Genomic DNA, 63303 nt, shown 5'->3' with positions numbered 1-63303 from the left:
CAATTGCCCTTAAACGGTGCAATTGTTCTATACTAATGTCTGTGTTCCTGGCACCTGGATAGCAACATTCCTGAAACTTTCCTTAAAGGTGCAGACAACATTTCTTTAATTCTTTCTATTCTTACAATATAAGTCATTCTACTTTCACAGCACCATCCATGCCTTTCTTTCAAGACACATATTCCAGTCAACCAGCAACACTTCTATTTTGGGTAGATAATCTCATCCAATCCTCTCTCCTGTGTAGTCAATGAGGAAGAAAATTTTCTGCCCATTCTGATATGCAGGGACCAACGAAAGCTGTACAGTCATGTAATGTCAGCACTATCTCCCCAACAAAGGCAGGTTAAAGAGAGGACCATGACTGATGAGATTATTAGCAGCAGGAGATGCACTTGAACAAGCGTCTAATAGCATGTTTTGTATTTACACTGGGTGTGATTATGGCCATATTTTCTTGGTGAATCACTTACTTAATCCTTCTGTGCCTCAGTTCCCCATCTGCAAAATGGGGGTAATACTTCCCTACCACGCAGAGAAGTTGGGAAGATAAAATGCCTTTCACACTCACCCACACCATGGCAACGGGATGGCCTACCATGTACCTAGAATAAGGTGTTAAACTCATTCATTGCAGAGACTAAATTCTATTTTTAATACTTCTCTACCCTGATAAAACACGACCCAATATAACATGAATTCCAATATAACATGGTATAGCAGCACTCTGGCAGATCAAAGCAAGTCCAATATAATGCGGTTTCACCTATAACGCGGTAAGATTTTTAGGCTCCTGAGGACAGCGTTATATCGGGGTAGAGGTGTATAGTTTACGGGCTGGGATATAAATTCAGAACTTCATATTGCCCTCAGCCCACAGAAGATCTCCTGCCAATGGCAATGGGAAGTTAGTGCAAAGATCAAGGATAGAATACATTTGTGTGGTGAATTAACTTTAGTTACTACCATTATGTGTGTGTTCAGTACCCTATAGTCGCAATATCACTCACCAGAAAGAAAGTCAAGTCCACTGGAGGACCACTGCTATTTCTCTTTTCCCCCTATCTTCCTTTCTCTGCTCCTCTCCCTTGCTTTCTCTCTCTCACCATTGCACCATTTTCACTGCAGCCATTCTCCTTTCCCCAGGTTATCCGCTAAAATGCTAAGCAATTGAATAGTTAGTGTTGATAAATTGTATAGGCAATTGCTTGACCATAGGTTGGTTTGTTAGTTCTTTATGAAATATATGTAAGAGACCAAATAACCAGTGCAAGTCAGATTTGTTAACATGGTACAGGAAAAGGGTTCTATATCATGCCATTCTCTGAAGAGCAGACTTGTGCAGCAATGTTACATTCACTTTACGCAGAAGGTGTGCGCCTCAAGTTACACATTTCAGAGGGTATTATTTATATGCTTTTACAAGTTACACATTTGTTTATACATCACTAAAATCCAACAAATCAGTTTGTTCCAGTTACCTAAATTCTTGTTCTGTTCCTTCCTTATCTTTGTTTTGGATCCTAGCATTCCAGGTACTGATCTGTGAAGGTCCTTCCTTAGCTTGTACTAAGACATAGAATGAATGTATCTTGATTTTGACAAGTTTCCGATCTGCCTGTGCCATGTGCTTACTTCAGCAAATGCAAGGTGTTATGGGATACTTAGCATGAGTGAACAGGATTATGATATAGTCCAGTTTAGGCTATATCACCATTACAATATTTGGACTTAATGTTATTGGTGCTTAATGCAAATGTATATAGTGCAGCTAATAACATAATTGGGCTCCAGGGCTGATGTTCCAATGAGAGTGAGGGTGAATTCACACATCTGTCATTGTTTCAGGCTAACTAACAGACTAGAGTTAGAAACTAATTTATCCCTGAGGCTATGTCTACACTACAGGATAAATTCGATTTAGCTTAAACCGATTTTATAAACCAGATATTATAAAGTCGATTGTGCACGTCCACACTAGGCACATTAATTCGGTGGTGTGCGTCCATGGTCCGAGGCTAGCATCGATTTCTGGAGCGGTGCACTGTGGGTAGCTACTGTAAAATAATGAGACCAATAACGTCGATTTGCGTCTACACTAACCTTAATCCGATATAGTAATATCGATTTTAGCATTACTCCTCATGTTTTGTAGGAGTACAGAAATCGATTTAAAGAGCCCTTTAAATCGATATAAAGAGCAGTGTAGTGTGGACGGGTGCAGCGTTAAATCGATTTAACGCTGTTAAAATCGGTTTAACAGTGTAGTGTAGACCAGGCCTGAGTGTGGATGGCAAAAGGGGAAAGCCTGGGTTCTATTCTTGACTCTGCCATTGACTCAAATCATGTCTCATCACTTTGCCTCAGTTCATGTAACTCACATCACATAATACCTAGCTTGCTTTCAGGAGTGGTGTAGCTTTATTGCTTTGAATATCTTGAGATTCTAGGGCATATGGTGCAAAAGAAGTGCAAGGTAAAGTCTTTTACGGTAGCAACCATCTTTTGTTGTTGCGTGTTTGTACAGGACCTGGTCCATTACTGCGGCTCCTAGGTGCTACTGCAAGGTAAATAAGAATAATATGATGACTATATTGTTTGGCTTCCTAAATTGCAAATGTTTTTAGGAAAACATACTCCTAGACATCAAGGGTTAAATCGTTATCATTTTGAATTAATAAGGTATTCCAGCTGCCCGGACTGCAGGCTAGTGCCTAAAGCAGCATTTTAATTTTCCCCTCCACTCTTCAAAGTCTTCTCTCTATTCCTAGCATAGACTTCAGCAATGAATGGACACAATTTGACTTATGAAGGGATTTATGCTGCATTTGCAATGCGATGACTTTTTTTAAGGACAAAGACAAATCTGTTGCTCTTACATGAGAAAATGATTATTTAAACCTAATTTTATTTTATGACAAAGTTTTATTCAAATTTTATGCTCACTGAAAGCAAATGGTATTCCCCAGGTATTTGGAACAGTCATTTTACAACAAATACATTTCTAATGCAATTGTAGTTTAGTTTATCAGAAGGACCACATGATACAGATTCAAACTGACTGAGACTGTTCTAACATGGCCCGGGGAACATTACTGCTCAAGTGACACATGAATACAAAGTATTAGATGAAGGCAAGTTACAATAGGCAAGCATGTGATGGCTACATTTTGTGTTAATCTCACTTTTCTCCCAGCATTTGTTTTTAGCGAGATGCATACCGTTGGATTTGCTGGTCTGCTGAAGCCATTTTGCACAAGGCGGTTTTAAAATGGCTAGAGATAATGGGTCGAGCATTTCCCTCCTGTAGTGTAACCTGAGCTAATGGGGGAAGGAGGGGATGTCAGGTACTTGCAAAGGCAGAGGGAGAACAGTGGAACGTGGTGGTCCATTATGGCCCTTATGCCACTGACTGAGCTAGAGTAGGCCCACCACCTTGTTCTAACTTCCACCAGAGCCAGGTGTCAAAGAATTAGAGGGCTGCAAACAACTCTCTGCCATTGCCGCTCTCCTCTACATCCGAGCACAGCTGGAGAATCAAGGTCGTGGTACTGATTGTTACACACAGTGAATGAAAATAAAGACACAGTTTGCAAGTTTGATTTTGATTATTGCTCACTGTGTGACATGAACAACCTCCCTCATTGCAAAGTTGTTTCTACTGGGTTTTTCTTACTTATGGCTGAGCTCCACAGCAAACAAACAATATAATGAATGCACACCACTCATGTTTGCCTCAGATTTTTGAGGTGTATTTTTAAATGCCATGGATCAGACCTTCCGCTGATATAAATTGCTGTAGCTCCAGGAACCTCAGTGGAGATTTATCAATTTACAAAAGCAGCAAAGAATCCTGTGGCACCTTATAGACTAACAGATGTCTGTTAGTCTATAAGGTGCTACAGGATTCTTTGCTGCTTTTACAGATCCAAACTAACATGACTACCCCTCTGATACTTGACATCAATTTACAGGATCTCAGGTTCTGGCCTTATTTGTACAGTTAGTTGTATTCATTTACTTTTTGTATTTTATTATTGAAAGTCTATGGGACTTGGCTCTTCAATAACTTGAGCAGTTTTGGAAAATTTTACCTATTGTCTTTTGGATGAAATGTAGAACATGGTCCTCCTTTGTGGGCGGATCCCAGGAAACTTTTCACAGAAGGGCTAATCCCTCTTTTTATGGTGGGTAACATACTTTGCCTACAGCAGTATGCCCAATGGCTCATAGCTAGGTCTCTTGACTCTGGCCTGGACCCTGAGTGCTATTCCTAGTTCCTTACTGAATCATTGGATTGCCTTGTATAAGTCACTTCTCGTTTCCCCATCCATCAGAAAGGAAATGATATTTTAGCCATGTTTTAAAAGCAAACAGAGGTCTACACCTCAATAAACACTACATCACCAAGTATTAAAATCTCCCACGTGCTTTCATTTCTGTAAATTATTCTTTACTTCCTAAGCTTTTGTGAAGTCCTGCTGTGCTCTGTTAGAGTGTGTTGTGCTTCACCTTATACACTGTTGTACTTCGATTTGGAGTAAGAGCGATTCCTCTATAGCTTGCACGATCAATGTTTGTGCATTGGGATCCATTTGGCTGAATGTGAAGGTAGAGCATTATCCTTATGTTACTTGCCCATCTGGTATAGACATGAAGGCTCATTAACTTCTGAGGGACTCTCATAGTCTCAGATGATCGTTTTTATGACAATACTAACCTTTTTGTTCCTATATATTACAAATGGAATTACTAATAGGTGAGGAAAATGTGCACAGAGAATAAAATACAGATTGCAGCCCTTTACAGACAAGTGCTACCGTATTCAGACATAGATGAAGCTTTTCAATCAGTTTGTCCTCTAAGTCCTCTAAAGAAGTCATATAACATGCTGCCATTCCAGACCCTTTGTAATTTCTCTATGGATTAAATAAAGCCTGTGATAATATCTTTATCCTTATCTAGTATTTTATCACTGATTTTATTCAGGTGGTTGACCTTTCTTATGAGCTTCAATAAATCAGCAAATCCTATAGAATACAGTGAAGCATGACTGGTTCTAGTCTAATAATTCTTCCCTCCCTCCCCCCCCCGGCCAAAATCCTCTTCAAATTCCAATGGGATAGTAAAGATTGTTGCTTTAACAGAATGTTAGTGTTAAAGGAACTATCAGTGCCCTGCATTATCAATGTGTGTAAAGGACAAGGATTTAAAGTCTTGACATTTTAGGTAATTTCTTCATAACACAATAGCTCTTTGAAAGTCTGAAATTCAATTCAACATGCTCCACTACCTGCACATAACCTTAAGTACAAGCTGTACAGTCTCATTTAGTCATAATATCTTTAGACAACTCTACCTAAAATCACATACAGCTTGGGATCTGTCCTCTTCATATGGTACACGCTTACATTTCTATGCAGAATCTATGAACCCATGCCCACTAGCTATGCATTTGTCACTAGTCCCTAGTGGATTTGCACAATGTTGAAAAATATGTGATCTCCCAAGAAAGAAGGGCAGACATCTTAAATTTGTACTGAGTCAAGGATCTGGTAAGCCGACCAATGGCAACTTGTTTCTAAGAAAATACACACATGGTTTTTCTTGCATGTTAGGGAGAGGAGAAGTTAAAAATGCATATAATATGTAACACTAAATAGCTTTTCAGCCATGTGATTATAAACTGCTGGAAAATACTAAAAATCGCAAACACTTTCAGTCTACATTCAAAATATGACATGAAAAGCCTATGCAGAAACTTAGTCATACACGAGCATTTGTGAAAACATTAACAAACAGGAACTGGACAAGATTTACATTTCATACTTACTGGTATTTGGCAGGTTTCAGAGTGGTAGCCGTGTTAGTTTGTATCAGCAAAAACAACTAGGAGTATTTGTGGCATCTTATAGACTAAAATTTATTTGGGCATAAGCTTTCGTGGGCTAAAACCCATTTCATCAGATGCATGGAGTGGAAAATACAGTAGGAAGTTATATATACATATATATCAGTACACAAAAAGATGGGAGTTGCCATACTAACCACCCTCCATTACAATTCTTGCCAGGTAACTGGGGAAAACTCTTCCCACTTTACATCAAGTCTTGGGATAAAATTTTCAATAGTGCCTAAGTGACGTACACTCTTAAGAGTCATTTTCAAGTGACTTAAGCCCTTAGCCCAGTGATGCCCAAACTTTTCCTGTCCCCCCCAAGCCTTCATTACGGCACAATTGGCTCAGCAGTGGAGCTTGGGCTGAAGGTGGAGCTGGGGGAAGAACTGGGGATGCTTTCTAACAAAATTAGTTTCTGGCCTGTACTTGGAACAAAAACGTCAACAGCAAAATCAAGTTACTCTATTTTGTTAGGTAACCTAGCCCAGAGGATATAACGTTAGAGGTAAAAAAGCTCAGATTAGACAAAGTCCAAATGCTTCTGGTGCATGTGATAGCACACATTTGAGAGCATATTGTTGGGCTCATATCTAACCTGAGTCTTTGCTCTGGCTCAATTGCACTTCATGCAGAACTCCAAGAGCTGGAGCGATGGTGCCTTTACATCATTTTTATATTTCCCTCCATCCTGGAGCCAGCTGGTCCCTTGGCTTATCTTAGACATTCAAGATGCTTGTGACAGCTTTTAAGGCCCTACATAAGGATTTCTCAAACTTCATTGCACTGCACCCGCCACCCCCCCAAAAAAAACTTACACCATGCCCCAGGAGGGGGATACTGAGCTTGCCCAAGCTCTGCTGTGGTGGGATCGGCGGACGGCGGCAAAGCTGAAACCCAAGGCAGCGAGCCTGTAACCTGATGCCCAGGACTGAAGCTGTTAGGTTTTGTCTTTGGCCCCAGAGGAGTTAGGCTGACACTTCAGCTTCGGCCCTGGGCAATGGGGCTCGGGGTTTGGCCCTATGACATCTTAGCCAGCCCTGATGATCCTATTAAACGGGGTTGCGACCCCCAGTTTGAGAACCGCTGCCCTACATAATTTTGCCTCATCATATCCTCATTCTCCTCCTCTCTGCTAATACTGCCAGGCTTAACATACCATTTGTCTGTCTCTCCCATATTTGTCTCCGATCTTTTGCACAGCTCCCTGTAGATGGCACTTTTCCTGAACCTATCTGCGAAGGCCATAGCTACCCTCTCCTCAAAACTCTCTTCTTCCATGATGCCTTTCAAAAACTAGCTGCCTGTTATCTACTTATTTATCTAAACTCTCTGTTAATGAAGGATTTACTCATTTAAATGGAGCTAAACAGTGGAATGCTAGAAGAGGGGGAAACAAAAATTGGAATTGAAGCTAGGGATTGCTTGGGTGGGTGGAAGCAATGGGCTAAGGAGACCATCTTTCAAAAGGCAAAACTGGGACACTCTTGGCAGGGGGTGGAGGGGGAGACGAGCAAAGGCTGATCCTCATGGCGAGGAGGCTAGGGCTGCTGGAAAGAGGACTGGCGCCGCCCCTGAGCCTCAGGCAGGTACTGGAGGGAACCTGGGCCAAATGCTGTCCTGGAGTCATTCAGCCCAGGACCAGAATTTGACTTCTGCATTTTGGAACTGTCCCACTCAATTCAGGATGGGTGGTCATCCTAAAAGGGCTGATAGAGGAGGAGAAGGGAGTAAGGGAGGAGGGACTTTAGTGTTTCATTTAACCCTCCCCCTTCAAAAACAAACAGACAAAAATAAAACCAGTAAAACTACTGAGCCACACGTGTACCATTTTGCTTATATATTGTATGACTATCTTACACCTTTTGTCCTTCTTTGCCTTTTCAGTCTGCACGCTCTTTGAACTGGAAACAGTGTCCTCTGTATTTTGGAACACATCTCGGGCATTTTGGATGCTAACACAATCTACATAATAAATACAAAACTGAATGCTTTCTTTCATTCCCAGCCCAAGCACCAAGCAAACACATGATCCTAGGCACTTGTTTTGAAATATATTTGAAAGTGTTTTATTTTTCGCAAATGCTTGCAAGCAATGAGATTTTCTGAAAACTTGTTTAAAAAGGCAGACAAAGGAACAGTTAGAGCAGAGCGTGTTACCCTACCTGCAACTTTACAAAGAAGTTTTAACAGAGTCAAATGAAAAACGGGTGGATGAACAAAATATTTCATATAAAAAAATAGCATTATCATCAAATAAAATAAATGATATAGAACTCCAAAACACTTTAGAACAGAAATATCTACATGCAACAGAAAACATTTTATTATGGTTCTGTTTATGCATCAAAATTTAACAGAAATTATTTTGAAATCTTGATATTTGTTAGTGAAATGGACTGTCATACCAATGATATGTCTTAGGGCAGGTATTTACTACCGCCGTAATGGCGGGTAGTGATCACTCTATCGGGGTCGATTTATTGGGTCAAGTGAAGACGGCCAGGTAAGTTGACCTAATATACGCCGACTTTAAGCTGTGTATCTTAGGTCGACCCCCCCGGTAGTGTAGACCTTGGCTTAGTGCTACTGCAATAATGACTTTAAAAGAAGCAACTGAATGAAGCTGAAACAACTGTTTTCATGATGTTCACTGATTTGTTTAGTACTTGGCTCTCAGAAGTATGTAATCTCTGTATTTGAACGATTTACTGATAACAGCTGACAATCCTAACATTGTAGTAGTTTTTCCCCAGAAAAAGAAACCCATTTTTCTAAACACAGAAAATTTTAACTAATGTACAGAACCTTTTACAATTCCACATCTAAGCTATAAAATACATACTGTACATATTAACGATCCCTACAGTTGTAGTTTTTTTAATGGCTAGGTGTCCCACAACAGAGTTTATCTTCTTTGCAATTAACCTGAATCACAAGTTTTCAAATGTCATGAACTTTGTAATGGCAAACATTACACAGAAGTTTAGGCAGAGTGAAAAACAAGAACATTAAGTTACTGCTAAATTAACTTCTTAGCCATCTCACTCGATTATATTAGTTTTACATTTTTATATATGCACAATACCAAAAATATGCCGTTTCATGCTAAAATATTGTCTCACAATGTTATTCTCCTCTTTTTAGTTGAGGAAATCTGATACAGACCTAGCCAAAAATAAAAGTACACTATTAGGTTTGATGATAGCCGAAGACAACATCCTTTTCGAAAAATAACATTCACTGAATTGTGGTGAGTGAACAGTGAATGACATGATTTTCAAAAGTGCTAGGCATCCACAAAGCTCAGTAATGTCAATAGGAACTTCAGGTGCTTAGCACCTTTGGGAAAAAAAATCAAACTAACTTAGAAAAAAAACACCCTCAATATGATTTGAATGAGTATAGTACAGATAATTCACAGACTCTTGCTCTTTTCACACTAGTGCTTAACATTTAATTTTTTTGAAAGCTGATTCTAAAAAAAAAAAAAAAAAAAATCTAGAATGCTTTAAGACACTGAATTATCTTTCACCCTCTATTTGTTCAGAATTATGTTTAAGCTAATATTGCTTTTCGCAGCTCACTCATAAATTAAGAATGTTGCAGAATAAAGTGAAATTTGATTTTATAGATATATATGGGATAACAAAAAACATCATAGAAGCACAGAGGTAGTAGGCTTCAAGGAATTAAACCTGAGTTACACCATCATTACTCTCTAGATACCTATCATCATAAAGTTTTCTAATATCCTTTCAGATAACATCTTGTATCATTTGAAAATCTTTTTTTGCCCACAGTACACCACACACCATGGCATTATCAGTAAAGTCAGTTGCTGGTCTCTTAAAGATATTTGTTCTTATTCCTTTACTGGAGTAACATATTAATGCTACATACAATAAACAAGCTTGCTATGTGGGGATGGATGAAGCATTTCATAAATATAATCCTAAGCATTTTAGTATAATTTTTCTTTAACAATACAAGTAACCACACATACAGGATCTCTAAGATTTACTTTGAACAAATAAAGAGTGAACAGAAGAGCCTCACAAGAAAAAAAAAAATCTATATATAGGAGAAATCTGTCATCTTCAGATTCTACCATCAAAGTGCGTTCTGAAAAAAACAGCAAAAGCTGCACCCTTTTTGGCATCCTTTTCTGTAGCACAGTGTCTCAAAAACAAATCTGCCTTTGATTTCTGCTTTATTTAGAAACATTACTTCTTTATCAGGAAAGAATGATGATAAATGCACAGCCTTTCACTTATGATATGCAAACATAAAAAGCAGTAAAGGTATGCTACGTTTCCCCAGTCAAAATACAGATGTGAGCAATTTCTAATGTGAAGTATTTCACAGATTACTTCACCGAACTTTAGGCATGTATACAAGGTAAATTAAACTTCAGAGGGAAATTGTTTAAAAAAATGTAAACCTATTTCATTGTATTGACTGAAATTTACTAATGTATTATGGAAACAAATGACAATATATTTTATGCATTGGAATCAAACTGTACATTTTATATTAATAATTCAGTTTTTAAATGATTGCTAATCAACATGTCAAACATGCTAAGTATATGAAATAACTGTTAAGGACAAAACAATTAATACAGGATTCCTTTAAAAAGGAACTGTATACAGTAGTTGCTTTAGCAGCAGATATCAGTAAGTGCTTGGCTTCTACCATTTACAGCATCGCTACAAGGATGACATTAACCAATGCAACATCAATCAGTACAGAGGTTTAGACCTAACACGCTCTTTGATACTTGTTTAGGCAAACATTTGAAAAAAACAAACAGTGTGAATGTGGAGCATTTCATATAGTTAGAAACAAGGATTTCTCAGCAAAATATACTTGAAGTATACTAATAGCCAATATCCCACAAAGTTTGATATTTACCATCATACATAAATTGTATGAATCAAATACTGTTTAATAGTACTTTTTTTGCACACCTTTTACCTTAATTCAATAGCAGTAAATATCTTCTTAATTTATACAGTGGCAAGTTTAAGTAATTTGTTTCAGGATTTATCTGACATTCCTAGAATCAGATGCATTTGCTGGTCTCTCACTGTACTTCTCTTCCCAGTTGTCAAATTTTAAGACACAACCTTCAATTCCCAGTGTATTGGGAAACAACAATACCTTGTCTGTGCATCAAACCCAAAATGTAATGATGCTTGTCTTTTTCTTTGCTTTTATTTAAAAAAAAAAACCAAACGTATTTAAGCAAGCATCAGAAGCAGCACTGACCACGTTCAATACAGAGACACTGGCGGCTGCTTATTCATTCCAAAAACAGGTTACTAGATTACAGGCAAAGTAATGGTGTTCTATCGTTGCCTGAGCCATCTTCTGGAATTCTAGGCAGGAGAGCAGATCGAGTCAATCCCCAGAACCTTTGAGGAGACAGATCTTTTTTAGTAGCTGTGAACTTCCACCCCATGTGACTCCCACAAATTCTGCACTGGGCTATAGTCCATGCATACCTAAAAAAAAGAAAAAGAAAAAAAGAAAAAGAAAGTGTTTGGCAGGAGTCACATCATTCATAAGAACATTTTAATGGAACTGAAACACAGTTAAATAATTCAGTAAGAAGAAAATATCAGTTTTAGTTTGGGATTTTCAAATGGGTTTAAGGGATTCAGGCACCCAATTTTCATTGATTTTTCAATAGGACTTGGGCACCAAACTCCCTAGGTCTCTCTGAAAATCACAGCCTTCAAGACTATTACATTGTCCACAAAAAGTATAATAATAAAAGCATTTTATTTCAGTATATATTTCAGTAATATGATTCATCATTGTGTCCCAATACAGGAGTATCAAAAATGCTTATCATAATAAACTTAAGACATAAGAGATGGTTTTAAGGCACTATTTAAAAGGAGAATATTAAATCCATCAGCAACCCCAAAAAATCAAAGAATGAGGCTTCTAGCCTGATGGAGCAATGGAATCTTTCTTTTCCTAGCTTCAAAAGGAAGAACACCAAAATTCTGCTGCCTCCAGAGGAGAAAAGGACAGAAGAAACATCTCAGAGTGAAAAGTAAGGACTAACTTCAGAATAGATAAAATGATTCATCAGATGCCTTCTGTGATGAATGAATGAAAGAAAAAAGATCCTCTGAGACAGGGGTTCTTAACCTTTTTCCTTCTGAGGCCCCCCGTAACATGCTATAAAAACTCCACGGCCCACCTGTGCCACAACAACTGGCTTTTGTATGCAGAAAACCAGGGCCAGTGTTAGGGGGTAACAAGCAGGACAACCGCCTGGGGCCCATGCCACAGGGCCCCCCATGAAGCTACATTGCTCAGACTTCAGCCTCAGGTGATGGGGCTCAGGGTCCCGGGCTTCAGCCCTATGCTGTGGGGCTTTGGCTTTCTGACCTGGGCCCCAGCAAGTCTAATGCTGATCATGCTTGGAGGACCCTGAAACCTGTTCACAGCCCCCCAGGGAGCCCTGGACCCCTAATTGAGAACCACTCTGAGAGATCAGTCAGTGAATTCGTTTTTCCATATATCCTGATGACCTCCCACTGACAGGTGGACTTGTGTTCAAATGAGAAGCAGGCAGCAAGGTGAGAAAGGGCAAGCTTAAATGTGTGCAAATTAGTCAAGTACCAAAGAATGGCTATTGTGGTAGCTATGCATTTGTTTAACGTAGCAAGTGAATGCAAAAACAGGGGCCCAAATCCTTTAGGAGACAACAGATTACCATAGAGAAACAGATTGGTTTAAGGTGAGTTAAATTTGATGAGCAAATTCTTTCTGATAGTATGGCTCACAATGGAAGAGGCAGAAAACCATTTATGGATAAAAGTTAAAGACAGAGTTGTAGAACACAACCTACAGTTCAAATTGTATGTGAATTATGACAGCCTTACAAATGAACGGTTTTTTTTTTTTTAAATTATTCTAAAATATGCTTGTCTATTCAAACCAAAAGCTGACTGTGGGCGGGATGGGCGGCAACTTTAAGGGACACTAAACTTCAGTTGGAAGGATCATAGTGGTTGCTTAATAAAACAACAGATAAAGGACAGGAAGAAAACCCCCAAAATCACATCAAACCCAAAAGGTCTTATCCCAAGGTTTTATAGGGGAGAGCTCAGGACAAGGCTGGCTGTACAAGTACAAGCTGGCATCAACCTTTCAAACACATGTACTATCTAAAAGAATTCATTACTGTAATTTTATCTTAATTGATATCACTTCGCCTTGCCAAGACTTGTTCTGTGGAATAACCTTCTTTTGAAAATAAAAGTCCATGGATAACCATGAACAACTTTGACTGCTCTAAACTTGTTCAGTTTCCCCTTTGATTCTTGGCAGGATCTGAGACAGTTCCTGCACCTGTACATTTTGTTCTCCTCCGTGCCCTCTATCTCCTTCAAGTTAGAAAAACAGAAAATCTTTCACTTGCCAAAGTGTTCAGAACTCAAATAGCTTCAAAATTAGGTTATTATTGCAGCAGTGCTACAGGTGCTAAAGAGTTTATTTATAAAATGGCTCAGGAATAAACTAACAAAATTAGGTTATTGTTCCAGCAGTGCACTATACACACTAACGAGGTTATTTCTAAAATGGTTCAGGAATAAACACCTTTGTTATTTTGAAAAATAAGTATTTTACTTCCTCAAACAACAGAATGCTATCACTGCACATTTAAATCATTATCTGTATAAGGTAATATTTCTATTTTTCAATTATTATTAAAGCATAGCTGACAGTTCATGGATTTTTTAAAAATATTGTATATAGGAACTCCTCCATGTATGCATCAGGTTTTCTGTATTTGCCTCTAAATATATTACCAAAGACAGCTGCAGAGAAACAATATGGCTTTTTTCAGAATTCATCTGTTTATGCTGTACAATTCCCTGTTTAAATTTATAATCTTCTGTTTGTGTTTTTTTGTAAGGACAAGACTGATCTCTATGGAAATAATTAATTTATGTTTTCCATAAACGTGTCTATGTCACAGACAGAGAAACACTTAGGAAATAAATATCCCACTAATCTGCACCAGAAGCTGGATTGTGTCTAAAGTTTTCTATTTTATTTTAAAAGGTGGGTTTTCAAAATCTCCAACCTACTTAAGAAGCTACTAGTCCAGTTATGTGGTTTATATAAGAGATTTTCCTTGTAATTTTTTTAGACAAGATGAGTAACATGACATGGTCTGAAATTATAAATACGCTAAATATTCTGCTTGGCATTTTGCATCAACTACACTTATAGGGAGGGTAGGGATGGAGCGTCAAAGATAAACTGACGCGATTGAGGAAGAACAGAAGTAAATTACACTTAATCCTTTACAATGATCTATCAGATATTTGATAGTGAGGAATCAGTAGTCAGGAGTCAGTATTAAAGTGTGCACCATTTAAAGTTTCTAATATGAATAAAATCTATACATTTTAGTCCATGAAAGACAGAATTCCCAGCCACAAGCAATATAAACAATCAAAATAGTTTAAAACAAGGTCCTCTGATTAGTAAATAATCTCTAGTCATAACGAGAGACATTCACAGTTTACTATGCGGAAAGTTCTAGGGTTGGAGATTACATACTGAAGACAATTCAAATTGGGAATGGAGGATGGTGGGAAGAAGTAACACTAGTATCACCCTGGAGAATGAAATGTTTTTAAAAAGAATGAAAGACGTGATCCCATAGTGAACAGATTTTAAGACGATTGTTAATGTCTCCTGACACTTTAGTTGCTAGTTCTTTCTCCATCTGTGTAAAAGACTGTAAGCCCTTTGGGGACCGAGTGTCTACTTTACAATGAAGCCCTGATACCTGATTGGGGTCACTTGGTACTACTACAATACAATTATTACACTCCCTGTTAAATATAGTTATTTATCAAGACGCTAGTTGGGTAATTAAAAGAGAATTATTCAAAAACAACTTTTAAAATGTGGCAAAATGTATGCACAATTTTAAAGGCACAAGAGAATTTTGAATACATTTTATCTAACTTCTCCAATTTATTTTAGATTAAGAAGGAATACTAAATTTACTTTTTTCTTCATTTACACTAGTTAAATGATCATTTCTAAGAGTTTAGAAAATAATGTAATGTCTGCTTCTCACTGTTTGCAGGCCAGAATGCATTTAAATCAGAATAATTAATTTCTATTATTTGCTAATAAGATTTCTGAACTGTATTTTGTAATACTGGAGTACATTATTAGTAGAAAGAAATACTGTTTTACCCAGGAAACCAACTGTGCTCTGTAGAAGGTCGGCCACTCAGACTCAAGTTGCAGGCTTTGTACACTGTAAGGGTCTCATGGACATATCCATGACGATTCACATATGCTGCCATAGGTCCATACAAGGATAAACTATAGTGGATAAATAAGAGCCAGTTATGTACTTTGATAGTTTCCCCAGACATACATCAAAAAGGAAAACAGGGCTGAAAAGTGTTCACAAAATTAAAACAACTCTAATTAGAAAATGAATAGGGGAAGCAAATTGCCAAACACTTTTGCGTAAAAAGAAGCCTAATATGCTTGTAGACAAGATTTATGAGTTACAGTATTAAAAAATGGAATAAAAATAGGTATGTATACCTTTATTACATGAGATAACATCACAATAATTTCCCAAACTTTATATAAATGTAGGGTCTGATCCTATTATCCTTTACTCAGAGATAGTAATCTTTACTAACATGAGCAACTCCTGCTGACTACTTCCTAAGGCTCTGTTTCAGGAAAGGCACTTAAGAAAGTACTTATATACTTTCCTGAATATTATGAACTCATGCTTAAGTGCATTCCTGAATTAGGGCCGAAGTGTTTCTTAAAGGTGACAGGTTAATAACTGCAGCCCTGATGGAATGTTGGCATGGAAAATACCTCATTTGGAGTGGGTGATTGTCTTAACCTCATCAATATGTAACTAAAGGCTAGTCTACACTAACGCAGTAATTCAACCTAAGTAACGCTACTTCAGTTATGTGAATAACATAACTGAAGTTGACGTAGCTTAGGTTGATTTACCAAGGTGTCTACATTGTGCTGTGTCGACGAGAGATGCTCTCCTGCTGACTTACCTTACTCTTCTCAGGGATCTGGAGTACCAGAGTCAATAGGAGAGTGCTCTCCCATCGACTTAATCGACACCACTGTATTGATCGCAGCAGTGCCGATCTACTGGTAAGTGTAGACATGGCCTTAGTGTAAACAAAATACAGGATAATTTGCTATTTACTTTTACTTGCCTCCACTGAGTAAAAACTTACAATGAAAACAAATAGCAACACTACTCAACCTCTTAATTCTGCCTTTAAAATTGAGCAGTCAGCAAAAATGAGCATTTACCACACTATTTTCTCAATTTCAAAAAAGTAGTTAAAAAAGACACCCCACCAATGCACAACATAGCAGCAGCTAAGAGTTCCACAACCTATCGTTTAGTTAATTACTGCAGCTGCTTATCACAAAACAAAATTACTATGATGAGTCTTTGTTAAGCCAAGAAATCTTCTAACCTTCATATCATCATAGGTGATAGATAGATATTAGTTATCCTGAGTGAAGCTGGAGACAAAGCCACCAGTAGTGGTAACTGTTTTCAAGAAATACTATCCTGACACAGCTATTAATGAGGACAATGGATAGGTCATGCATATAAGAATGAATTGCCTACTACAACTCTTAGAATGATTTTTAGAGTGTTTGACATCATGTCATATCCAATGATGCATGTATTCCTTGCTTCACAACATACTAATAGCACATCTATGATACTCGAATCACATACAATAATCTGAAATCAGTATTTGTTAAAACGTGGAAGTATTATGCACAACTGAGATTTTTTTTCCCTATTACTTCTGAATTACGTTAATCAGTGATATACAAGAATTTATACTCCAATTTCACCATAAGAGTACAACCCCACAGTGGCTGGGTGCTGGGCCAGATAATATAACATGGCCTTTCAAACTCCAACTTCTATTATTCTAAAGTCATCGTAAATAACAATTTTGTTAGCGGTCTGTGGACTGGATGATGTCTTTGAATTTATTTTACCTATTTTGTTTTACACAGAGAATTTCCTATGAATATTTATTGATCAGCTCAGAACGATCTCAGAAGAATAAAATGCAAAGAGAAAATGAGAGTTGTAGGAAGAGCAAAACTATTAATACATACCCAATTCTCATTTATTGTAATGTTGATATAGCACAGCAATTGCGTGTTTTCCAAAGAAGAAACTAAACTAATTAAAAACTCACCTGAATATTTCATTCTTAGTTGTTATTTCTGTGTCTTGACATTGCTTACAACAAAGAGATGTACACTTCAAAAGAAAAACAAATACACTATCAATAGGACAACTTTACTCACTTCTGCATATTTGTTATCGAAATAACAATCACAGGCTTTTTTGGTTTTGGTTTTTAAAAGAAAAGGCCTCTGACTATGTAATTCTAATAAATTAGGGAAAGGTCTTTTCTTTCAAGAGCTTTTGAAAAACTAACTATTTTAGAGAAATAAAAAGATGTTGCTATTTAATATGTAACACAGAAAAGGACGATAAGTACAAACATGCATTTTTATTTTCTGCAAAATGTATGAAATACTGGGAGGAAGTGCTTTTAATGTCAAGAAAAAATATTTTGTAAAATTAAATGGATTAACTCCCTCACCATCCTCCTCCTTATTTCCCCCTCTGAAGTACTATAACAGATTAAATCTACCACTTAAAATTACTAGAAAGTAAGCTGGAACAGAACAATTCATTACTGACCTTTCCCAGAAACTAAACCTTTGAAAATCAGTTCATAAGAATAATTTATTCCAGTATAAATTTTTCAGATGTAAAATATTTCCCACCTTTTTTAAAAAAAAGAATAATACTTTTGAAATTGTCAGTGAAACAATTTAAGAAGTTTATGGGACAAAATGTTGTTTTAACAATGTTCACTTAAAACAATTTATTTAAATCACAGTTCAAACTTTTGGTTCCAACTACGTTCTGACTCTTACTCCTTGTGTCCTATCTCATGCTCACTTCAGCACGTTGCTCCTTTTGTCTCCTCTTACTTATGCCTTTTTGTGATGCACACTCTATCCTGAATGACTTCCATCTAATAATGTGCCAACTGTCATTGCTTTCCTTCTTATCCCTCAACACCCACTTCTTTTTGCCTTACTTCGCCACCACTGACCCATTCCTGTGTGCCATCTTCTATTGTTCTCTTATTCTACTGCACTTAGTTTAAAATTATCAGAATTTAAGCATCAGACTCCAGCCATATTCTCCTTTATTTTATTCTTTGTCCATCCTTCCCTTCTTATCAGTTTCTTTATCTGGTGTTTCAATCATTAGGACTGTCTGATTTATAATGTCAACTCTCTGGGGAAGGAATCATATATGTATTATTCTATATAGTTCTATGCACGTTTTTAGCTCTAAATATGATAAACCATTTATTATTGTTTAATAAGAGCAGTGTAAGTTTTATTCAGAAAACCCATTACTAATACAATACATTTCACATGCATCAAATGCCATAGAGGCAATAGGCCAGATTCTGACCTCAGTTACAATACTAAGTCAGGAATAAATCTGAATTTGGCTGATTCTGTATGTAATCAATTTAGTGGCCTTCATATTATATATTACTCCAATTAATACAATATTTAGAGAGATTTATATAATACGTTTTTACAGCTGGATCTTCACATGTACACTTGTGTTCTATCTTGCTGGGCAAGGAAAGACTATATATTAAAGTCAGTACTATATATTTCATAAGGGCAGGTCAAGTCTCCTAGTCTCTTTCATAAAAAGATGTACCTAATACTGTAGATGAGTTCCTGGAATTGCATGAATGTTAACATTAGAGCATTTTATAATTTCAGCCACAGGAAAGGGGTGGCTAATCTCTTAAACGATTAGAGGAATCCTACCTGAAAATTTTCCCAATGCAGCCCTAGAATCATAGAAATGTAGGGCTGGAAGGAATCATGAGAGACGATCTAGTCAATCCTCCCATGCTGTGGCAGACCAAGCATGCCTAGACCATCCCAGTTTGTGGAATCCCTATCACTGGAGGTTCTTAACCTATTCCAGTATTTAATTATTCCTACAGTTAGAATGTTTTTCCTAATATTTAACCTAAATCTGCCTTGCTGCAGATTAAGCCCATTACTTTATGTCCTACATCAGTGGATGTAGAGAACAACTGATCACCGTCCTCTTTATAATGGCTTGATGAGCCAGGGCCTTGAGAGAACTTTGACTTTGATTTAACATATTTGAAAACTTATCAGGTCACTCTCAGTCTTCTCTCTCAAAATTAAACATACCCAGTTTTTTATTAAACCCTTCCTCATAAGTCAGGTTTTTTAAAGCTTTTATAATTTTTGTCCACATCTTTCCTAAAGTGTGCCAACCAGAATTGGTCACAATACTTCACCTGAGGCCTCACCAGTGCCAGGTAGAGAGGAAAATTACCTCCCTTGTCTTACATATGATATTACTCTTCATATACCCCAGAATGATATTGGCATTTTACAGAACTGCAGCACATTGTTGGCACATATTCAGTTTGTGATCCACTATATCTCTCAGATCCTTTTCTGAAATATTACTGCATAGCCAGTTATTCCCCATATTGGTGATTTTTCCTTCACAAGTGAAATACTTTACTGATTCATCTTGATTTCAGACCAATTTGTCAAGGTCATTTCAAATTCTAATTGTCTTCTCCGAAGTGCTTTCAATCCCCTCTGACTTTAGTGTCAGCCACAAGTTTTATAAGCCAACTCTCCACTCCATCATCCAAGTCATTAATGAAAATATTGAATATTGAATAATACTGGCCTCAGGACAGAGCCCTGTGGGATCCCACTAGATGCGGCCTTCTAGTTTCACAGAGAACTATTGTTAACTACCCTTTGAGTATGGTCCTTCAACCAGCTGTGCACTCACCTTATAGTAATTTCATCTATATCACATTTCCCTAGTTTGTTTATGAGACTATCGTGTTGAACCGCATCAAAAGCATTCCTGAAAAATCAAGATATGCTATATCTACTGCATCCCCACCAGTAACCCTGTCAAAGAAGAACATTAGGTTTGTCTGGCATGATTTATTCTTGACAAATCCATGTTAGCTATTATTTATTACCCTATTGTCCCCTAGTTGCTTACAATTTGATTGTTTAGTAATTTGTTCCATTTTCTAAGTTAGGCTGGTTGGTGTATAATTTTCCAAGTCTTTTCTGTTCCCGTTTTAAAAGATAGGTACTATGCATGCCTTTCTGTAGTCCTCTTGGACCTCATCCATCCTTCATGAGTTCTTAAAGATAATTGCTAATGGTTCCGAGATTGCTTCAGTTAGTTCCTTAAGTACCCTATCGTGAATTACCGTACATACTCGTTCATTAGCCCATTCGTTTATAAGCTGACATCCCCCCCCCAAAATGGATAGGTAAAAATAGCAAAAACTGTATGACCCTATATTTTAGGGGTGGGAAAACTTTGGCTCCCAGTCCGTCAAGGTAAGCCACTGGCGAGTTGGGACGTTTTGTTTACCTGGAACGTCTGCAGGCATGGAGCCCAACAGCTTTCACTGGTTGCGGTTGCCATTCTCAGCCAATGGGAACTGCGGGGCTCTATTATCTATTAGATCAGGGATTGGCAACCTTTGGCATGAGGCCCGCCAGGGTAAGCACCCTGGCGGGCCAGGCCAGTTTGTTTACCTGCTGCATCCGCAGGTTTGGCTGATCGTGGCTGCCACTGGCCGTGGTTCGCCACTCCAGGCCAATCGGGGCAGCGGGAAGTGGCATGGACCGATTGATGTGCTGGCCACCGCTTCCCGCCTGTATTAGATATTCAATGCAATGATTCCATAGAGTTTAAAATCAACAAATTTTGGTATAGACCTGTTTATAAGCCAATCCCTACTCTTTGATGCGTCACTTTTTTACCAAAAATATTCGGCTTATGAACAAGTATATACAGTAAGTATCCTAGCCTGCTGAATTGAATATCTCTATATTTTTTAACTAATTTTTTCCCTATTCTGGTTTGTGTTCCTTCCCCCTTGTTAATATTGATTGCGTTAAGCATCTGGTCACCGTTAACCTCTTTAGTGAGGACTGAAACAAAATAGGCCTTAAATACCTCAGCCTTCTGTCATCTGCTCCTCTCTGTACATTTCTTGTAGCTCCTTCATGTGAAGTTAATGCATTTACACTAGATTGACAGCCCATTTGAACATATAGCTATTGTAATTCTTGAGTTAGATAGTCTTGGTTAATTTTTAGTTCCAGAAAACCCATGTAAAAGGACAACAAAAGACAAGTTTTAAATCATCTTGGAATCCTGCTTCTTATCAGGGTAGTAGATTTTTGAATGTAAAAATCCTTTTAGTCCAATATTTTCGCTCCACTTATCATGGCACAGCAATATTTCATTACTGTATGTTTTACTGTAAATGCGTTCTGATTTAGAAAGAATGGTACTAACTGCATCAGGTTTCTAGCACCATCTCTTGGCTGGCACAGTACAATAAAGTGCTGGAACATCATTTTAAAAATATGATTGTTGTTCTTTTAAGATGAAAAAAAAGCCAGCAAGTACTTTAGCGGTATTGCTGCTAAATATAATGTGCCAGCCAATATCAGTGGACCACATATTCTATCACAGTTAAAAATAAATGGGAAAAATAAGTTCTAAAAAAATACCACCTCTTAAAAAATAACTTGGAAACGGCAGAATTTTTTTTTTTGTTATAGATTATACAAACTCTACTCTTTATTACCTGGTGACACTAAATCAAAGTACCATAAATAAGATACTTACTTTGTTCATAATATCTAATTCACACCGCAGTCGCTGAATAGCGCTACCTATTTTAAGCAGCTGAATACGTAATGAATCATCAATTGGCAGGCAAGCAGCAACTCTGTAAGAAAAATCTGGAGAAAAGGACCATGCCTGTTACAATGTAAGAAGTAAAAAAATTAAATACAGATGCCTTTTGTTCAGTTCTCTACGTCTGCACAATGCTTTTCTAAACAAGAGAAATAAACTTGTACTAGCAAAAATATACACTTTTCACACACTGTATCCAAGTGGCAACGTTGGCTCTAATACCAACATTTGCTTAAGTATTATATCATTGGAAGGATAAGCATTTTCTGTATGCATTCATTTCTGTAGGGTTCCTCCCCCCGATTTGTACACAGAACAAAAACATACCCAACAATATTCACACATTTCAGTTTTGATATACTCAAGTGATTTTTATTTTTTAAAACAATATATAAAAATCAGCTGCCTTTAACCAGACTTTGGAATTTATGCTGTCATAAGGTAATGGACTTTACTGTATTCATTCTTGTCCTTAAGTCATCAAAGCACTGTTAGACCACAGGACAAGCACAGGCCTGATATACTACTACAGTCCCATCTCATGGTCAGTCAGAAAATTAAAAGGCTGGACTTTCCAGCTTTAAACATTAAATTACTAGCAGTTCAGAAAACAACTGCTGAAAGTCTGTTGGAAAATTTTTGATAAAGGTGCTTTGTTAATGGACCAATACATGCTTTCAGTACACATAATCTCTTCCCAGTAGTCGTCGTGGGCTAACCAGCAAGAAGAAAAAAATTGATCATTACCTTTAACAAAATACGAGAGGAGAAAATACAAATTTGCTGAAAAACAAGCAACATAATTTTACAATACCTATTGGATTTGATGGAAGAGATTCATCTTTAAGATTTTCATCCCATTCATGTAGTTGCCTCTTGACTCTTTCCATTAAGGTTTCCTTTCATTAGAAGAAAAGCGTAATTTAAATACACATTTTTTCCCCTTTAAAATAAAAGCAAAATGGGGAGTGAGCTATTGGCCTCTAGTGGACATTCTCTTTTAAAAAACTTAGCACAAAAAGACAGTTTATCTATAGGGCTACATATTTTAAGCTAACAAGTTAAAAATCAGCCAAGATTTCCCATCAGGCAAGGTGGGGACACTTCTCAGAAACAAGAGAACAGATCAGGTTTTGGAAAAGAAATTAACTACCTTTAAAGGATTTCTATGCTATGGTAGTATTAGGGTAGTTAGTAACAGAACTACCCCCCTCCCTCCTCTTGTGACAGGACACAAGGAGTGAAATCCTGGTCTCACTGAAGTCAATTTCAAAACTTCCACTGACTTCAGTGGGACCGTAAGATTTCGCTGATGAGGTAATACACTAACAGCTAGGGCTGGTAGTGCTCAAGTTCTTCACAGGATGTCTATTCTGTTTTGTTTATAATGATTGTGGTAAAGATTAAGCAGACTTTATTGGGAAGGAGGGGAATACCTGATTAATTTAGGGCTGATTAAGGATTCTAAATGTGTAGTTTTTAATTAAAGTGAACCTTTCAGTACTGGATCAACTATTGGGATAGGTCATATTCGGTGGGGGTCCACGGTTTCTACTAATTCATGTACAAAGACTATAAGATAGCAAATAAAAATCCAAGCTACTTGATCTGGAAATAAACACAAAAGTTGTTATTGTGTTAAGTATTTTTGCAGTAAATATGTGTAAGTTTGTTAAAGATATATTAAAATGTGTGTCATTTTGGCTAATATTTTGATAATGCCGCAGTCAGTACTTAAAAACACAAAATAAAATAGATTATATGGTTTTGTGCTACTTAATAATGAAATACCCAAAAGCATAAAATTAATTATAGATACCTAGGTAAGATCTGGTTTATACTTACAGCATCATATAAAGAGTAGAGCCATGGAGGCCAAGAAGTCAAACTAGCACAATGAAACTTTCGCTGAAACAGAAAACATAACATTTACCTTTGAATCATAACACTTCTATACATCTTGTACAAACAGATATAGGGGAGGGAGAGGAGAAATGATCTAGGAAGACATCTACTTATTTAAAAATGCCATGAAATGTCAATCAACATAACACCATTGGGGACTTGTTAGCATATTCAATCAAAAAATCTCAAAATATTTTGCCAATGCATTAAGATCCACACAACCCACGGTGTAGATTTACAAATAAACAAACAGAGATTAAATCTCATTTAATGACAAATAATCAACAAGCAGACGTGGTCTTTAAAGATACATCATCACCTTCAAATCCAGTCAGTTTTATAAAAAGTTATCAGTAGTTTCAGGTAGTGTGCCAGTCCATTAGCCCATTGTTAATTTTTGTGGGTTTTACAAGCACTTTTTTGTATATTAAACATATTTATCCCTCAGCCCTGTAGTAATCTAGCAAGTAGATCCAAAGAGTGCTTGCTCATGGTAAAACAGTTGTTGAGTAAGGACATTTCATATTAAATCAAAAACTGTGGTCAAGTCATGAGTCCATTGCTATCTAAACACTAACTGAAAGGCAAAAATATTTTTATGTGGCAAACGTCAGTGCTAAACATTTTCAAGACTGCTTACCAAATATCAATGCTTATTCCCAATCTATTGGAAGCCATTTAAACAACATAGGCACTTATTGTTTCAATTTAGATATATTAAGAATGGCATAAAAATACTTATACCATACAGTGTTCTGTAAAGGACAACTGAGGTTCAAATGGAGTGGAATGGGAAAGATGTGTCAAAAGATGAGGAAAACTTAAAAGCACTGGGAATGTATTCACTCAAGGTATAATGAGTAACATTACTGAAGTGCCTTTTTAAAATCAAATATTGCATTACTGATACCATGATTGTGGTATAAGACCCTAAAAATAGAAACAGAACAGATTTTACCCTACTCAACAGACTGCACACACACACACAAGCAGTTTGAGATGTAGAACAAATCACAACCACAATGATTACAGTAAAATTCTATGGTCAAGAGTGACTGGTGTTAGCTGACCTGTTCTCAAATGTGAAAACAAGTAACATGATCACTTGATTTCTGCTCTACAGAAATGGCACTACTACATACAGAGTGGATTCAGAGAAACAGCGTGAAAGGGAAAAGGCTCAGCAACATCACCTCTCATTGTTCAACCTGTCCAACAGTAATAGTTTTTCAGTTGTTCAAAAAACAAATCAAATCGAATGCTTGTTTCAAAGAATTAACAAAAGAATGACAGAGATTAAGAATACTAGCAATAATGAGGAAGACACAGGCTACTTCCTGGGAATTAATGATTCTCTAGGAAGGCTGATGCCCCAACACAAAAAAAGGATATCTATTATGACTGATTTCTGCAGTGGAAATACTTTGGCCATTACATACTTAGAGACCTTTTACTGAGATACTGAACTCAAGTACACGAGACTGGCATTTTATTTTATTTCTTTATTTAAAGAAACTAGTGTGGGTGTCTTCATAGTTGCAGCTACCGCAATAGTCTAGCTAAAAATCTGTCAGCATTTAATTATAAGCCCTTATTTTCAGGGATATTACTAGGTCAAATAATCTTCCTTCAGAAATCTTGGCATTTGAAGGTACCAACCCAAAAATTCCTTGTTCATTTTTATTCTAATAATTTGAAAACTTTATATTGTTCACTGACATAAGAGAAATAAGTATGGTGGGTCTCTGTCCATTAGCAAATGGACAAAGGTTTACTCTCTAAAAAACAAACACAACAACGAATCCTAACTGGGACCTTTGGCCTTGTCTACCCTAGAAAGTTCCATCGACGTAAGCCACTTTGTGTCTACCTAGTTCTGCATGTCTACATTTCAAATTTGTCTTCCATTAACACAGGGGTCGGCAACCTTTCAGAAGTGCTGTGCCGAGTCTTCATTTATTCACTGTAATTTAAGGTTTTGTGTGCCAGTTAATACATTTTAACTTTTTTAGAAGGCCTGTTTCTATATGTCTATAGACAACTAAACTATTGTTGTTTGTAAAGTAAATAAGGTTTTTAAAATGTTTAAGAAGCTTCATTTAAAATTAAAGTAACATGTAGAGCCCCCGGACCGGTGGCCAGGACCTGGGCAGTGTGAGTGCCACCGAAAATCAGTTCACGTGCCGCCTTTGGCACATGTGCCATAGGTTGCCTACCCCTGCTCTCCATTAAGCCAACATAGTAACACCACCTCCCTGAGCAGTGTTGAGCCATGGTCAATGTACTGAGGTCGATGCAGCATCAGTGTAGACACTGTGTTACCTATGTTGACCCTAACAGTCCTTCCAGCAGCTGTCCCACAAAGCCAGACACTAACCACTCTGGTCACAACTGTGAACTGCACTGCCCAGGGGTCATGAATCATAGAATATCAGGGTTGGAAGGGACCTCAGGAGGTCATCTAGTCCAACCCCCTGCTCAAAGCAGGACCAATCCCCAATTAAATTATCCCAGCCAAGGCTTTGTCAAAGTGGATTCTACCACCTCCCTAGGTAAGCCATTCCAGTGCCAAAGAACAGAAGCCAACACCCCCTTCAAAATCAGATGAATTTTTGAAATGCCTTTTCCTGATTGTCCATTGTGGCGAGCACATCTAGCAGCTATGTTGTTCGGTGCAACTACCCAGATGACCATGCCAGCTACATGTCTCAGATGTGCTCCAGCTTAGAGCAGACAGGACATATTGGCCTCCTGGGCAAAGAGGCAGTGCAAGCACAGCTATATAACATGGACATCTACAAGCAGACTGCAGGTAGATGCAGGAGAAAGAGTACAACTGAGATCAGTACCAGTGCTGCATGAAAAACAAAGGAACTGTGTCAGGCATACCAGAAGAGGCCAACAGTCAATCCAGTGCTGAGCTAGAGACCTGCAGCTTTTACAAAGAGCTGTAGGCCATATTGGCGGAGACCCCACCACCACCCCACACGCTGCTGTGGATACCTTTTAGGAACCCAAATCACAGGCCCCAGACATGAACAGCAAGAATAGGATGGGAGGAGGGAGTTGAGCTATACCGCAAGCCAGGACCTGTTTGAGATTCCACCGATGTCCAGTCTCTAATACATTCTGAACAGCACTGGAACAAGATAGTTCAAGGTCAATTAAAAACTCATTGTCCTATCACTCCATTGGCGAGAGCTCAGGTCTGGATGACTGACTTGATCATCTCTTAGAGTCAGCAAATCTGGAACAAGAGGTAGTCTCTCGCAGATCCCCGCTGAAAAGCACAGAAGGTCTGTGAACCGTTGCTGCCTGGGCCATGTGGGTGCCATTATAATGGTCTTTGCCTTGCCCTGTTGGGGTTTTTTTTTTTTTTAAACTTTGAATCCAGCATATTAGATTTATAAGAGAAAAGGCACAGAAGAGACACTGGCTCCAGGACACGAGGAATTCATCCAAAATGTGTCCCATTGCTTTCAAACAAAGCTTTTGACATTTTGCATTCTATTTGGTTGTAAAGAAGTGACGGTGTCCTCAGCATGTGGAGATTTCCTGTATCACTGATGTTTTCAGTAACCACTCATGGGGTATCTACTGGGATTTGCTGAGTTGGTCCATCAGATTCTTGTTCTTCCCTGAGAGATGCATAACTAGAGGGTCTGTACAAGAGAATGCACCATTCCCATAAAGCCATTGCTTCCCTGCAAAGATGAGAAGAATGGAAATGCCCTTCTTGTTTATATAAAGCATTGTGGTGATGTTTCCATAATTACATGGACAACTTTATGCTGGAGATGAATAAAGAATGCTCGTAATGTCCAATAAATGACTCTGAGCTTTAGAAGGTATATATGTAACTCTGTCTAAGGCTACGTCTACACTACAGGATAAAATAAAAAATAAAAAATTAGCTTAAACGATTTTATAAAATAGATATTATAAATCGATTGTGCGAGTGCACGCGGCCACACTAAGCACATTAATTCAGCGTGTGCGTCCATGGTCCGAGGCTAGCGTCGATTTCCGGAGCAGTGCACTGTGGGTAGCTACTGTAAAATAATGAGGCCAATAACGTCGATTTGCGTCCACACTAACCCTAATCCGATATAGTAATATCGATTTTAGCGTTACTCCTCTCGTTTTGTAGGAGTACAGAAATTGATTTAAAGAGCCTTTTAAATCGATATAAAAAGCAGTATAGTGTGGACGGGTGCAGCGTTAAATCGATTTAACGCTGTTAAAATCGGTTTAACAGCATAGTGTAGACCAGGCCTCAGAGGAATGGCAACGTCCCCACACTGTGAACCTGCTGCAGTGAACACCCCATTTTGTGTTACATGCATCTGTAGCACTTGTTATAAATGGAACAGGAAGATTGAACAATAAGGCTGTTACAAGGTTGAGTTCACCAATCTAAAGATACTGTATTAGCACTTTCTTTAGAATGGAAAGCATTTGATTCACTAGGTATGTACCCTGTCTGTAACTGTTTGACAGCCAATATTGTAAAGGACTAATACTGAGATGTACGTGTGACACTGCCAGACCAGATGCTAGTTCTTGCCCAGGCTGCAGGCATTAGCTAAGAACTGATAGCCTCGCAGCTGGGGACCAGACCAGGTCACCAATGTATTAGTTTTGCTCTTATAAGACCGTACAGTAGAACCTCAGAGTTACAAACTGACTGGACAACCAAATGCCTCATTTGGAACTGGACATACACTATCAGGCAGCAGCAGACACACACACACAGCAAATACAGTACAGTACTGTGTTAAATGTAAACTACTAAAAAGAATAAAGGAAAAATTAAAAAAGATTTGACAAGGTAAGGAAACTGTTTCTGTGCTTGTTTCATTTAAATTAAAATGGTTATAAGCAGCATTTTTCTTCTGCATAATACAGCTTTGAAACTTTACTAAGTCAACGTTCAGTTGTAAACTTTTGAAAGAACCACCACAATGTTTCCTTCAGAGTTACAAACAACCTCCATTCCTGAGGTGTCATAACTCTGAGGTTCTTACCGTATATTAAGTCTCCCAAATTCTTTATGGTATTAGCAAAGTGCATTTGACTAGTAAGGCCAGAGTATTGGTCCATAACCTGTGAGTGACTCATGATTGAATATTAGACTATAAGAGATCCAGCTCTGTGGGAAAACAGATGTCCAGGAAAGATTTCCACTACATTCATCATGCTCCAATACGTCTGTTAGTTTCTAAGGTGCCACAGGATTTTTTGCTGCTTTGTCCAGGAAAGAGACACCCTCAAACTACCAAAAGAGTCTACAGAGATATAGGAAGGTCTGTTTGGAAAGGAACAATTATTATTGCAGATGCTTTCTGCAATGATGAAATGGGGATCCATTAAAAGATATCTTGGGGAACTGCCAGTTGTCAGGAATAGTGACTTGGTTAGAATTCGCTTTCTGCTTATCAAATCTGTAGCCTACCAATACCATAAAGGAAATTCCATAATTAATGAGGTAAACAAAAACATTAAAATATAACATATGGCAAAAATCAACCATGGGAAAATATTTTTTCCATCCATAAAAGGGGTTCTCTGTTTCGTACCCCATTAAAAAAAGATGGACATATTAAGAATTAGATAGGAAAATGAAACCTGCCATCATCACAACAGTTACACAGGGGAGACACACAAAGGCCAGCTCTTTAACTTACACCAAAGGTGGTAATATATCTTTTATTTCTGGATGGTGTTGAACTAATATGTGATTAAATCTTTGATTAAATAATTCCATTTGAGCTTGTTATTTGACAGTCTCAAATGGTTATTAAATTCAAACATGCAGCAACAGCACAGACTGATTGGATTAGCAGAGTGATTGCATTAGCTACTGTAATTTGAGCTCTTGCATTATTAGCTTGAGCATCAGCATCACTTGACCTTCAACTCACTTCCTTGATAGGTCAGCTAGGTTGATCTTAAAATACCTCTTAATTTAAGGGAGAGATTTTTGTATGTGGACAGGAATTGAGTTAGGGACAAGACTTGAGTCATAACCAGAGCTAACTGTGCTGTGAAAACACAACCTTAGGTTCTTTTGAAATGTTTATATTGTAGATTATCCCAATTTCAGCCATTGGCACAGCTGCAATGGTGCAACTCCATGGCATAAGGAAGGAGAGAGGATTTGCACCAGTGGAGCATACTCAGGGGAAATGAATGAAATTGAAGTTAAATTCCCATTAGTCATGATCAACACCTTATTAAAGTACAATAGCGGTTTCTCCTCTTCTCTTTTTAAAAAAAAGTGAATTCAATTCTAAAAGCTAAGTTACAACAGCATAAAGCTGCATTTTTAAAAAGAGAAGGAAATAAAATAGTTAAGATTCTCATAGAAACACCAATTCATATATATTATGCCTTCTTTCACTCGTTATTGGAACTTACAGACAGAGCATATGTAACATAGACAAATAACGGTTTCTGTGTGAACTTTATGCTTTGCATCTCCTGACTTTTAAATATGTAACCTTAATGTTGCATTAAATCAAATTAATTTTCTGAATTTAAATTTCAAAATATGTAACCAAAAATTATATATTAGCTCTTCTGAAAATGAAATATTTGTATTGAACTTATGCCAAGAACAATGAAGTAGCATTAGAAGTATATAGAGTTTGTCCAAAACAAATAGGTTAAATATAAATACTGTAGTTTTCTGGTAGATATAACTTACTTCAGTGCCTAATAACCTGTCCAGTATGCAGAAATACTTTTCGTATATAATTTCAAACATGGGTATCATATTGAGAATATATGAAGAGAGATGTAATTACAACACGAATGTGCTAAAAATGGGCTATATTTCCGCTTCTTAGGGTTAACTACCAACTTCTCAGGTGGGAGAATTGAGATGCAAGGGATTTTAGGAGCACTACACACCTGATTTCTTTAGATTCCTGCAGAGGTTTGGTCTTCAGAAAGGCTGGATTTGCATTTTCTGTTGATGAGTTACTTTCTGCAGGTGATGAACTCTGGCCATAAAGCACCTTTTTTCACTGCAAAAGTGTGGGGCAACCTGATTAACATATGCAGGGAGGGAGGGAGGGACTTGCAATCAGCTATGCCCTGTCTTCTTTCTTATTCTTTTCAATAACGAGGGTGAAACAGGATTATATTTAAACAAAAAGGCATTAAGCAAATATCAGTTTGGGATATTCAGGATTCTTCAGAATGCGTTATTCAGAAACGGACATGTTATCATAATTTGCATTGGATTAACACTTAGGGGCCTCTGATCTTAAAACATGACACTGTCAATTTATTAAAAAAAGACCAAGTAACTTCTATTTCTTGTATTATATTGTCAGCCTGTTCATGAACCCCATTTATAAAATTTCCTTTACAGTATTTAGCAGAAGACATTAAAATGCATCCAGCCTATGAGATTGTCGTCTATGGTCTAGTATCAACACTCCTAACATGAGAGGAAAAAACTATGTATTTAAATACAAAAAATTAAGCACAATGGAACCTCACTGATTTGCACTTTGTTAAACTGCTGCAAAGGGAAAGTAGACTTCCAAGTTTGCTGTTCAGTGAGAAAGTAAATACAGAAGTTCTGATGTTGGGGAAGTTGCCTCCCTGTGGATAACTACAGGAATACAGTGTCACCCATGGATTACCTCTCACCCACATATTAAATGCCTGGAAGGAGATTAGACCACTTGCAGATGCTGCTCATGCTCTTCCACTGGTGCAAGTTCTCAGTGCTCCCACAGATCAATAAAACCACAAAAAGAAGCCATCTCTGCCTTTCAGCTGAATTTACCAAGCCACAGAGAAAAGACAGGAAATGATGGCACTCTAAAATTTTTCACGACAAATCAGCTACCACATCCCTCTTCTCTCCTACAGCCAAATCAAAGCCACGGCACCAGCATCAAGGCAGGAGCAGAAGCAGTAGTAGCAGCACTGATGGTCAATAGTTTTCAAGTCAAAGCTAAGCCCAGGGCATGTCAAGAAGCCCTTCTATTTGCCCACAAAGAACAACATATCAACTTGCTGACCCTATCCCCAGCTCTCAGTATTCTACAAACCTCACTAATCAGCGTAAGATTAGTGAGGTTCAATTATGTACATGATAAAGAAGTCTAGTTTAGAAAAAACAAACCAGGTACACTTACAGAAATGGCCAGAAAAACAACGCAGAACATTAACATAAGCAAACTAATAAATGTTTGTGTCATGTGGGACTGTTTCTAAAGCTTTACTAAAATCAAGATACGTCACAAGTACTGCTTCCCCTGCATCCGGTAGGCCAGTAATCCTGTCAATGAAGGAAACTAGGTTGGTTTGACATTATTTTTCTTGACAAATCCATGCTGGCTATTTTGTTTAGGTGCTTACAATTTGTTTCAGTATTGAAGTTAGGCTGACTGGTCTATAATTCACCTGAAGTACTAGAAGTCGGGATGATAATGAAAGGGGAAAGAAACTGATGGATGACAGGAACTAACATGAAGGGGAAAAAAAGAAAATCTTAGTAAGAGGAACTAGAAATCAAGCCCTTAGATTTAATTCTCATTAAGTATCAATCACCACAATCTCCTAACACTGACCATCCCAAAAGATAGAATGCGTTTGTAACTGTGTCTTGGGAGCCTAGGATTCTTAGCTTACATTTTTTTTTGTTATGTTTAAGTGCCACCACAAACATTAATAGATTTTATGTGGACTTAGCCACATAAGCTATGTAAATAAAAAGGCACTCTTACGCCTAAATAAGAGTGTCCACATGGGGAGTTATGCCAGTATAATTATAGCAGAACAACTGTAATAGTATAGTTCTGCTGGTGAATTTCTCCATGTAGTCAATCCTTATACCTTCCCAGCAATTTAGCAAGATATACACATACAACATTACTTCCCCCAAAGCAATGACATGGTATTTAAAATACAACTTAATTAATCTAATACAAAATGTGTATCTGCCCACTGTTGTCCATTGCTAAACAACCCACACAATCTGCAGCAAAAGCAGAAGGCTGACATACAGGGTCCCAGTTTGTGCATTTTTCTTTAAAGACACACACATAGAACATATTGATTTTTGAAATGCCATAAAAAAAACAAACAAAAAAACCACCCCACAATTAGCTTCTGACCTTTTGATATTTCTGCCACCATTGATGTATATGTTGGTCCTGCCATGGTGTAGGTTTGGAAGAAGGAAATATGTGGCATCTGTTGAGAGACTCCAGTTGTACTGCTGACATAGTCGAAGGCAGCACTCGCTCAGGAAGGATTTGTACTTTAGCCTGCTGTATTCTGATAAAGAAAAAAATATATATATAAAAAATTTAGAAGAGCAACAGTTTAGATTCTACCACCTATGTAAATATGTGCAGAAGAACAAACCTCAATGCAGCACCGTAAAACTTCAAACATGAAGCCATTTCATTAGATTTTTAAAGTTACTTAAGTCTCACTTGTATAAACTGAATTACTGTTGTGACTATATAGCATATAATGTATGTATATGAAAGCAAACAGAACACATCTTTGCTAAATTCAAAAGGTGTGGTCCACCGAAATTTGTTCCAGTTAATAAACAAACCACCAGAAGCACTTTTAGGTGCTGAGTGTATCCCACATTTTCAAAACAACATACTGAATAAAGTATCACTGTTTAAGAACAGTTAGATTTCTTAATCTCTATTTTTTTTCTTTAAACTTAATGAATATTCTGTTATCACACCTTTTTATGCAGGAATGTGGAAACTACTACTTAAAACTTTCAGCATGGTTACTTTCTTCCTTTCTGAGTTAGCTTCCTTTATCATGAGATACAAAATAAGCGTGATCAACATTTTTAAGGGCGTAAGATATGTATCAGAATTGTGATCAGAACTGAAGTCAGGTTGGAAGTAGAGTCACAGCAGAACAGTTTACCACCTCAGCATTATATTTTTAGATTTTTGTCTCCTCAAGTTATTTTTTGTATTAAAGTAACAGTCAGCTAATACATATCAAATTCTCGGAAAGGAAGTTTAGCTGAAAAGCAGTTTGCATTCTTTAAGCCCTAAATCTTATGTGATTAGCTAGAATTCAAAATCGGCAGAAATAAGATACAGACAGTAATCATATTTTTATACTCCACTTATACATCAGGTCACATACTCCCCAAAAAGGCCAATGTACTTAAAAAAACAAGCAAAAAAACCTCCCCCACCCTCCCCAGGAATACTGTTTATTAGGAAAGTATTTTATAAATTCTGTTCTCTTAACAGTATAATAAATCTGTGAGGTTGCAGTCTACATGGTTTTATAAAAATATGCTAATGAGTGAATATAATGTAACTGGAATATGCTTCACGCAAAAGGTCTCTTGTAAGGTATCATACAAAGCTTGTTATCTACTGAGTGTGATCATCCTATCTGTATAAATGTACCACTCTTGTAGCTGAAACTAGAAATATGAAATATAACTCTGAGGGCCTATTGTAATTATGCAAAGTGTGGGCCATTAATGGTGGTTTGGAATCTTGATGACTCCCATTAACCAGGACAATTGACCGTAAATGGCTGTGCTTTACCTATAAGTCTTCCTGTATACCTATGTGCTGGCAAGTGGGCAATGAAGTCTTGCAGTGACATGTGATCATGGCACCTGAACTGGAATCCATCTTTAACCTGGTGTCTTTCCATTGTGAAGGAAGGGGTGGGAACCCAGAGAGGGACAAAGGATTCCCACCTTATGCAAAAGATACATAAAGGGACAGAACAAAGAGAGGAGAAGACATCATGAAGAATCCCCTATCTACCACCTGAGCTGGAAGAAGAGCTGTACCAGGGGAAAGAATTGTGCCCAGGCCTGGAAGGTGTCCAGTCTGAGGAAAAAATTTACTGAAGCATCTCTGAGGGTGAGATTATCGATATTCAGTTTGATTAGACATAGATTTGCGCATTTTATTTTATTTTGCTTGGTGATTTACTTTGTTCTGTCTGTTACTAATTGGAACAATTTAAATCCTACTTTCTGTATTTAATAAAATCACTTTTTACTTATTACTTAACTCAGAGTATGTATTAATACCCGTGGGAGCAAACAACTGTGCATCTCTATCAGTGTTACAGAGGGTGAACAATTTATGAGTTTACCCTGCATAAGCTTTATACAGGGTAAAATGTATTTATTTGGGTTTAGACCCCATTGGGAGTTGGGCATCTGGGTGTTAAAGACGAGAACACTTCTGTTAGCTGCCTTCAGTTAAGTCTGTACCTTTAGAGCAAGTAATTCAGACCCTGGGTCTTTGTTGGAGCAGACGGGTGTGTCTGGCTCAGCAAGACACGGTGCTGGGGCCCCGAGCTGGCAGGGAAAGCAGGGGTAGAAGTAGTCTGGACACATAAGGTGGAAGCTCCCAGGTGGTTTTTGTGATTCAACCCATCACAGGATCAAGAATGCTAAAATACTAAAATGAATTTGTCAGCTTAAAAGTGTGATTCCACATATTTCAATTCAACAAGAAAAGCATGAGATTTAGATTTCTGCTTCTTTTTTTCTGGTATATTTAATGTGTACTTTCCCATTGCATATTTTTAGTAGTAACTGTTGCCTTGACTACAAATGCTGATCATATTCTAAAGTGATATTTTAATATTTACTGAAGATAAATAATAAGATGAAAGTGAGCAATACAAAAAAAAAAGAATGGCACCCTTTAGTTTTTGATAGTCACTTGATGTGACTTAAAGAATAGGAAGGTTTAAAAACGTTCAAGAGAAATATACTTAGGAAACCTTTGATTTTTAACTGTGGTTCAAAGGTCACTCTAGGGAAGTTTAATACAGCACACTGGAGTTATTAACTATGTATTTGTTGTACAAGGTGTAAGTGCAGGGAACAGTTTCAAATATGTGAATGCCTCCCCAACTATGCAACAAAACTGAACGTGTATTGGAGACTATATTACAAGATCTGAAGCACTACAATAAATTTAATCTTTAAAAAGTTAAAAAATATCTTGTTTGTAGATAATTTTTAGACTCTATATTGAGTTAGTTCTAAAAACCTAAAAAACAAATTCCTTAAGGTTTCATATTTTCTTGATTCATATTTTGCTGTGGGATAATAAACTTTCTCGGCTTTCTGACCTAAGAGGTGAAAACATTATCTAAAAGTTGTAATTGCTATAGTAAAAATTCTAGCAGCAGAACACAACAGCTGTATCTTTGCCACCTCCAGATAGTCAATTTTCATAACAGATGTGATTGCTACTGTGGTTAACTGTGTACTGCCATCTTGTGTTCAAACAACAACTTTCAAAATTCAAATGATCAGTGACAGATAAGCAAAAAATTAGAGGGTTAGGAAGAGCAGAGCAGTATTGGCCTTTGTAAATGGCAACAAATTATTTAATCTTTTACTTAAGGTTACTGTAAAGTAACAGAATAATTAGTTAATCAGATTGCTCAATTAGCTGATATTCTAATGCCTCTTTTTAAAAAGAATGTTGCTGTACTGAACAATGAATGCAAACATTTACTTTGTTCCTTTTAAGTGGGTGGACAGGAAATCTCATTTCTAAATGTAAATTTAGAAATGAAAATATTATTTGTATTTTGTTACCACTCATAGTCCTCAGTAGGGGACAGTGAAACACTCTGTACAAATATATAGAAAAACACAGCCTCTAACTCAGAGTGGTTACATTTTAAATAAAGACAAGATCCAACAAGGTGTAGAACTTAATTGGAGACATAAGTGTTGGAACTAGGGGTGTAGGGGTGCTGACGCTTGAAGTGGTCTCCACTGTATACAGGGCTGACAGTTTGGTTCAACGGCTCTGAGCACCCACACTATACCAATTGTTCCAGCACCCCTGATAGGAGAAAGAGAAAGTGAAATACATGGGTGACAGTACCGGGAATACAAGGTTGCATATATTCTCAACTGAGTGCACAATTTAGAAGTGTTTAATTTTTTTTTTTTTTTTAATAAGCAGACAAGACGTCTTAATGAATCGCCTACAGGCCACCAATCTAGCCAATATCATTCTGTAGTTAACCACAGGCATCATAATACAGGACAGAGAACTTCCCTGCAAATTGATTAGGGAATAGCATTTAATGCATAATGGGCAGCAAGGAAGAAGATGAGAAGTGATTATGGGAGAAATGACAAGCTGGTACAAGAGGCTGACATCATTGGTGGAGTGAAGGAGATGAATCACAAAGCAGTGAGATAAGATAAGAAATTGATTACATTATGGGAAAGCTAAACCGTGAACTGGGAAAGTAAAGGAACAAAAGTTAGTGTTTGATGCAGTGGAGAAGGAGGCGCCAATGGAGTAATTTCACACTGAATGCCCAGAAACAAGACTCTGATGCAGAGGGGATCAGGGTGGGTTGTGAAATACAGGTTTCCATCACATCTCGAAGAACCAGTTACAACAAATACCCATTTTTTCTTCAAGTAGATGCAGCTGTGTATTCCACTTAGGTGACACAAGCAGAAGTGCCTTGTCCCCCAGCTGCAGCAGGCAGTGCTCAGAGTCTACCTAAACTCAGACTGCAGGACCTCACTACCAAAGGTTGCATCCACTGTGGAATATGATGTTATGGAGTAATGGTTTGTGAACAAATGTATCAATGACCACATAGTGCCCTTGCATATTTCCAATATGGAAATGTCACTGAGGAACGCTATGGAAATTGCTTGAGTCCTCACAGAACAAGCTCGCACCCACTGAGCAGACGTATGCCATCTTGATGCAGGATGTTATCCATTTGGAGACAGTCTGCGAAGAGACTGTTTGAACCCTCATGTGGTCTGCATATGACATAAACAAATGATGCAAAGCACAAAATGGTTTAGTCCCATCCAGATAAAAGGCTCAACATTGCCTGACATCTAAGGTATGGAGATACTGCTCGTCTGGAGCTGAACGCAATTTAGAACAAAAAAACCCCACAGGTAAATATACTGACTATCTCAAACGAAACAGAACGAGGGTTGCCTGTGCAATTTTAATTTTTCTTGTGAGTATGTGATTACATGATCACATACTACTTTTTCCACAGGACCTCAGAGACTTAGTCAGGAAGACAATGAGGAATTCACAATTAGTAATCAAGTTTGGTTTAAGTGACTTGAGTGGCATCACACATGAACTCCATCAGAGGCAGGGATAGAAACCAGTTATCCAGGGCAACACTCAGCTGACTTAACCATGACATTCTTTTTCTTCCTGTAATCCCCTATCTCATTCACTACAAACATTCAAACATTTGCAACAAACCAGGGGTCCTACAGGCAATAGTCTCCTTCACTACACAACCCTGATTCACCCTCAAAGCAGGTCCATTCTCTGTATTGAAAGAGGCAGGGGTTCTGTGGAAAAAATTGTCTATAATTACATTATCACATACTATTTCATAACATATGTGTATAATGGGGATATGTGCAGAGATGGAATTTAGCTGCTAAAATCTAGGAAATCTCTACTGAACAAGTGAGAACTGCGATTTTTCAAGGGCTTATAACTTGACCAAATCTTGGTGTGCTTTCATGGGGATGGCAAAAAGCACATTCCTGACACAAAGGCCATGCCCTTGGCCAAATTTCAAGTCCCTGTTCCAAAGCAGCGGTGGGTAAATCTTTTAAAAGAAGAAGTTGCCAAAAAAAATTAACACAGCAAACCAGTGTATTTTTCCTCAGCCTCAGTTTAGAAATGGATGAACCATTTTGCGGTTAACATTTTGTAAAGTTCTAGTCTACTGAAAACAAGGTCTTATAACAGGCAGCATCAGACAACCTTAAAAATACAGCCTGATCAGTAATGACTAATCAGTTCAGTGACCCTGAGAGGCATGATTTCCCAGCACTACAGTTAAAATGTTGCATTGGGAAGAGTACAAATTTTCTTCAGAGAGAAAATTTCTTCAGAGTCATATTTTACCAACCAATTACAAAAAGTGCTGGAAGTCACTAGTTTAGCTGAACACAGAGATGCATACATTATCTATTTTCTTACCCATCTGACTGAGTTCTTATTTCAAGCACCTTGAACCTCTGTCTTCCTATTGCTTTCACTTTGACTGTTTCAATTTCAAACTCCTGTTCTTCTCGGTAGGCATATATTTCGGCTGTTGTTCCAAAATGTGCTTCCCTTTCACGTACATTGCTAAAAAAGAGCATAAGATACACATTGTAATCTGTACAGTAGGTAGTGTTCACTCAACTTCCATTAACCCTCCCATCTTCATTTTTCACTCATTCATCACTTTCTTAAAAAGTCTCCTTTAGAGCTGAAATTATCCATGCTTCGTCTTAGCCTAAAACTGTTTTTGTTTTTAACTTTGAGGAGGAAAATCTCTTCAGCTATCTGAATTATTACAAAGGGGAAGCAATATTTGTTTTCATTTAAAAAATAAAGTCTAATTTTGTTTATTTTGTGTGTTTACCAATGATTCAAAAATTACTTAGCAAAAAACCCCTTCAGACTCAGCACACAGCTCATCTGCAAGGAGAATGTTATGATGTCATGGCAGAATCAAACACAGTTCTCTCTTTAAAACTGATAATGAACATACTAACAAATTCTTAAGACTGTATGGTTCTGAAAATAGCGTCTCTTGCCCCCAGTATGATCTAGTAACATCTCTATTGGGGGAGAGGGGCGGGGGGCTGCAAATTCTTAACCAGTCTGGGCAATACATAGGCAGGACATGATTCTGAAGTGAGGAACCTTTGTTAACGCTCCCAAGATTGCTGGAGTTTGAGAAGACCTTTAGATATTGAGGGGCTGCAGTGGCTTCTCCCCACATCAGCTACTGTACAGAAAGCAAACCATATTTCTACTTCTTTCTAATCCCTCGTGGAACACCTCTTTGGCTGGTGCAGGTGGGGAGTGAAAGAGGGAAGGAAGGAGGAGCTATTGCAATTTGACTGTTTTAACTAGGACTCATGGAGATTCTTATATGGTGGTGAGGCACGTGGCAAGAACAGCATCTTTCCAGGGTACACTGCCTATGACAGGGGAAGAGGGAAACACGGGAGAAAACGACAAGGGACAGCTAAGAACCAAAGCAATGAGAAAAGACTGACATCTTGGCGTGCGCGCACACACACACCCCCCCCCCCCCACTATCTTCTCATTTGCCTTAGCTCTATTTGAATCATATGTCTAAGTATGTTACATACAAGTTATGCGGTCTGTGGTTTTAATTCCGGGAAAAGAGAATCAGAAATACATTCTTTCGATTATACATGCAAAACACACTTTTAAATAAATAAAGTTCTAGAAAATAAGAAGCTAACCTCTGGTTTGTGTCCTTATGTTCCAGACCCTGAGACTTTTCATTTTAAGCAAAGAGGGGTACAACATTCAAACATTTAATTAAACCAATAAAATATTCACATAAAACCCCCCCAAAATGTATTATCCTCCATATTTCAAAGGGGATTATGTTTGTGATGTCATGAAACAAACCAATTAAATCTTTACATAATTAGGCAAAACTGATTTTCTAACACACAACTCTTTAAACCATTAAAGCATGTTATATATTGCAGAAGTGTTTCAGCCATATGTTTTTAATATTCTGCCCAAAGAAACCAGTGCAAAACATAAGCTTCATAGCATCAGTAACTACTGAGTATTTTACCTGTATGCAAGAACAGCAAAGGTTCTGTCTTTCTGAATTAAATTCCGCACCATGCTAATCTCTTGAGGGCGAAAAAGCTGAAGAGGCAAGGTTTGTCCAGGAATCAACATCACTACCACATGGGGCAACACTGGAATCATTTGACAGCTGTCGTCATCATGCACCGTTCTCCCATGAAACTCTTCCATATCAGAACCCAAATACTATAAAGCAAAAAATATATATATCACAGCATATTGCTTTTGAGAGCTACAAGTTTTGGCGCTTAATAGGTATAAAGCAAGACCAAATGTCTAGCCTGAGGAGATGACAACATAATAGTATTTGCAAAGTTTCTAAAAATATTGAACAATGAAGGAATAAAGATTATAAAAAACTGGTTCTAATGGATTAATACAAGGGTTCTTTGTGGACTGCATCTTAATATTAATAGGTCACCTTCCCTCACATTCACAATCATGTGTACCCATCTTATATTTGGCAACTATACCAATTGCTTAAATGGAAAAGTAATATTATTAGGAAAATACATAATGATCTAACAGCTAGAAATGAGCAAGAGAACCATTGCCAAAAGATCAGTCAGTTCCCTGCAGCTCATCAGCAAGCACGCCATAAGGGGCTTCTGGCCTGCAAGCTGCACTTAAGTTACAAAAATGCCCATCATCAGAGGAGGTAGCCGTGTAAGCGACAAAGTTCTATGGCACCTTATAGACTAACAGATGTATTGGAGCATAAGCTTTCATGGGTGAATACCCACTTCGTCAGCATGCATTCACCCACGAAAGCTTATGCTCCAATATGTCTGTTAGTCTATATGATGCCACAGGACTCTGTCGCTTTTTAAAAATGCCCATGGATTTAGTAACACTCTAAGAGAAGTGGAAGAACGACAGTGCAGGAATCCTGCAACATTTTAATGTCAAAGGAATATTTTACAGGTTGTTCTTCTGGCCTTACAATAAACATAATTTTGCACATTGCAATCTAGAGATGGTGCCCATTCAAGTTTATGAAAACTTGAGTTTTTACTGTGTTTGATTTTTTTTAAATGCCTGGCCTTTTCAGCATGTAAAAACTTTGAATTATATTTAAATTGAAGATTTTTCAATTAGTTCTGAAACTCTGATATACTTTTGCTGGATGCGTTAAGTCTGTTATTTTCAGACAGAACTGGCATGCCAGAGGCTAAAGCCATGAACACTAACTGCTTTGTCAAAATGCCACAGCCTTACTCTGGAAGACCCACTTATACATGAGAGGGTGGTGGCTTCAAGTAGCCATTCAATTCTACGCTGAAAATAAGGGTGACCGCTGCGGCCATTCTTAGGATATAATCCCATATCCATTAAGTATATGATGGAGATCACCAACTAGAACTGTGCTAAATTAAATACCCACCATTTGTTTCTTGTAGAAGTTCAAGTTAGTTATATGTACCTAGGGTCTCTATTCCATTACTACTATAACTAAAAGGAGGGATTCCTGGGACAATATTTGAAAGAATAGTCTAAGTAACCTGACAACACTAGGAATGCCACTGCATTTATTCAAAAGCTTTAATTAAATCCAAGCCTTTATATTTACATACAACTGGATCAAAACCTCTTCACAAGGATGCTTAAGATGCTGTGGAAGGCACACAGAAAAACCACATACCACATGGGATGTTGGCAAACTGGTGTCAAAATTAATGTTTGGCTTTTCAGCTTCTTTACTATCTTGATCTTCAACTTCCATTTCAAGGTCATCCTCTTCCTCGCTCTCTGCTAGCAATCAGGAAACAGAATGTCAAGAAGAAACATCATCCAAAAAGTGTCAAGCTACCTTGAAAACGCAAAGCATCAGGAAAAAGAGGATACACAGCATCCCTGGAATATATCCTTCGGTAGGCAAATAGTCTTCATATTTATAAATTGTTGAAAAACAAATAAGTTTTACTTTTATGGGAAACTATTTTCCTGATGTTGCACAGAATCACATTTTCGCAGAAACAGTCGAGAGCTGGTAATATGTTTTCAAGGCACCAAACAGAAAAAGGTGCAGCAATTATTACATTGTCACCAAAGATGTCCAATTATAATACAAAGGAGTAGTTCTTAATTCCAAATTTTTACTCATATTATGTAAGGAAATGAACTGAAGGAACCCAGAAAACTAGGCTATATGGCAAGATGTTTAAATATGTTATTACATTTATAGTACTTTGAAATTTAGACAATTGCATAATAAAAGTTAGTGTAGTATCTACACAAAATGAGTTAAAAGAAATGGCAAGTTCTATACCCACTTGAGCCCTCAGACAATATTTCTGGCCAAGTTTTTTGTTGTTGTTGCTGTTAACCTCTCGTCATTGTGTGAAACACTCACACAAATCAGTATGTGAAACTAAATTACTATGAAGGGAAGCCATAAACTTGATTCTTTAGACATTGCTGTCAAATACAAAAGTAAATATGTAAAACTGGAGGAAAGTAGTAATCTCTTGCATTACAGTAATTAAACACGTTACTTCGAAAAATATTTTCAGACAAAAGTGCGATTTTTAAATTTTCAATGTCCTTTTTAATCCTTTACTTCCACAATCTATATGTAGTAAATATATCTCCTATATAAGAAAAGTATTTAGTGATTCGGTGTTCACAATAGTTACTTCAGTTACATAGAAAATGTGTTTAAAAATTTAAATATCTGTCTACTGTATTAAATGTAAGAGACTACAGTGGAGAAAATCAAAGTAATAACCGTCTCTATAAACTGCTAACTAGTGATCATTCTAGGCATAACCACTGACTATATAATGGCTACTGTTAGTTTATATCGGGGTAGGCAACCTATGGCACACGTGCCAAAGGCAGCACAGAAGCTGATTTTCATTGGCACTCACACTGCCCGGGTCCTGACCATCAGTCCTGGGGGCTCTGCATTTTAATTTAATTTTAAATGAAGCTTCTTAAACATTTTAAAAGCCTTATTTACTTTACAAACAACAATAGTTTAGTTATATATTATAGACTTATAGAAAGAGATCTTCTAAAAACACTACTGGAACGAGAAACCTTACATTAGAGTGAATAAATGAAGACTCGGCACGCCACTTCTGAAAGGTTGCTGACCCCTGCTTTATATCCATATAGTGCAATGAGCTAATTAAACAACACTTCTCCTTTAGTTGAACGACACTCATATCTTTTCTTCAGAAGAGGAATGAAAAATGACCTTCACATGATATATTCATGCCTAGCTTTCATGTAAGGATTTCTAAAATAGATTTGCAGGATTCTAGCAACAAATGCTGAGTAGTGACTCTATTGTAATGGTGCTAAATACATCACTCAGATCTTGAACTACAACACAGAAAGGACCTAATATAAGAAGTGTGACAGATTTCTTGCTCAGCTTTTGTCTTTATAATTAATATGTTCTTTAAAATAAACAAAGAAAACAAAACCAAGTAACAAATACAAACCACAAATATTGACAAAGATCAGCAGCTGCATCTTATTTCGAAATCACAATAAGAGAGGTCAGACTTATAAAAGTAAGATGTCTCAGGATGAACAATTCTATTCTCAGCAATGGAAGTGCAAGCTACATAAACCTTCCCTTACCAAGACCCTGTTGTTTTCAAAAGTGAGGTAAAGGGCCACAATGAGAAAGAAACCAACAGCCTTTCTGGGACTCTGCGGTGATGCATGACAACCTGCATGTCTTTTAAGATATGATGTGTCTGCAAATGATCTTAAAATAAGGTAAATATTGAATAGATTTCAAAAGCAGTGAACATGGCATTTTTCAAATTCTCCTCTTCACCCATCACAAGTGAATGCCACAGATGCAAGCTTTACCAAGTACTTGGCTGATAGTTTTCTATATGTTCCAGCGGACAATTACTCCTCCAAGGGGAAATCTGTGCTACTGCAGGTGCGCATAATTAATAAGCCATGCATACTTTTAATTTTTTTACACAGAAAAAAGCTTCTGCCAAAAAGTTGCTGCAGTTCTGCCCGTTGCTTACCACACGGCACTGTGGCTGGCGCAAGAACAGCAGTAGCTCCCAGCAGAAAATAATTTCCGCAGTTCCACCTTTTGCCCACCAGAAGACACTGTGGCGATAGTCCACAGCAGCAGCTCCCGGCTTGCTAGGGAATAGAAAGAGCCTGCCTTTTTCACAGCACCAGTTAGGCCAGGTCAGGAGACAGGGGCTATGGAGAGACTGACAACATGGGGTGCTGGGCAGGACAGGGACTCATAAGGGCTAGTAGGGAGGACAGATTACGCAGCAGGGGCTGAACGGGAGTGGAGGAACAGGGCAACATGGGGGAAGGTGGTTCAGGGACACATGGTGACAGGGGAGGGGGTGCAGAGCTACATAGGGACAGAGGGTGGCTGAGTGGGGATAGGGGGAAGAGGTACACTTCATGGGGACAGTGGCAAATGTGCCTGACTGAATGGGAGAGGCTAGGGGTCAGCCAGGGTCTGCACGGGGGAAGCTCCCTACAATCTCTCCCCTCCACTCCCAAAAACCTGTTCCACACTTTTCCCACCGATACCTAAAACCCTCCAAGTTCACACCCAGGCTCCTTTCCAGCAATTTACTTCTCTCTCCCTCACCTCCTCCATTTCCCCTGACCTCCCCAAGCCTCTGCACTGCTTCTGAGAGGTGCAGAAAATACATTTCTGTATTGTAGTTTAAACGAATTATTACTCAGAGTTCTGTATTAATATGCCTAGTAAGGAATCTATTTGTTAAAAAATATTTCCTGAATCTTTTTTGTTTTCTGTATTGTTACAGACAAACTTGCTGACAAGTATTTTGAACTAAATGACCAAAAATAATTGAAACTGGTATGATTTATTGTGTTATTTTTGATACATAAAATATGCATAATTTTAAAATATTGTGTGCAGAATTTTTATTTTGCTGGTGCAGAATTCCACCAGGAGTAAATTACATTTGAAAATGTTGTGCTAATATATTTTACATAACTTTCCACATAGGAGGAAATTATCTGATTTGTCTGTGTTATGAACCTTGCACATATCACATTTCTCTCTCTCATATGAATATTTTAACAAGCTGGCTCAATTCTAGGTGCAGAATGCATATTAATAGGAAATGATGGGTCTGACAACCCCCAATCTCATTTCCTATTCTGTCTTAACTATATTTTGGAGCTCTAAACACTTAGACGTCTTCCCAGTTATTTTTGAAACACATTTAATTTCTGCTTAGAGTTGTCTCCCACTTTCTCCAGGGAGAAGTCCTGTGTATATTTATAAAATCAATTGTATTCAAGTCAGCATTAGGCCCTCCTTTTTTAAAACTTCATACCCAAAAGATTTTTGCTAGTTGATTCCTTCCATCTAAAAATGATATTCTGGTTTAAATGAACTCTCATTCAGTTATATCACTGGGTAATGGGTTTTTGTGTTTTTTTAATTTTAAAAAAGAGGTAGGGAGAAAAGGAGATGTTTTGTTTGTTTGAAACAGAGAGACTAGAAAGCATAATTTGTAGATTAAAAATCAGTTGTGTCCTCCAAACTTTTGCATAGCATTGCCAAAATATATATTAACTGCGGTGTGCTGGCCGAATGAGCCTGGAAGCCTCTGAGGAATGATGACTCATTTTACTGCAGTAGCACAATGTGAACACCGAAAGAGCATCAGTGTCTTTATTTTCCACAAAATTTTATCAGAAAAAAGTTAGAGGGAAGACAGAAAGAGTACATCTTGCCTTCTCTTACCTAAAAGAAACTATTTGATTTTTCAGCTGAAAGTAAAATGTGACCTTTAGTATATTAAAACTACACTAAAGTCAGGGCAAGTACCCAAGACAATATTGAAACCACATGACAGATCTTACATTTACTTTGTAGAAGGCCGATCACTAATCTAGGTACTCAAACGTAGCTCATCAATCACAAATATTAATGAATTTACTCTCAAAGCCTTTGTGAGGTAAGAAAGTACCTCATTTTATAGCTGGGAAAGGGAGGTTCAGGGAAAAGATTAAGGCAGGAATTTTCAAAGGAGTCTAAGGGAGTTAGGCACCTGACTCACTCAATTTCAATGTCAATTAAGCACCTAATTCTCTGGGCTTATCCACAATAGGAAATTTACTATTATAACTATATCGCTCTGGCTTCCCATGTGGACACATTTAGTCTGGAATAGGAATGCTTTTTTCTAGATTAATTCATACCACTTCCAAACCAACATAAACTAACATGGAGAAGGCACTCATTCCAAAAGAAGTGTGTCCACATGGGGAGTTATAGCAGTATAATTATAGTGGTTTCCTTATGTTGGCAAATTTCCCATGCAAACAAGCCCTTACTCTGCTTTAAAATTCTTATCTTGAGTGGTTCAAGGTCACACAAATAGGAGGAGGAATTGATTTTAGATCTCTTGAGTTAAGTGCTTTAACCATGGTCCATCCCAGCTTCCCTGCCTATTAGTGGGATTTACAGCGTTCAAACTGAAAGTTTCTTCTTGGACTTCAAACTCAGCTACAGATAAAGGTACCTGCAGTTCTCCTTGAATCAGTGCTCAGCATCCCTGTAAATCATAGATTTACATAAATCATACATTGAATATCCAATTCTCTGTTTACATGGGCATGGACTTGATCTAAAAGATAATGTTTCCATTCCTAACTTCTAACACACACTCAATATCTAATTATTTTGGCCTTCTATGCTGGCTCCTGGTTGATGTTTAACTTCTGTACATTCCCTGCTGTAAGTAAGCAGCAAGCCAATACTAGACAATGACATGACATATGAAGGCTGAAAGACTGCAGCTTCATTTGTAAAGCACTGTTTCCTCTGCATATCTTACCCCCTGCTTAAATACTGATTGCAACTACATGAGCAGCAATAAAAAAAATAATCAGAGAACACCTCCTATTTCTGTCTAAGCTTCCTCAATACACACAAACAAAAGCAAAAGTGAAAACAATAGCAGATGCTGCTGTTGCTCCTTCTTCTAAACAAGAGCAGCCCTCTGCCAGGGCTATTCTCCTGGAGGCAGTTTCAGAGCACCCCTGAAACCAGGAGGGACGGCTGTACATAAGCACTCATAAATACCACGTCCTAACACAGCCTGTCTTCCTTCCCCTCCTCAGTGTCCGCCAAATGACCTGTTCTCTTCTCCTTTCCCCTAATCTGATCATGCCTGGTCCCCCACTGAAAAACACCTCTTTTAATATCATGTCCCTCTATTATTAGTATTCTACACTGAGCCCACTATACAGCAATCGCTCCTCCACTGCCAGAGTCCTCAGGTTCCCTTCCTAGTTCTCCCTCCTCTGCTCACCGAGTCCAAGACCTTTCCCTAGACCTCTCACTTGATTCCCCACCATACCAGTGCTGCAGTATTCCACCTCCCAGCCCCACTCCCTATTCCCCAGTGATGTCCCAGGCTTCTGGATCCTGGTGACATTTTCAGAGGCCCCCCCCAAAATGACACCCCACCTTTGTTCTTCCCCTCCCTGCACCACAGACTCCTGCCCCACTGCTTTTCATTGCAGTTCCATACCCCACCATGCCAGATTCTTGCCCCCCCATCCCTCTTACCCCTGTGCCACAGGTTCCTGATATCTCACACATTCCTGACACCCCTGCATCACAGGCCCCTGCCCCCCATTGCCCCCCCGCTCCCTTGTGCCACACGCTCCTACCCCCCACCGGAGCCCTCTGTCCCCCCATCTCACAGGGCCCTGCCCCCATCGCATCCCTCTGTCCCCCATCCCACAGGGCCCTGCCCCCCACCACAGCCTCTTTGCCCCCCATCCCAGAGCCCTGCACCCCACCGCATCCCTCTGCCCCCCATCCCACAGGGCCTTGCCCCCCACCACAGCCCCTTGCCCCCGCGCCCCTCTCCAGCCGAGCTCCTCTTCTCCACCCTCTTGCCCAGCCCGTCCCTCGCTCTCCCCCCGCGCAGGGAGCCTGGCTGGGGCGGCGGCAGCGGCCAGTACCGGGTAGTAGCTGCAGGTGATTCCCCATGTTGTTGTCGGGCTCTCCACCTCCCTCCTCGGCGGCCATCGCTGTTTACCCGGAGAGGAGTCTGGGAAACCGTCAGGCGGGAGGAGGAACCGCCGGGGAATCGCGCTGACTCGCGGCCATGACAAAGGCGAGGCACAGCGACCTCTAGCGCCCAGCGGGGTGGGAGTGGCTGGGAGAGCCGCGGGCCGAGCGCCCCTCACCGTGTCACGTCCCGTGAGGAGCCTTCCTCACGCTACTGGCAGCGGCGGGGTTAACATGGGGCGGGTGCGAGGCGGATCGCGGGGCCGCAGGTGCCGCTTACCGACAGACGGGGCGGGGGGCGGGGAGGTTAATGGCTGATCTCTGCCCCCAGGGCCGCAGGTTCCCTGTGACCGCTTCGTCTCCCCGCACCAGCCTGGACTTGGGAAGAGAGGCGGACGGAGGCAGCCACAGGCAGCCCGCGGCGAGCACAAGCCGCTGCAGCTGGCACCGCTGCTTTTGGCATCAGCTGGTTCCTGTACTTTCCACTATGGGGAGATTTGCTTCAATCCCAGCCAGCCCTTGCCCTCAGTCTCCTTATCGTGGCTTCAGTCCCTCTGCCCCCTTCTGCCTCCCCTAGCCCCCTTACTTCCCTCCCTTCAGTGTCCCTCTGCCTTGCTTTGGCTTTCCATTTAGCCAGTCCACTCCTTGCAAAAGCACCAGCCACCACCAACCTCTTGGGACAAGAAGAAATGCAGCTCTAATAAGACTTGGGCAACCCATCACTGTTGGTTATATTCCTCTCTCCCACCCTTCCTCGCTCCTGGCGCTTTTGATTGTAAATTCCTCAGGGGAGGGACTGTTCGTTATTTTGTACTGTATTTAGCACACTGGACCCCCAAGCCCAGCTGGCCTCCAGGCATAGTAGATGAGCAGAAGGCCTAAAGTAAACAAGCTGCAGGGAGCAAAGTGAAAGTGCACTTAGCTGTGCACTCCTGCTAATTCTTCCTAACATTCCAAAATATGCCCTTTTATTCTCTGCACAGCTAAAACTCTCAGCTCCGATCTTGATTTCTATAACTTCCTTCGTTTAGCCCTTCAGGATACCCATCTCCCTGCCACAATTTCAGGGTAACTGAACTTGTATCATCCCTTTGCAGTCCACTCCCGGAGTCCCCAGTCAAGTCTCAGGCTTCTAGCTGTCAACTGTCTCTGTACATTTGCACTTTATTCCATGCTGACCCTTATGCTTAATGTGCCTTCCCTTCCCCTTAACAGCATATTTATTTACAACGCAATGCTTTAATTTTTTTTGAAAACACCAGAGAGAATTATCTTCCAAAATGTGAGATGGGATTACAGTATCTAATGGCCTATGTACAGAAAATGGTGCTCTCAAGAAACTTGGCTCATATTTGTAATATGGGACTTTTTGGTCAAATGCATTTCCCTGTTAATCCATCATCGAACAAACAACACACTGGTTTTTTACACAAAAAATTGTGCTTTGGCTAATGATATTTCTCATTAGGAACAGAATTCATGTACTTTCAAGTAAGAAACTTATTAGGGAGCCCACTGTGTGCTTTGAGGCCAGATGTTACAAAACTAGAGATGAAACTAAACTGAAACTCCAGATAGGAACATGCTAACCCTGCCTGAGGTTGGGGGATGTTTGAAAAGTGAACCCAGATTAGTATTTTGTGGGCCAAATTCTCAGATGATCTAAACATATTGGCTTTAGTGTATCTATATTGATTTACACAAGTCAAATATCTGGTCCTACAAATGGCCCATACTTTATAATGGGCCAACTCCAAAATGCAGATCTTATCACCTCAAAGTTTTGATGCCTTTGAAACCTGTTTTTTTAATCCATTTTTTCAGTACGAGGATATCTACTTCGCACTCCTAATGCAGCTCCAGATATGATGCTCATTGCTCTGTGAACACGAACACTGACAAATACTTTAGAAACAACGTTCTTCAAACTAGTCAAAACCTAGATCCTCATCCCAGGATATGTGTTTTTGAAGTAGTAGAATCTGATAGGAAGTTTGGCGGCTTTCAGAGAACAGATATTTTCAACTCACTTTTATTTACAAAAGATTATGATGTAGACCAAAGTGTTTCCCAGTACCGCTAAAAGATTTTTCAGAATCAATAAACAGCAAAAAGGCAGTTTATTTTAATGGGCTATCATAAACAGATAGTTAAGGGTTAATGTCTTTTTTACCTGTAAGGGGTTAACAAACAGTGAACCTGGAATACCTGACCAGAGGACCAATCAGGAGACAAGATACTTTAAAAATCTCGGTGGAGGGAAGTCTTTGTTTTATGTGTTTTTCTTTGTCTGTTGTTCTTTCTGGGTTCTGAGAGTGACCACACGTACCTACAGGCTCTCTAATCTTCTGTTCAAATTTAGTAAGTACAAAAGTAGAAAGGCGGTTTAGTCTTTTTGATTGTTTTCTTTATTTGCAAATGTGATCTGGCTGGTAAGATTTAATGTGTATTTGCTGGAAGTATTTTAAATTGTATTTCTGCTGGGGGAGGATTCTCTCTAGTTTCTATAAGCTGAAAGACCCTGTAATATTCCATCTTGAATTTACAGTGATATCTTTACTCTTTCTTTCTTTTATTAAAAGTTTTTCTCTTTAAAAAACCTGATTGATTTTTTCCCCTTGTAAGGCTCAAGAAATGGAGTCTGTACCCACCAGGGAATGGTGGGAGAGGGAGAGAGAGGAGTAGGGGGAAAGGTAAATTTCCTCTTTGTTTTAGATTCACGAGCTTGAATCTGTATTGCCTCTGGTGAGGAAAAGAGGAAGGGGGGAAGGGACATTCCTCCCTGTTTTAAGATTCAAGGAGTTTGAATCACAGTGATCTTCCAGGGTAACCCAGGGAGGGAAAGCCTAGGAGAGGCACCGGTGAGGGAAAGGGTTTACTTTCCTTGTGTTAAGATCCAGGGGGTCTGGGTCTTGGGGGTCCCCAGGGAAGGTTTTGGGGGACCAGAGTGTACCAGGCACTCCAAGTCTTGGTTAGTGGCAGCACTACAAGATCTAAGCTGGTAATTAAGCTTAGGGGGATTCATGCTGGTACCCCATCTTTTGGACTCTAAGGTTTAGAGTGGGGTTTTATACCATGACATGGGCATCTGTTGGTGTCATCAAATACTTTTCCAGTGATCCATAATGTGGAACAATCTGCATTTTGGACTCAGATATGTTTGTTATATACTACCAAAAAGAAAAAAGATCAAATCAATGTGAGTGTTCTGGTATTGCCAACCTCAAGCATTCAAAAGTCATGAGTTAGCATCCACAAAAATCTTAAGTTTGGCTTAAAAACTCAAGATATTTAAAAAAAATACAGAGGGTTTTTTTTTGTTTGTTTGTTTCGTTTTTGCCTTTCAGTTTTTGCATCTTGGGTACATGCATGCTTGGGGTTACATGTTCAGCTTTTTCTCCTCAATCATGAGGGCTAGTGTATAGGAACTAGGTACTATCCTTTTAAACCATTTAGAAGCCTTTTAGTTGGACTTTGTCTTTTGTTTAAAAGCTAGAGCAGCAGTGCACATAAGTAGCTATGTCTTGTACATTTGTATTTAATAAACATCATTATTTGAAATCCAACTATGCTATTGTAGTTTTCAAAAAAAAAATTATTACTGTATAGAAAGACAAAGACATGACTAGATTTTTTTTTTTTTAAATGAAAGCTGGGATCTCAACTCAAGGGGCTGGAATATTAAGAAAAACACTAAATATTATTTGGCTCATGATAAAATTGTGAGCGCTGAGAATGCAGATTGGGAGACAAGAACTCTTGTGTACTAATCCTGCCTTTGACAGGGACTCTTGTGACCTTGGATAAGTCATTAGACATGCCTCGGACCTATTTACAAAGGTGCTGAACATCCATAACTCCAGTGGTGTCTAAGATTAGAAACCCAGAACTAGACCATTAGAAATGTAGGCCGCAACCTCTGACTCAGTTTCTCACTGTAAAATATGGATGATAATTTCTACCAGCCTTCTGCACAGTGGCTTTGTCTGCAGTTATGTTAAGGAGCATTGTTACTTATTTTGTTCTTAATTTTGCTAAATTATACTTTATTTCAATTTTTGAACATTGTTAAGTGTAATTTCTAACAGGGTTTTTAAATTGATAGATTAATATTGGCTTTTGTATCACATCAGGCAATCACTAGGCTGAAAGGTCTGATATCACAAGGTTTCATTCTTTAATCCATCCCAGCAGAGATCAGTCTGCTCCAGAGTTCATACCAGAGTTAGAAGTCAACTTAACTTGTACACTTGTCATTGTACTAACCTGGGTTCTGATAGAAGAGGGCAACCAGCAACAAGAGGATGGGATGTCAGAGACCAGAAAGCTGCTATAAAAATCCCAAGCTATTTTAGTTAATCTGGTCTGAGCCAGTGACTGTGTATGTATATCCCAAGCTATTTTAGTTAATCTGTGTAGTGCCAGTCTGTCTGTGAATAGCTTAAATTATTGTAATTTTAAACTAAGTGGGTGCATCTGAAGGAGTCCTTATCTCTCTTCCTTCATTTTTTCCTTTGCACCTGTCGATTGGAGACACACAGACAGCTGCAGTGAATTTGCATTTTATTATTTCAGGAGTACTGTCTTTTAGAACACTGGGATGTGAGAATACACTTTACACACTTTTCTCCCTGCGTCTGTGGCATGTTATCTGCCTGTGTCCTAGAAGACCGTGTTATAGTGGGGGGTTAATGGCCATGTGCTACTTGCAAGACTACTGATGGCTAATCTCAGAGTGGCTTTGGTTTCATAGGTAGGTAATCACCTTCCCAGAGGAAAATAACAGAAGAGGAGCAGCAATATAAAGGAAGTAAAAAAAAAAAAATCAATAAGTTAGGATTCCAATGGTTAGTTTGGCATTGGCAAAATGTTACACTAGTGATATAGAAAATAAAGACCCTGGGTGTGAGTACACAGCACATACGCATTAATTTCACGTGCAGTTTGCAGTGTTCCATGGCTGAAAACATGCCAACACCACATGCATCAGCAGATTATATCCTTGAAATAGAATTTACATTCTTTGGCAACTAAAAATAAAGGTCTCTACCCAGAAAGCAAAAGAGAGAATTCCACTTCTGTAACTACGCCAGTAGAGGGAGTTGATATATTCAGTCAGGGCCTTATGATTTAATTATTCAAGCACAGAAACTGTCCTATAATTTACCTATTGATCAAGTTGCTTCTTGCCCCCTCCCCCCAACACACACACACATATATGATCTCCCCCTTTGTTCAGCATTTCTCCCACAATGTGGAATCTACTAGATTTTAATGTGCATGGCCCCAGCTTGTATTCATGAGGGGAAACTGTGTGGTCGGTTAGGGGATGGAAGAGTGGCAGCCATGAGCAGTTATAGCATTGCCTTTGTTACTGCCACGTCAAACTCCAGTGTTCTTTTACTGCTATTTGCCCTCTACTTCTCAGCATTGATTGAGAGAATAGTCTCCAAAAAACAAGGGTCTTCAAAAAGTAGCAAATATGAGGTGCCTCTGCCTAACATATATCCCCAAGGGAAGTGTAAACTTCTGCAGTTAAGATTAATGTACTTTATTGCTATGACTGAAGTCAACAGATGTAATTGTTACAAACAGATTTGCAAGTTTTTTTTTCATAGAATGTGATCACTGGTTGGTCTTTGAAGAAATGGTTCACTGTTAGTTTTGTGATGTATTTTGGGGGGAGCAGCAGGAGAGTTTGCTGTTTACCTTAAGCTTTCAAATTGCAGCCAATTCTTGGGGCAGCGTTGCTCCTCAGGAACCAGACGTTGCTATCTTGGCTGAGATTTCTATAACGGGCTTGCCTGCTGTGCCGTTTGTGATCACTTCTCTTCAAGAACTGGTGTGTATAGATAGTGTAAATATAACAAGTAACATTAAGAAAATACCCAGACAAGGCACTGAACTCTGCTACTACTAGGCAGAAGAGTAACACTATATTTATATATTTAAATGTAAAAAGTGACTCCTAGGCTCTAGGTGGCTTGATACATAATTGAAAATATAGTATCTATAGCAAAAACAATAAATCAGGACATTACATATTTATGACTCTCATTTAATATTTGTTGACCAGGCATATGATGGGGCCAGGCTAGTGTGATGAGTGAGCATCTCAGTAGACATGGAAAAATGTTTTTTTAGGCAGAGACTGTCATTAAATATGCCCAAACTCTGGCTAATGCATTCCCATGCAGCAAACTATGTGGCTTGTGTGCAAAACTTGTATTCAACTTTAGTGATAAACCGCATGGGAGAGAAAGTGAATGTGATTATGAAGTTAAATGTGATAAAGACAGTAGAAAGGGAATATAAAGTCATAGGTTTAGACAATGCTGGGCTAGTTGGGGAAAAGGAGTATGCAAACCAGCCCAAGAAAAATCCAACTCTATCCCTTCCCCAATCTGGTTCTATGCTGCCCCATCCACTGCTGTCCTTGAGGTATAGGGAGGGTTACCTCTTCAGAATCTAGTTGTTGCCCATAGCAGATGATTCTGTTGTAGTGATAACAGGGGCATGGAGTCCCTTCCCATCTAAATCTATGGGTCTAATGCGGCTTGTGATTAATCTCTGAGCAAAAGTATTGCCAAGTTTAAAACAAACAAAGGTATTGTCAGTGTTAGGCCTCAAACTTCCGCTTTGAAGAGGTGAAGAGGGCAAGCTTTGCAGAAGTAAGCTAAGACTTGTGATCAAAATGCGCTGCAACCAGATAACACATTCTAACTCCTATAAAGTGAGATAAGTTGTGCCCCCGGGCACAGTTTGTCTAACCCACAATTAAAATAATTGGCTACAAGAAAATAAGTAAGTATAAATTATACAGTCAAAGCGACACAAGGAGATAAGTAAGCATAAATTATACAGCCAAGGTGACAACACTAACCACAATAAAGATTTGGCTGACCCTAATTGGTCGGTCTGTTTTAAGACATGGCCGACGGATCAGATAGAAAGTACAAAGGCACGGGACTGTGTGTGTGTTTCAGTCATAAGGGAAACCTGACCCACACCCCCTGAACCGAAGGGACGTGTGCTTCACAACCTTCTGTACTTGGCCAGTGCAGAAAATGGCCGACTGAAGGGTAATGTATTTTTGGGTGAATGTAGGGTAAAGTTATGGAGTAAAGATGTCTGGTTGCTCAGGCAGAATTGATCTCAAGTTGTATCGATACTATAGTGTTAAGATGGTAATAAATAGCTAATGAATAATAATTTTACATGTACTTGTGCTTGTTGTCAGTATAACTTGCCATTTATATTAATCCTTATTCAGTGCTGGTCTTTAATCTTGCTTTTCTTATTTTGTCTGTGTTGCCTTTATAGTCAAAAGTCATTAAAAACCTTTTTTGAGGAATAATCAGTAATTTCAATTTTTCTTATATGGGCCCTACTCAACCTCATTACATCTGTGTTGGATGGTGGGAAGTAGTAATCATCCAGGGCCCAGTTAGGGTCCTGATGCATGCCTCCCTCTTCCTTTATCTTCGCACTGCTCTCATGAACACCAGTGTAAATCAGGAGTAACTTAAGTGGTTTGGGTTACACTGTTGTAAAACTAGTATAAGTAAGAGCCAAATCAGGCCCTAAGGTCAGATCCCCAAGTGCACTAGACCAGTTCTTAGTGCACCTGTGCAGGTGAGACAGCATAGGTGGTACTGCTTTAACTTGTACCAAAAGAGAGCAGCTCTCACGGGGAACATTACATTCTGGTCCTGTCTCCCCCAACCTTGAAATGTCATAGGGTTGGTGCATCCTCAGCTGCTGCCTTAAAGTGCAAAGAGCACGTACCAGAAACTAGATCTGTCTTAGATTTTTGCAGTCAAATAAAATGAATAATATTGCTATTTTCCTTTATTGTTTAATTATTTTGTATCATGGGCTAATGGTCACATAGGGCCAGATACTCAAGCGAGTGTAAACTGGAGTAACTGTTGAATTAAACAACTACTTTCATTTACACCTGAAATCTGGCCTATACAGGTAGTTTTAAAATGTGATTTTCACTTCTCTCTCTCTGTCACCACAGCTCTTATTTGACTTGGTGGCACCTGTGTCAGCAGAAGGACCAATGCATAATTTTGGACAGCGCTGGTGCTGCAGCTCTGACCAGCTCTGTCTGAATGAAAAGTGAAGTTAATGTAGGGCTCACTTCTGCCATCTCTACTCACAGCAAAATGAGGGGGAACTATTGGCACAATAAGACACTGCTCCACATGGGCAGGAGAGTTGGGCCCCTAGTGACCAAACTGAATGAAATGTGATGTAAACAGTCAATTTACAAAGCTTATCTTGGATGTGTAAATGTTTCCAAACAACAATTCAAGGGAACACAAGATTTAAACAAGGCACAGTAAACCTCTGGGTAATGGAGCATTAATGTTAGGTTTACATATGTATATATTAACCAGCAAAATCAAAGATTACCTTATTTCCATACATTATGTAGACTAGTTTAAAATCATTGTTTACTCACATTTATATTGAGAACTAATTCATAAATCAGTTGAAAGCACTAGTTTACATGCACAGTTTATACTGTTGTTATCTCAATTTCTTATACAAAGTCATTCAAGAGTGAACAAACTTCAAAAAACTTGATGCAAGCACATAATTTTCAATAGTATTTGACAATAATTTTAGGAATATGCCCTGATTTGATTTAAGAATTGCTTCAGATTTTGCTGGCTTCACAGTAGAAGGAGCTAGTTTTAAGGAAAGTGAATAATATAAACCTCAGCAGACTACAGAATTTAAAATATATTATCCAGTCATATTTCACACTGACAAGGGACTATAAGAGTCGCAGTAACCATTTTAAAACCAAGACCTTCACAGGTTTTTTCTGTGCTAATGTACAGAAATGTACATGCAAGCATTGCAACTTCCCTTTGAAGGGCTAGTGGGGGCACAACAACATTATATTCAGTACATACCACTAGCAAAAATGACTTTCAAAACGTTAAAACCCACTGTTTGCTTATGCTATGGTACTGTAGATATCTCAGTGAAGTATCATTGCACATTCTATGCTAGATATAGCATAGTATACTTATGAAAAAGTAGCGCATGTGGCCGTACAACTTTTCTCATAAAGGGTGAAGCAACTAAAATCCATCCTGTGTAAGCAATTCAAAGATTTGCTAAGCAAACCATTTGGCCAATCATTTGCCAGCTTGCACTCGCACTGGGCTTGCCCCGTCCTGCTCCTTTACCTTAATGCTTTGAAAGATTAACAACCAAATTCAGTTTCATGAGTGCAACTTTTATTATCTTTATTGTGAGATTGAGCCACGTTGCTGATAGCAGAATTTCTGTTCTGTGCAAGATGAGACCGTTCTCTATTTTAATCTCTCTTATGTTCTAGATTTAGGAGATTTGTGATAAGATTATTCTCCCTCCTGCTCTCCCCTGGGGCACAACTAGCTCACAAAGAGTCTTGCCCATGAAGCTCCTGAATGGGAGAGATGTCTAGCCCTACTCTTTGGCTGGGATGCACTTCTTAAGCCAGAAAGAGACACAGGCAAATCCCTGTCTGAGCAATTATGTGAATACCTGGTTGACTGCTACTATGGTCCTGGCCTACTTGCCTGGCTCCCAGTTCCTGCCTTTCTCATCCTAGACCCTTGTCTGCTCCTGATTCCTGCCTCACATCAGGTCCCTGCTCCTACACCCTACCTCCGACTCTGACCCCGGCTCCAGTTCCAAGCTCCCGACTCTAACCATTAGGCATAACTGCCCATGTCCCATTCACTACACAGAATTCATGCACATGCTTCTTCAGTGTCTGGAGGTATATTATATCAAAAAATAACTAGGTAAATTCATGGAGGATAGATCCATCAAGGACTATTAGCCAGGATGGGCAGGGATGGTGTCCCTAGCCTCTATCTGCCAGAAACTGGAAACAGGCAACTGAGGATTGATCACTTGATGATCACCTGTTCTGTTCATTCCCTCTGGGGCACCTGGCATTGGCCACTGTCAGAAGACAGGATAGTGGGCTAGATAGACCTTTGGTCCGACCTAGTATGGCCATTATTACATTATGGACAGTATAAGGTAATCAATCCCTCCAGATTTGGACATGCTATGTACACAACATTCCTGGCTCCTGAGAGCCCAGGGAATGAAAAACTGAAAAATGAGCTCAGGGTTCCTGGATAACCATCCACAGCCCTATCACTGGGCCAGCAGTGTAGCCCAATCTGTAGATTATGTAATAATTGTATTGATAACTTAAGAATTCCCAGTTATCACTTTGAGGGTAGATAAGTTCTTGTCTCAAGATCAGGCCCAGTATTATTAAAATTACTATACATTTGGAAACCCCAATGTCTACAAGTGCAACACTCACACTATAGGAACTCTTCTATATTCCCAAATAGTTTATTAATATATCTAGCAAAGTCACGAACACTGTATCTAAATAAGGAAGCTAGAGAGACTATAGAATGTACATCTGCCCACTCATACCATCCCTTGCAGGATGACCTGAACTGTTAGCCAGTATCTTCCTCATCACCATCACCTTCTTCCTTATCACCAGTGACCATCATTCTGGCCCCTTCCAAGCCTACATCTCTTTCCCCTACTGCCCACAGGCTGGGATTCAACTTTTATAATATATTACACAATGCCACTATATCTAATGCATATTCAGTAGGGGTTTCCCTCCCCTTTTCCTTATTTGTATTTCCCCATCTGACTAATGTTGAGGTGTCCTTCTTCTATAAGTTAGTATACTACTACATGTTGTGAAGAAACTCCCTTTGGGAACTGCCAACTGATGTGCCTAGACTACCTCTGAGCCTGTTTTCCCTGGCAGCTTGGGACTTCAGAACCTTGCCTAGTTTGAGGCAGACACGCTAGCCTGCTACAAACATAGACCTCAGTCTGAAACACATCCGCCAAAAGCTGCAGGCTTAACTGAAACCAGCTTAAGAAGTGTTCCTGTCTCCAACACTCAGCTTCCCAGCTCTCAATGGGGTCCAACCCCCAAATAAATCCATTTTACCCTATATAAAGCTTATACAGGATAAACGCAAATTGTTCGCCCTCTATAACACTGATAGAGAAATATGCACAGCTCTTTGCCCCCCTCTCCCAGGTATTAATATGTATTCTGGGTTAATTAATAAGTAAAAATTGATTTTATTAAATACAAAAAGTAGGATTTAAGTGGTTCCAAGTGATAAGAGACAGAACAAATTAAATTACCAAATAAAATAAACAAGCGAGTCTAAACCTAAGAAAGCGATTACAGATGAAATCTCACCCTCAGAGATGTTCCAATAAGTTTCTTTTACAGACTAGCCTCCTTCTAGTCTGGATCCTGCAATCACTTACACCCCTGTGGTTATCGTCCTTTGTTCCAGTTTCTTTCAGGTATCCTTTGGGGGTGGAGAGGCCATTTCTTGAGCCAGCTGAAGACAAAGTGGAGGGGTCTCCCAGGGACTTAAATAGACTTTTGTAGGTGGAGACCCCATCCTCTCTCCTGTGCAGAATCCAGTTCCAAGATGGAGTTTTGGAATCACATGGGCAAGTCACATGTCCATTCATGACTCAGTCCTTACAAGCCAGGCCACATTCCCAGGAAAGCTCAGATGTGGATTGGCGTCTCAATGTTCATTGTTAGCTTAAGCATTTGATTGGGCACTTAACTTGCAAATTCCTTTCTAAAGGCTACTTAAGAATCAGACAAGTACACATCCAATATTCATAACTTTGAATACAAAAATGATACATGTATAGCAACAGGATGAATATATTCAGTAGATCATAACCTTTACAGAGATATGTTACATGGCATATGTAGCATAAAACATATTACATTCATAAGCATATTTCCATAAAACATTATGGGGTGCAATGTCACACATGTAACTACCATTTCAGCTCATGATCATACCCGTCACCCTTTGCTTAAGCGGATTTGTGATTATTACTTCCATGTTCCTTGTGGTAGCACGTAATGGTAGGAGCCAGAATGTTCCAGTAAGCAAGCTCTCCTGAGATCCTAAAATCTAAAGGTAACCAACGATTGACCTACACCAAAGGTTACAGCCTACCTAACCACAGTTATGCTAACTTATGCTTCAGCTAATGTCTTTCAGGATACTGTAGGTTTCTTCTATTTCAGCTGATTATAATGAAAGCAGCTAAATATAATGAAGACAAGGAAGTGAATACAGTAAAGGCAAGCTAGTCCTTTGGGCTATAGCAGGCAGACTCATCATAAAATTTTCAGATAAAATAAATTGGATATTGGGCTAATTTTGCTCTTGGTTACACTAATGTATATTTGGACTAATTCCACAGGTATAAGTGAGATCAGAATCAGGTCCATAACTATTAGATGAAAAGCAGAGCACTCTGGGTGAAAAGCTAGTGTGTGTTTAAAGTAACTCCTATTATCATCTACCATTATTTATTTTAAACTGAAAAGTCCCATGTAAGAGAGCAAACAATAAATCTGTGTTGTGTTATTCAGAAGAGATTATAAAAAAGAGAAAAGAGACCACAGTAAATATATTGTCCAGAAATTGCATTGTGTATATGTGTTGCGTTGTAGTAAAAATATTTGTAAAGGTGGTTTTTACAAACACAGCACTCGATCAAGTTCAGAGTAAAAAATATAATCACTTACTATATATTTTTGACTCAGTGACTTTTGCCCATAAAATGATGCTATTTCAAAACCCTTTTGTTTTTTCTTTCTTGCCTATGAAGAAACAGATTTATATGTTGCTGAGTAAACTATGCAAGAGAAATGTATTTTAGAAATTGTTTTATAACCCAGGAAAGTTTTTACTGAGTCTAATAAAAATGTGTGCTACATACAGATAAAACCATGAACTAGTCCGTTTATCTTTTAGTTTTAAAGCTCTTACAGTGCCCTGGAAAGAGGCTAAACACATTTATGAAAGTTGTGGCACTATCCTGTTTTGGTGTATCACTTTTCCATGCACTAGCTCTCACTGAGCAGAGGAGGAGGGAGAGAAGAGAAGTTGCCATAACCCATGGAATGGAAAGGCAGAATCCTTCTCTCCCAGTCTTTCTATGGCTGCCTACCCCTAATGCTGCCAATAAGGAGGTGTTCTTGGTACAGCTGATGCACTTTTGCAGGGAAATTATAGCTCTCTGTGTGTGTGTGTGTGTGTGTGCGCGCGCATGTGCACACACAAGCAATATACACACTCCCCACATGCATCCCATCCAGTTCCCACTGCAGAAGGTGAAGAAAGACCCTGCCAACAACTGCTAGGGTGAAAAGAAAAGGATCTTTTGCAGAAAAACTCACATATTGGAAACTGCAATATTTTTCCTTTACTAAAATATCCTTCACATAAAGAAAATTCTACTATATTTAACAGCCTCCAAATGAAATCCTAACCTAACAGCCTTTAAAGGAACTTGAAATAAAATGACAGCCTGTGAAAATCTCTGCAAGTGTGTTGATTAAAAGGTATCATGTTCTGAGTGTTTTCAGTAAATGGTAATTTTTTTTAAAATCTGCAAATTGCATGGCCTGATTTAGAAATAGTGAGCATTTGAATATCATTAACCCAGGTACCCATACAATATTTACTATCCATCCTTCAGTTTTAAACTCTCAAGAGCAGGCATGAAAAATCATTTAATTGTGTATTCAATTCAGCTTGTTGTTATATTTTTATTATCATATGCCGAGGAGCCCGTCACATACCAAGACCCTATTGCGCTAGGTGCTGTACAAGTGCATGAATAAGGAAATAAAAAGACAATCCCTGCCCGAGGGGCTTACAATCTAAGCATAATTCAGACTTTTTTTGTGGATGCAAAAATCAGAGGCTGTGGTTGAAAATTTAGTCAGATATAGATAGATTCCCAAACAAGGAAGCAGACAAAGAAAAGCTCGTTAAATGGATTTCTCAGTTGAAATATTTCATTGTTGAAATAATGATGCAATATGACTAAAAGTGTTATACATGTTAACCATCTGATTTGTTCGATTGCTAAATTTCCAGTCCTTTGTACTGGAAAATAAGACATTCTAAAAAAGGACACCATTAAATATAAAAACACATTATATATTTTAAAATACTCTTGTACAGATGTTCAGGTCAGTGTGGTCAAGTTTATACTATCACTTTTTGGGCTGTACATGTTCTGCAGAAAAACAAGTTCAGTTCTCAGAGGAACCAAGCTGACACCTTTCACCTTGGCTAAGAGTAAATGTAGGCTGATGCTCAAAAGTAAACAGATGTTTTGACAATCACAGCTAATTTATAGACTCAGACTCTAGGACTGGAAGGGACCTCGAGAGGTCATCGAGTCCAGTCCCCTGCCCTCATGGCAGGACCAAATACTGTCTAGACCATCCCTGATAGACATTTATCTAACCTACTCTTAAATATCTCCAGAGATGGAGATTCCACAACCTCCCTAGGCAATTTATTCCAGTGTTTAACTACCCTGACAGTTAGGAACTTTTTCCTAATGTCAAACCTAAATCTCCCTTGCTGCAGTTTAAGCCCATTGCTTCTTGTTCTATCATTAGAGGCTAAGGTGAACAAGTTTTCTCCCTCCTCCTGATGACACCCTTTTAGATACCTGAAAACTGCTATCATGTCCCCTCTCAGTCTTCTCTTTTCCAAACTAAATAAACCCAATTCTTTCAGCCTTCCTTCATAGGTCATGTTCTCAAGACCTTTAATCATTCTTGTTGCTCTTCTCTGGACCCTCTCCAATTTCTCCACATCTTTCTTGAAATGTGGTGCCCAGAACTGGACACAATACTCCAGTTGAGGCCTAACCAGCGCAGAGTAGAGCGGAAGAATGACTTCTCGTGTCTTGTTTACAACACACCTGTTAATGCATCCCAGAATCACGTTTGCTTTTTTTGCAA

General features: G+C 38.7%; 1 protein-coding gene across 4 annotated transcripts; it reads right to left on the bottom strand.

The window, feature by feature from the left end:
- Positions 1–7941: 7941 nt before the first annotated feature.
- CRBN (cereblon) lies at positions 7942–48786 on the bottom strand. 4 transcript variants are annotated; one of them, XM_032784180.2, is made up of 11 exons: positions 48368–48786; positions 42045–42154; positions 40386–40588; positions 38753–38902; positions 32882–33044; positions 23682–23744; positions 22651–22735; positions 21765–21880; positions 17182–17246; positions 15146–15277; positions 7942–11406 (listed from the first exon to the last, which is right to left on the bottom strand). In XM_032784180.2, exons 1-11 carry the CDS (start codon positions 48432–48434, stop codon positions 11229–11231), a joined length of 1332 nt encoding a protein of 443 aa, XP_032640071.1. In that variant the 5' UTR covers positions 48435–48786; the 3' UTR covers positions 7942–11228. The 4 variants fall into 4 exon arrangements, with proteins under 4 accessions (XP_032640071.1, XP_032640072.1, XP_032640073.1 ...); XM_032784181.2 differs by having other exon boundaries at positions 42045–42151; positions 48368–48538; XM_032784182.2 differs by lacking the exon at positions 15146–15277 and having other exon boundaries at positions 48368–48512.
- Between the last annotated feature and the right edge of the window lie 14517 nt (positions 48787–63303).

The sequence above is a fragment of the Chelonoidis abingdonii genome, chromosome 17 (genome assembly GCF_003597395.2).
Source record: "Chelonoidis abingdonii isolate Lonesome George chromosome 17, CheloAbing_2.0, whole genome shotgun sequence".
NCBI classification, from domain to species: domain Eukaryota; kingdom Metazoa; phylum Chordata; order Testudines; family Testudinidae; genus Chelonoidis; species Chelonoidis abingdonii.
The sequence above is the reverse complement of the archived record's forward strand: the minus strand, read 5'-3'. Positions and strand labels throughout refer to the sequence as shown.

Coding starts and splice junctions, on each gene's coding strand:
- CRBN (XM_032784180.2), bottom strand. CDS start 48,434: ATGGCCGCCGAGGAGGGAGGTGGAGAGCCCGACAACAACATGGGGAAT. Junction 23,745..32,881: donor GGTGGCAGAAATATCAAAAG/GTCAGAAGCTAA, acceptor TTTCTGTTTCAG/CGAAAGTTTCATTGTGCTAG. Junction 22,736..23,681: donor TCTACTCTTTATATGATGCT/GTAAGTATAAAC, acceptor TTCTAATGAAAG/GAAACCTTAATGGAAAGAGT.